Source organism: Homo sapiens, chromosome 3 (genome assembly GCF_000001405.40).
Source record: "Homo sapiens chromosome 3, GRCh38.p14 Primary Assembly".
Lineage (NCBI taxonomy): Eukaryota > Metazoa > Chordata > Mammalia > Primates > Hominidae > Homo > Homo sapiens.
The window spans coordinates 190,821,939-190,894,027 of NC_000003.12; the positions used below are offsets into that span (position 1 = coordinate 190,821,939).

The 72,089-nt window shown below is 36.2% G+C and overlaps 1 protein-coding gene, 1 non-coding gene and 1 pseudogene across 3 annotated transcripts; 2 read left to right on the forward strand and 1 right to left on the reverse strand.

The window, feature by feature from the left end:
• Nucleotides 9,027-10,432, forward strand: ENAHP1 (ENAH pseudogene 1; annotated as a pseudogene).
• Nucleotides 21,333-40,756, reverse strand: GMNC (geminin coiled-coil domain containing). 2 transcript variants are annotated; one of them, XR_924161.3, is made up of 6 exons: nt 40,675-40,756; nt 38,746-38,920; nt 36,990-37,078; nt 35,845-35,961; nt 22,961-23,055; nt 21,333-21,486 (listed from the first exon to the last, which is right to left on the reverse strand). XR_924161.3 is itself a non-coding variant. In NM_001146686.3 (5 exons), exons 1-5 carry the CDS (start codon nt 40,675-40,677, stop codon nt 33,357-33,359), a joined length of 1,005 nt encoding a protein of 334 aa, NP_001140158.1. In that variant the 5' UTR covers nt 40,678-40,756; the 3' UTR covers nt 30,799-33,356. The 2 variants fall into 2 exon arrangements, 1 of the variants encoding a protein (NP_001140158.1); NM_001146686.3 differs by lacking the exons at nt 21,333-21,486; nt 22,961-23,055 and adding an exon at nt 30,799-33,977.
• Nucleotides 40,757-55,991: 15,235 nt separating this feature from the next.
• SNAR-I (small NF90 (ILF3) associated RNA I) lies at nt 55,992-56,112 on the forward strand. The gene has a single exon (NR_024343.1). It is a non-coding gene; the product is annotated as a small NF90 (ILF3) associated RNA I (small nuclear RNA).
• The last annotated feature ends 15,977 nt before the right edge of the window (nt 56,113-72,089 follow it).

Sequence of the window (72,089 nt, forward strand, 5' to 3'; positions counted from 1 at the left end):
AAATTCAAGTAAAAGAAAAGGATGTCTTTTAAATAGAAGATGTCACAACCTCTGTTTAACTTTTTTCTAGGACTCCTAGGCAGTACAATGAGTCAATAAAAATAAATAAAAGTCATAAATAAATCAAAGTGAGATTTAGTTTAAACAAAACCACCCCAAGTCCTGTTATAGTCAAACTATCAAAAATTAGACAAAGAGTATTCTGAAAGCAGCAAGAGAATGAAGCAAATTTCATATAAGGGAATTCCAATATGACTAACAGCTGAATTCTCAGCAGAAATCTTACAAGCTAGGTGAAAGGGAGATAACACTCAAAATTCTGAAGGAAAAAACTCCCAACAAATAATACTGTACTTGGCAAAACTGTTCTTCAGCAATAAAAGAGAGAAAAAGTTCCAAGACAAAGATGTAGAGAGTATCAACAGCAGGCCTTTTTATAAGAAATGCTGAGGGGAGTTATTCAAGCTGAAAGAAAAGGACACTACAGGTATACCCACAAAATATTGTGGGTTCAGTTTCAGACCACCACAATAAAAGCAAATATTGTAATAAAGTGAGTCACACTGTTCTTTTTTTTTGTTTTTTCAGTGCATATAACAATACTTTTACACTATACTGTAGTCTATTAAGTGTGCAACAGCATTATGTCTATAAGAATAATATGCATATCTTAATTTAAACATAGTTGATCATTTGAGCCCAGGAGTTCTGGGCTGTATTATGCTATGCTGGTTGGGTGTCCACACTAAGTTTAGCATCAATATGGTGATTTCACAAAGCAGAGGACCACCAGGTTGCTTAAGGATGGTTGAGCCAACCCAGGTCAGAAATGCAACAGGATAAAACTTTCATGCTGATTAATATTAGGTCCAGAGATAGCCAGCCCAGAGATTCTGGACAGGCCATCTGATATGGTACTAAGCAGAATTCCTGCTGGAGTCTTTGGGCTGGCTGGCCTGGAGCCTGGGTTAGCAAGTAGGTGAGCCTGAAGCCTGGTTACACTTGGGTGAATGTGTTGATTTGGTCTGCTAGGGTAGGCCTGGAGTCTGTATTCCTAGATCCTCCAGAGCTTCCCTGGTTCTGGGGCAAGACTGAAGCCTGCTGCCACTACAGTTGGTCTAATTATGATCTGAACCTGAACCCCAAGGTTGCTAAGTTGAGTTGGTGAAGGGGCAATCCTGGAAATGCTATGGCAGGTCTAGCATTGTAGCGGGTCCACTAATAGCCTGTGAGTAGCCACTGCACTCTAGCTTGAGCACCACAGTGAAACCCCATCTCTTAAAAAAAAAGAGAAGGAACTATAAAGGATCATAAAGGTCTACAACTGCCTATTGAAAAACATAGGGAATAGGGGGCACCGATCCACTGCACAGTCAAAAATCTATATTTAACTTTTGGCATCCCAAAAACTTAACTACTGATAGCCTATAGCCTACTGTTGATGAGGCACCTTACCAATAGTGTAAACAGTTGATCAGCATGTATTTTATGTGCTATATGTATTATATATTGTATTCTTACAATAAAGTAAGCTATAGAAAAGAAAATATTATTAAGAAAATCATAAGGAGGGTAAAATATATTTACTATTCATTAAGAGGAAGTGTGTCATCATGGAGGTATTTTCCTCTTGTCTTCATGTTGAGTAGGCTGAGGAGGAGAAGGCAAAAAAGAGGTTAATCTTCCTGTCTCAGGGGTGGCAGAGGCAGAAGAGATGGATGAGGTGGAATGAAAGGCAGGCACACTTGGTGTAATATTTATTTTTTAAAGATCCATGTATAAGTGGATCCCCACAGTTCAAACCCATGTTGTTTGAGGGTCAACTGTATTATAAATAATTATATGCTAACAAATTGAATAACATAAAAGAAATGGATAAATCCCCAGATAAATGCAACCTGCCAAGATAAAATCACAAAGAGGTAGACAATCTGAACAGGCCAATAATAAGTAAGGAGATTGAATCAGTAATCAATAGTCTTCAATCAAAGAAAAGCCCAGTACCTGATTGCTTCACTTCTGAATTCCCGCCCCCACCAACTTAAAGAATAATGAATAATGAATACCGATTCTTCTCAAACTCAAAATGGAAGTGCAGAGGAAACTTCTGAACTCATTTTACAAGGCTAGCGTTATCCTGATAGGAGAACCAGTAAAGGACATGACAAAAAAAGAAAACTATTAAATAGTAGACAGTATGCCTAATTAGAGGAGCAAGACTCCTCAAGAAAATATTAGGAAACCAAATTCAACACTGTCCTTCGAACAGAAAAAGAAAAAATATACTTCTCCTTTGTTGCCTTTTTCCATGTTGCTCTCCCCTTTTCTTTATGGTTTTGTGACAACAAGTTATGTCTTAAGTTTCTGTGCATGTGGAATAAAAAGACGCTCACCTAGGATTTAGGAGACCTGTATTCTCTCATCCCCACTTCCTTTCTGCGTAATGATGGTCTTCCCTTTTTTAAAGAGGGAATCTGACCAGACAGAGATATATTCTCACATAATCCTTTTCTACTGTAATTGGTTTCCAATTCAGGCTGCGTTGTTAGTATATCAGGGTTTAGCATACAGGATGTCACCCACATACTGTGGGGTCATATATACTGCTTGAATATATATAAAATAAGCAAAAACAAAAATGAAATCAAATGGATGATTTCTGTGATGATAAATGTACCAGTTTAACTTTAGATGCCATCATGTCATTATATATTTCCCTATCATTCATGTGCAGGTAATATTTTTAATCTATGAGTAATCTATGAATCTATGTAATATTTTTAATCTATAGGTGTTTGACATATTCAATAAGCTTGGTAAAGCAAACAGACTTAGAAGTATATAATCCTAAGGCATGTTTCATATTAGCAGTAACAAAAAAACAGGGCCAAATGTGGTGGCTCATGCCTGTTAGTCTAGCATTTTGGGAGGCCGAAGCAGAAGGAGTGCTGTGCCCAGGTGTTCAAGACCAGTCTGGATAACATAGCGAGACTCTGCCTCTACAAAAAACTAAAAAATGTATATAGCAGAATGTGGTGGCACATGCCTGGAGTTTCAACTACTCAGGAAATCCCTTGAGCCAGAGAGGATGAGGCTGTACTGAACTGTGATTGTGCCACTGAAATCCAGCTTTTGTGACAGAGCAAGACCCTGTCAAAAACAAACAGACAAAACAAAACAAAACAGAAAAAGAGGCTTGGAGCGGTAGGCAACATTAAAAGTAAAAATTAGAAAGTGAATCAAATATGAATCAAATATGGCATTACAATAATGAGGGAAAAAATCGAAAAATCAATTTTCCACATCAAAGCAAGCATAGGGTGTAAAAATACTTTCAGTCCCAGCATTCTAAACTTAGCTGCTTCCTGAGGTCTACTACAGCTCTCCCCTTCTGTATTTCCAATCTTCTTTTCCGCATATTCACTTTCCTTTTCTATCAAGTCATGTTTGTGGGTTACTAGAAGAGTCTGGGTGATTCAGCCTATGGAGAGAAGTTAGAGTGCGGATCCTACAGTCAGATTTTCTGAATTCATATATTGAATCCACCCTTTCCTAACTGTGAACTCTTGGGCAATTCACTTGCCTCTCTGGGCCCTACTTTCTCATCTGTAAAAGGGCAGTATAGTAGTGATGACTTCATTGTGTGATTGTGCAATTACATTCATTAATATATGGTAAGCTTTTGGACCCATGACTCACCTATGGTAAAACAGTCAATCCAGAGTTGCTATTACTATTTTAGTTCAATTTGTAACTGCAAAAGATAGATATTTTATGTAGTTTTGTCTACTTCTCTTCCTTCCTTTCCTTTTTTCCCCTTTCCTTTTCTTTTTTCCACTTTCCCTTCCTTTCCTCTCCTCTTTCCTCTTTCTCCTTCCTTCCTTCCATCCTTCCTCCCTTCCTTCCTTCCTTCCTTCCTTCCTTCCTTCCTTCCTTCCTTCTCTTTTCCTTGTTTCTTCGTCACCTCTATCTGTACCACCTTATGGTCTTACGTGTGTCTTAGGAGACCTTCACTTAGTTACCACACGCTTTGGGTACATCCTTCTTGGTCAAGAAGGCCAGGTACCAGTCAGCTTGCTGAGCCTCTCTAGTGTCCAGGCTATGCTCATTGTAAGCTGCTTCAAGCTGCAGAGAGTGCCAGACACAGATTTCTTTAATCCTACCATCAGTAGGTCTAAATTCATTGCAACTAATACAATACTTGTTTCTCTAACCATGCCAACATTTTCTTGACATCGTGTATGACCTCCTGTTATTTCTCAACAAAAGCTGGCAAGCACAACCTGGCTGGGGAAGTAAAACAGCCCAGCGGGCCACAAACTGCTGCTGAGTGCATCCATGCTTAAATGAACAGCACATTCCAAAGAGATCCAGAGAAGCTCAACTCAGAAGAAAAAATAAAAAGAATGCAAAATCCCTTACAGGAGAGAGTAATCCTCTAGGCCACTAGACTTCCATATTTATATTTCCTACATTGAAAACCAGAGTGACGTCTACTAAAAAATCCTTGACCATTCCTATTGTACTACCATGCTTTGAAATGTCATTCTCACCTTTCCCCATCAGAATTTACCCTCACAAAAAGAATCACAAATGTCCTCTTGATGGAACAAGTCTCTAAAATCTTTGAAGTCTCTGCCAGCAACACCAAAAGAGGAAGCAGCCTGCCATATGTGTGAGTAAGTTTAGTTACAGCTCAGCTTGGGCTGAAATCGCACTGGGAAGACTGCTACATAGGATCAGGTTGGTGCAAAATTAATTGCGATTTTTGCAATTAAAAGTAATGTGTGAGGAAAGGTGGAGTTTGTTTAATTTCAAACACTTTAACTTTTCCTTTATGATTGCCGTGAAAACTTGGTATTTTAAACCCATTTTTCCATTCTATATCAAACTTTTCTATGAGCACAAGGTGAGGTTTTTGTTTGCTTCTAAAATATCAGATTTTCCTTGAATTCTTCTCTGACAGAATGGTGCAAGGAATATTAATGGAAAGAAAGTCCATTGACACGAACACGTTAGATGCCCCACAGTCTTTTAAGACATAGTTGTGGAACAGTACTCTTTCTAATCACTATCGTGAGACCGAGGGAGAAAGATGAATAATATCAAGAACTTCCCTGCTCTCAAGGAACTCACACTCTAGTGAAAGTGATAGACATTAAACAAATTGATCACTACATAATGTAGGAATTGCTGTTAAGAAAATGTGCAAGGTTTTGTGGGAGAGAAAAACATGAGAATCTAGTGTAATTTGAGTGTCATAAATAAAAAGACATAAGGAATTTTGGAGGAAAAGGTCGTGTCCAGTTGCAATCTATAAAAAAAGTAAGTCTAAAAACTAAAACTGCCATATGGCATTATTAATACATTTATGTATGAGTATAACATCCACATATTTCTGAATAAAACTAGCTTAGGAGAGGATCGGGAAAAATAACTAGTGGGTACTAGGCTTATTATCTGGGTGATGAAATAATTCGCACCACAAATCCCTATGACACACGTCTACCTTGGTAACAAACCTGCACATGTGCCCCTGAATGTAAAATTAAAGTTTTTTTTTAAAGACTATTGTTCAAAGAAAAGCTAGTTTAAAAGAGGATGTAGTTTAATGTGTTTAGATTTAGTGTTCTGAAGGATCAGAGGCTCTTCTTGCTGTTTACTGAGCTACCAAAGAATAACTACTGACAATTCTCCTCAAGTCTGCAGAGGCCAAGGTGTTATTTTAAATTTTAATCTCTCCTGGTATTCTTCACTGTATTTAGCACAGACTTCAACATAGAGTAGGTATTAACAAATATCTGAATGATAGTGAGGACCAGTTACAAATGCTTGCACAAAGCTAGGAAAATAAGTTTAAAAATCAGAAGTGACATAAGTTGGCTCAGATGAAAAAGGATTAATCTATGAACTGATGATAAGGCTTGAAAAGGAACTTTTCTTGAAAACTAATTCCTGGATCTGAGCATTCACATTTTCTTGCATTCTGTAGCCAGAGAAGGAAAACTTGGGTATCTGGCCCTTGTTCCTTTCGTGAATACAAAACACTCACAGAGGTCTGCAATGAGTATTAATATAGGGGAAGTTAAGGCTTTGAGTGAAATGTTAAAATATGATGTTTATAATAAAATGTTCTCACTAAAGGACAATGGATTTAAACATATAAAATACTATGAGTCATAAGGCATTCATAAGCATGATAAAATGATAAATGATATTATTGCAAGCTTCATCTGGAAAACTAGGTCTGTAGCTGTGCACTTTGGTCACATAACTTAATTTTCAAAGTTGAAGCTTGTTCATCTTGAATTGAAACTTCTAACATTTGAATTGTTTTCATACATCACTTTTTACATGCAGTTCTTCACTTAATTCTTGCAGCAATGCTTATGACAGATTTTTACTAACCTCATTTATGGATACAGAAAATGAAGACTCAGACTGTTTACTTGTTCAAGTTCATCTAAACAGAAAAAATGACAAAGACAGCACTCAAATTTTTGTCTTCTGATTCTAAATTTCATTCACATCCCAGTATATCATACATCTTCTGAATATCAGTTATATTGAATATATTTGAAAGTGTTTGCTAAATGGCGATATGTTGTATACATAAGAGGGACTATGTAATCACTGAAAATCCATTTCATAATTAATTAGTGTATTGATTTTTCCTTTAGCAGTCCTTTTCTAAATGCCAATAAATGTTTTCATCACTAACCAAGGTACTAGAGGAATATGAGGAACTGCTTACAAGTGCCTCCTTATTTCACTGTTACATTTGATTGCACCCATTTGAATAAAAGTAGATCACTGTACACCGGTGTGCACTGACCTGGTTAATATACATGTAAATGACAGCTTTTTCAATGGAGTCGTTTAAAGATAAGCAGCAAATATTTATATTCCTTTAAAGTATTGTTCCAAAAACGACAGCAGCAATTCACAGAAATAAGGCAGTTATTTGAGTTTAAAGCTTTGTTTTATTACCTGGACTGCATATAACTATAAGTTCACTCTTTGATGTATTTGCAATACTACAGAGTCTATTGAAGAACTCCGAGGGAAGGTGTTTGTTTGCATATGGGCAGTAAAACTTTTCTATCCAATAAAATCTGACACGGAACTTTTAAGTAACAAGCACACTGTTGATTAGGTTGGTTTGATTTTCTAATGATTACCAGCCCTATATTTGGACTAAACTCTAAAGTGTATTTAATGGTTAAAAATGATCTGAATTAGCCGTCTATGTTGAAATTAAACAGCATTATTTTACAATTGAGGTAGTCAGTCTCAGAAAAGAAATATTTAATTATTTAGTATCAAATGTAAAGTGGTTACTTCTAGCTCTTTGCTTATACACTTTGCTTGCCAGCCTAATTTATTAAGCACTTTCACAGATATTTTTCCATAAAAGTACATTACATGCCTATTTAGATAGATTAAATTATATAAAACTGAGAATATTAGACCATATTTGTCTTATATAAATTTTAAATGGTTCAACTTGATAGATAATCCTGCTAATGGGAGATCTGAAATGCACTCTTCCCTTTTCTACATTTAATCAAATCAATGTTCCCGTATTTTCAGGTGTCCTTATCAAACTGTTATACGACCTCATCCCTCTAACCAATTCATGCAACAAAAAATATTTTTTGAAGGGAGATTGTGCTGAGATGACAACATCAATTTCCAATAAATGTAGTAATGGATAATGATATAGAAGACTCTACCCTACAAGATTAAGTATAATAGATAAAAATTCCAAATTATAAAAGACAAAGATACATTCAAATAGTTACTTAGATTTCATTAAAATACAGTATTTTGGTCAGATTATCAGCAGTATTGTGAACCCCCAAAGACACTGACAGTCAAAAAAATAAGCTTAGAGATGCTTAGAAGATATTACTAATTAGTAGTATTGAGTTTAGTATTTGCCTTTTTAATGTCTTGTCATATTTAATTTTATTTATTTCATTTTCAAAAGCTATGTTGAAGTTGGCAATATTTCTCATCTCTGCAATGATTATTTTCCTCCTGTGACTATATTATTCATATTTTATGAGGCTCTAGCTTGGCCTAAGTAAGTTAGATCCCGAAGAATTCCAATCTTGATAGAGCAATTTTTCTGCCCTTTGCCGATCTTATTTCTGGCAGCATGGGGCTATTTCATCTTAGATAGATCAGTCTTAGTATAATGGGTAATGTTCATGAACTAAAATGGAAGTCACTGGACCAGGGCTGGAAAAGATGATCCATGACCAGACCGTTCTGACCTTCCGGAGTACTGTCTGCTGACCTACTTGGCAAGTTGAATTCACTCTTCTCATTCATGCATAGCTGCGGCCACTTAAACATTAAAGAGTTGGAACTCATTTCCTTCTCATTTTTTGACCTGAGTCAAAACTCTGTTGTTATTCCTTGATCCAGAATGAGGGAGGATATGTAGGTAAATGCTTCAATGTAAATTGGTGTGTGTATACATATGCATGCCTGAAGTTGTGTGCATTTTAAGTGATGATTTATTTTATTTATTATTATTTTTTAGACAAAGTCTCACTCTTGTCCCCCAGGCTGGAGTGCGATGGTGTGATCTCAGCTTACTGCAACCTCCGCCTCCTGGGTTCAAGCCATTCTCCTGCCTCAGCCTTCCATGTAGCTGGGATTACAGGTGCCTGCCACCATGCCTGGCTAATTTTTGTATTTTTAGTAGAGACAGTTTCGCCGTGTTGGTCAGGCTGGTTTCGAACTCCTGACCTCAGATGATCCACCTCCCTCGGCCTCCCCAAAGTGCTGGGATTACAGGCATGAGCCACCGTGCCCGGCCAAATGGTGATCTGTTTTTAAAAATGGGGCCCAGTTCCATGTTTCTTTTTTCCGCATTCTATAAGGACATGTGAACATGGGGAATATCAGCTTAACCTGCAGTCAATAAGCACACATGAAGTCTTAACAGACATTTAGCACTTGTATATCCTCTTTCTAAGCCTTGAATGCCTTGTGTCTACCCTTAAAATATTCATAAGGAGCTGGAGCAGGGAAGGCTGGTGAGAAAGAACGGAAAGAGGAAGGCTGGAGAGAGAGAGGTTAGAAAGGGAAAAGCTGGAGAGGGAGCGACTGGAACAAGAACAGCTGGAGAGCCAGAGAGAGAGACAAGAACAGGAACAGCAAACTCCTGAATCTGGAGAGGCAAGAAAGACAAGAAAGAGAGAGGCTAGAGAGACTGAAATGGGAGAGGCAAGAGAGGGAGCGACAAGAACAGTTAGAAAGGGAACAACTGGAATGGGAGAGAGAGCGCAGAATATCAAATGCTGCTGCCCCTGCCTCTGTTGAGACTCGTCTAAACTCTGTGCTGGGAGACTCTTCTGCTTCTGACCCAGGCTTGCAGGCAGCCTCTCAGCTGGCCGAGACTCCAGCCCAAAAGGGCATTGTCTTGGGACCTCTTGCACCTCCACCTCCTCCACCACTCCCACCAAGGCCCGCACAGGCTTCAGCAGCACTCCCTCCTCTTCCAGGGCCCCCTCCACCGCCTCCATTCCCCATCCACTGGGCCTCCACTGGCCCCTTCTTCCCCCTCCTTTCCCTAATCAAATACCTCCTCCTCCTCCACCGCCTCCTGTCCGGCCCCTCCCTGCATCTGGATTCTTTTGGGGATCCATGTCAGAAGACAATCGCCCTTTAACTGCACCTGCAGCTGCAATTGCAGGAGCAAAACTTAGGAAAGTGTCACGGATGGGGGATGCCTCTTTCCCAAGCAGAGGGAATGCTACTGGTGTGAACTCGGCCTCATCTAAAACAGATACAGGCCTACAGGCCATGGAAATGGACTCCTTCCTTTAGGTGGTAGTGGTTTAGTGAAATAAATGAGTGCCCTGCTGCCAGGAGGAAAAGAATTGCTGAAAAGGGATCAAAAATAGAAACAGAAGAAAAAGGACAAAGGTGAAGATTCAGAGCTTGTAACTTCTAAGGCCTCTTCAACAAGTACACCTGAACCAACAAGGAAACCTTGGGAAAGAACGAATACAATGAATGGCAGCAAGTCACATGTTATCTCCAAACCAAAATCCACACCCTTATTACAGCCCAGTGGCAATGGAGTCCAGATGGAAGGACTTAACTACCACAGGCTGAAGCAGGACATCTTAGATGAAATGAAAAAGGAATGAACAAAGCTAAAAGAAGAGCTCATTGATGCAATCAGGCAGACACTGAGCAAGTCAAATACTGCATGCAGAAACAGAGTAAGGTGAGATAGGACTTTAATCTGGAGGAAAAAAAAATCCTACTAACCGCAACTGTTCACAACAGCAAACCTCTACATTTTATGAGCTGTGAGAAGAAAATGGAGACAAACAGAAGGAGGGAAAAATCAACCTACTCTGAAAGTCTTCAGATATTATGACTCTGGCGATAAGCTCTTTCCCTCACAGTTGGCTGCTTTTTTCTGGCCTTTACAACAGAATGGAAGAGAATCATATAAGAATTCCTGTAACAGTTACGCAGAAAATACTAAAACCCATCAGGCAAGATCACTGTACATTGAAATATTTTCATGTCAAGATAAAATTGCACATTTTCCACAATTCAGTGCTAAAATAAAGAGGAGGAAAGCTTAGAAAGTTTTTTTTGCAGAGAGTGCTGATAAAGAATTGAGCAAGTTTGCTATTGTATTGTAATGTTTCTCTCAGGTTTGTTCTTCCTATCATGTGTGATATTCCATCAATAATTGAGATCAGCCCTATGTAAGTTAAGATCATAATATGTGGAACAAATAGAATTGTAAGTGCTTTGAAAGGGTAATATTTATAAGAAAGTGTCCTAAATTTGTTCAGCTTGACGGATTTTAGAATGATGGGAAGTCTCTTGTTAGCCTTCGTGCAATTTTGTAGATTAAAACATAAACTTTGTCCAGAATGTAAAGATTTAGACGCCTTCCTAAATGGTTACAATGCATTACCACATCTAAAGACTTCTACGTAACACAAACTGGTGATCAAATGTAAACACTATATTGTAGACTTACTGTAGGTTTTCCACCTTTTAGGCTTATGCATGTGAACATTTTTATAATGTAATTACAATCACCACGAAGTTAGCTTTTTAAATTGCTAATGCATGTGACCCTAATATGTAGTGGCCTTTTCAAGGCCTAGTTCCAGAGAAAACATTTTGTAGAGTATAGGGGGTGGGAGGAAGTGAAGAAATAATTTTTTATTTAAAGTTGATTTCTGCACTATCTTTTTCTCAATTAGCTGCATGAATAATAATGAAGAATATTTTGTGACTTTAATTGGTAAATATGTTACAAAACCAAGTACTTAATCTTTTACTTCATGTCTTCAGCTATTTGTATTTATTTATTTATTATTTATTTATTTATTTATTTATTTATTTTGAGACGGAGTCTCGCTCTGTTGCCCAGGCTGGAGTGCAGTGGCATGATCTCTGCTCACTGCAACCTCCACCTCCACCTCCCGGGTTCACGCCATTCTCCTGCCTCAATTTCAATGGTCTGAAACATGATTTTGAGCTTCACATAGTATCTTACTGTGGAACTCCAAAGTTTGATCACTGAATTTGGCAGTTATTACCTAGGTACCCCTGCTGTTACACAGGTGTTTAGACACAGGTTCCTGAATGAAGCTGCTTTTGAATTTTGTTATGTTGAAATAAAAAAAAAAACAATGATGGCAGCAATTAAGGCCACAGAAATCATTAGGTAAAGGAAAACCAATGGGGAGTTCTGCAATTTTCTTTTAATAAGTAAAGTGAGACTTGGGTTGTGGGAAGAAAGAATTAGACACTCTACCTGCCACCCTGCGTGTGTGTGCACTCGTGCACGTGCTGTCTATATGGAAGTCACTCCCTTTTCTTTTCTTTGAAATGGGTAAGATTAAAATAGAGGAGAAATCCTATATGTTGCAATGACACCTTTTTGGAAAATTTAAGAAATCAAACTCTCCGGCCAGGCACGGTGGCTCATGCCTGTAATCCCAGCACTTTGGGAGGCCGAGACGGGTGGATCACGAGGTCAGGAGAGCGATAACATCCTGGCTAACATGGTGAAACCCCGTCTCTACTAAAAATAGAAAAAAAAAAAAAAAGAAAAAAAAATTAGCCGGGTGTGGTGGTGGATGCCTGTACTCCCAGCTACCCGGGAGGCTGGAGAATGGCGTGAACCCGGGAAGTGGAGCTTGCAGTGAGCCGAGATCACGCCATTGCCCTCCAGCCTGGGCGACAGAGAGAGACTCGGTCTCAAAAAAAAAAAAAAAAAAAAAAAGAGAGAGAGAAAAGAAATCAAACTCTCCATGCTCTCTATCTTGATTTATGCTTGAGTTATGTGCCATATTTGCTTTGAACTCTGATTATCAAAAGTTTTACTAAAATTTTAAAGAAATAATTCACTTTCATCTGCTTTCTAGATTTGTACCTCTCAGTTCATAAAGTAAAGCTTGTTGACAGTGCAGTTTTCTAAATGCTACAAATTTGCAGCTATTACCACTACAAAGAAGTTTGGATAAGGGATTTTTTTCTCTGTTAAAATAGTTCCTGTTTCTGTAGAAATTTCATTTTTAGATCAAACTGTGATGCATGAGCTATCATAATTCAAGTAAACATTTCCTTTTTTCTATCAGATATTCATTGTCATGCAGTAGTAGTAAAAACATCAAAGATGCAGCAAGCTTATGAAGTACTACTTTCTAAAAGAAATAGGAGGCATTTTCATCTTTATTATTGTACTTTCGGTTATGCAAACATTTTGATAATATAAACAGTTATGTCCCCTATAAATCTGGTCTTTCGATTTTGTTGGGTAAGTTAAATAGTAGGTACAGCACTGGGTACAAGTGGTCCAAACTAAGATAAGAGACTAAAATAAAATTCTAAATCTTAAAAGAAACTAGGTTTATGCACTAAACATTTTGTGCCTTCATCTAATATTAACATGATGTCTGTGTAAAATGACAAAAAGAACCAGTGTTGAATCACGCTATATTTTCCATCATCCCAGATTGCTAAATGTATTCTTTCCAAGAAGTCTGAATGAATTATTATATACATTTGCTGTAATGTATACATGGCAGTTGTGTCATTGTTAGAGATTTCAGGAATTAAAATGGGAAACAGAAGCTTAAGTTATTTTCCTTATCAAAACTGTGTTCCTTGGAACCACATTATTATGATGATTTTTGTTCTCTTGTACATTGGATGTCTTAAACTGAGTACGGTTTAGGGGATCCTTTCTAATTACAGGAAGGTATGCTTTCCTCAACATTGTGATTTGACCTGTGACAAATCTGTACTATCCGTTCTGTACATGGCTCCCAAGTCAATTGCAAACAAACTGAATGGTGCTGGTGCTGAAATCTCTGCAGAATAGTCATCATGATTGAAAAGTTGGTTTAAAAACTTGAGGGACTGTTGAAGGGCATGACTGTGTTTTGAAATGTGAGGACATGAGATTTGGGAGGGGCCAGGGGCAGAATGATATGGTTTGGCTCTGTGTCCCCACTCAAATCTCGCCTTGAATTGTAATTCCCATAATCCCCATGTGTCAAGGGCAGGACCAGATGGAGGTAATTGAATCATTGGGATGGTTTCTCCCATCCTGTTCTCATCATAATGAGTGAGTTTCACAAGATCTGATGGTTTTATAAGGGTCTGTTCATTTCCCCTGCTGGTGCACTCATTCTCTCTCCTACTGCCCTGCGAAGAGGTGCCTTCTGCCATGATTGTAAGTCTCCTGAGGGCTCCTCAGCCATGCAGAACTGTGAGTTGATTAAACCTCTTTTCTTTATAAATTGCCAGTCTTGGGTATTTCTTTTAACAGTGTGAGAACAAACTGATACAAGTGGGGAAGGTAAAGTGAAAAGTTCTGGTTCTGTTCCTCATCCACATTCCTAGACAAGATAATACACCAAAACCTCCCTACAGGAGTGGACATGAAATGTGAAAGTTTGTGGGATTTTTTTTTTGTATTACAAGTTAACACTCATCAGAGGAAAACTACCATTGTCGCAGTCCCATCGACACTGCAGTGCAGCACAACGGGCTCATAAGTGGAGTAGGCCTGATGGAGGAGATGGAAACTTAAACTATCATAAACCCAGCAATATGGGCTTCAAATTTCTAGCTGTTGCTTAATATCAATCTGCTATCAACAGAGACCATATGACCCTGCCCCATTTCTTAAGCAGATCAATCCGTTATTTTCTTTTAAGATGTTTACATTGAACCCCTTACATCAGAAAGGAACAGCAACTCATTTTGACTGAAATAGACAAATATTGAAGAATAGGCCTGCCTTCTAGTTCTCAGGGTTTTGATCAGCACCACTATTTAAGAATTTATAGAGTTTTGATGTATCACTTATGATTCTGCATAATACCATCTCAGAACAAGGAAGCTACTTTATGCCAAAAAAAAAAAAAGGTATGGAAGTGGGCATATCACATGCCCTCCCATCCTAAATCTGCCAACTTGATAGAGTAGATGCAAATAAGGCACCAACTTGGAGTTGATAGCCTACAAAGATGATATGCTATCCTCCAGGATGGGGTTTACACCCTAAATCAATGACCATTTTATGGTACTATGCTTCCATTACATAGAATATGTGAGTCCCATATCAAAAATGGGAGATAAGAGTGGCCCCACTTACTCACTCCATTAACTCACTGGGAGGACTTGTGCCTTAGTCTCTGTTGGCCTAGCGGCCCTATTCCTGGGGAGAAACTCCTTTACCAGCACCACAGTAACAGTCCCATAGAACTTTAAGCTAAAGTTGCCACCAAGTCATTTGGGCTCTTTATGCTAACAGTGTAGCAGATAAGGGAAAGGATCATTACATTGGCATGAGTAGTTGATCCTGGTCATCAGGAGGAGGATTGGCTACTGTTACATAACAGTTATAAGGAGGAAATGCTTGGCATTTGTTTGGCCCACTGGAGCAATTCTTGGTGCCTTTTTGCACAATTTGATGCTAAATGGACAAGTACATAAGACACAGCCTGAAAAGATCATGGTGACCAGGGCCTCAGATTACAACAGGGTTATTACTTGTGTCACTACCACATAAGTTACCCAGACAAGCAGAGGTGTTAGTTGAAATTAAGTGTACCTAGAATGGATTATGAACAAAAATAATGACTATCACTTGCAGTCGTAAGATGAACTGCCACGTGGGCCCTGCTGTTTGTCACATTAAAATTATTCTTGCCAGGCGTGGTGGCTCACACCTGTAATCCCAGCACTTTGGGAGGCCGAGGTGGGTGGATCATGAGGTCAGGAGATCGAGACCATGCTGGCTAACACAGTGAAACCCCATCTCTACTAAAAATACAAAAATAAAAATTAGCTGGGCGTGGTGGTGGGCACCTGTAGTCCCAGCTACTTGGGAGGCTGAGGAGGAGAATGGCATGAACCCAGGAGGCAGAGGTTGCAGTGAGTGGAGATCGCGCCACTGCACTCCAGCCTAGGTGAGAGAGTGAGACTCTGTCTCTCTGTCTCAAAAAAATAAATAAAATAAAATAAAATAATTCTTACAGGTTTATCCAGAAAAAAAACAAAGATCAACCAAAATACTGCAAGAGTTGCTCCCAGGTGGGATGAACTTACCACTGAAGCAAGTAGAGCTGAGAAGCTCACAGAGTACATTACCAGGAATATTGTGTTACACCACCTAGAACCTGTTTCATGATGAAGGTACTTACTCCCTCAGATGCCAGGTGTATAGACTCCTGAGCTCTTCCTCAGGAACCGACTTCAGTTTAAGAGAGCTGCCCCCCTCAAGGTTAATCCCACTTCCAAAGTCAAGGTCCAAAGCCTGGCCCTTTGCCTTAATTCTGAAGAGCCATCTCAGTTTCAGAACTCTCCATGGAGTTGGCTGAGGGCTTTGTTTTGACGGTATCATTGATCAATTTTTCTCTTTTCTAAACTTGCCCATATTCCTTTAGATACGCTGTTCCTGAGAGCACGCCTCTGAAAATCTCTTGCATGTATATCTGTCTATCTGAATCATTTTTCCTAAAGAAGATAACTTAGGACACAAGGTCACACAGAATATAAGTGACAACCAGAATTAGAACTCGGACCTACACACTCTCACAACAAAATTCTTTTCTCTACATTATACTGCTAAATTCTCTCAATATGTTTCTCATTTATGCTACTATAGGATGAGATGTGAATTATCTGTTTGCATGTCGTGTCCCAAAGTAGAAATAAACTCCTTGAAGACGATGACATGTATTATGAACATATTTATTTCGTAAGCTGAAAATATTGAGTATCTCATATTAAGAACCCAATTAACATTATATTTAAATAACTACAATGATAGATAAATAATTTTAGCTTATTTGAAAATTATGATTATTATGAATTAATTTCTTTATGGAAATTAGAGGAGTTGTAGACAAGGCCATACTGCCTTTTCTGACTTCCTGCTTTATTACCTCGGCCAGTGCAGGGTATTCATGAAACCCCCTATTCCACTTCCTTCTCATTGCCGCCCTCCATTTATTACCATCTTTATCTTCCTGAAAAATAATTGCAAGTAGGTAAGTCTTGTTCATAAGTCTATATGCATTCCTGTTTTCTAAAGGTGAGTTTAAATGAAGTAATTTTTTTTTCTGGATGAATAGAAGTCTCTGTGTAATTTATTAACACCAAATTTTTCAATTTTATTTACTATTTATTTATTTAATCCACCCTAAATTTCTTCCGTATTATTTTGATCTCACTATTTTTCTTTCATCTCAAATGCTTTTCTAGGTCCCATTATTCAAAATTTTAAGAATCCTTCAGGGTCCAGATCAATTGCTACATTTTCAGTCTTCATATTTTTCTAATGACTACCTCTCCCATGCTAAAAGTAAGCCCTTTCTACGTTAAATCTTCATGCTTCTATTCTTAATTCTCTTCTGGTATGTATCATTTAAAAACGTGTATATTATGCACATTTGTAATTGTCTTATCCTCAATACTCATTTTTTTGTTCCTTTTCCCAGCAATGTGGCCTTGTACATGGTAATCACTAAGTAACTTTTACTGTGTGGATGAGATACAAGTGGATGTTGACAATATATTAGTTGAATGACCAGCCATGGAACTGATTTGTGTTCCTTAAGATATATGGGTCAAATACATTTAATTACAGATGGTAAGCCAAGTAAATATGAGGGGAGACATTAGGGATAGAAAATATTTCAATATTTTTGATTAGTATTGATGTAAAAATCCTCAATAAAATACTGGCAAACTGAATACAGCAGCACATCAAAAAGCTTAGCCACCATGATTAAGTAGGCTTTATCCCTGGGATGCAAGGTTAAACATACACATATCAATAAATGTGATTCACCAAACAGAACTGAAGACAAAAACTACATGATTATCTTAATAAAAAAAGAAAAGGCTTTTGATAAAATTCAACAAACATTCATGTTAATAACTCTCAATAAACTAGGTATTGAAGGATTATACCTCAAAATAATAAGAGCCATATATGACAAACCCACAGCCAATATCATTCCGAATTGGCAAAAGCTGGAAGCATTCCCCAGGAAAACTGACAAAGACAAGGTTGACCTTTCTTGCTACTCCTATTCAATGTAGTGTTGGAAGTTTTGGCCAGGGTAATCAGGCAAGAGAAAGAAATAAAGGACATCCAAATAGGTAGAGAGGAAGTCAAGCTATCCCTGTTTGCATAAAACATGATCCTATAGCTAGAACACCCCATAGACTCAGCCCAAATCTTCTAAATATGATAAATAACTTCAGTAAAGCCTCAGGATACAAAATAAATATGCAAAAATCACTAGCATTTCTATACACCAACGATAATCAAGCCAAGAGCTAAGTCAGAATGACCTCTCATTCACAATTGCTACAAGAAGAACAAAATACCTAGAAATACAGCTAACTAGGGAGGTGAAAGATCACTACAAGGAGAACTACAAACCACTGCTCAAATAAATCAGAGACAACACAAAAAAATGGAAAGAAAAACATTTCTTGCTCATGGATAGGGAAAATCAATATCATTAAAATGGCCGTGCTTCCCAAAGCAATTTAAAGATTCAGTGCTATGCCTATTAAACTACCATTGACATTCTTCAAAGAACTAGAAAAAACTATTTAAAAATTTGTATGAAACCAAAAAAGAGCCCTAGTATTTTTAAACAGGCTACAATGTCATTTTAATGATTAGTGCTAGCTGTAATTTTTGTTACAGATGCCTACTTTTTAGGGGTGTAGAAATCTTAAGACACATTTTTGGTATCATGATATGTATTTTATTTGAATGTAATTAAAAATACAATAGAAAACAATTAGTACTTACTTAAGTGATTTGATACTTGGAATGCAATTTTAGGGACTGATTTCAGCACCTTGGCCAGAGCAATGTGATGGAGGATGTTTTTGTTCACTTTGTGCACCTTGGGTTCAACAGGACAATTATTGCTTCCTCATACCAATAAATATATGTTCAAGAGTGAATCGCCAGAAGGCTGAGACAGAAGAATAGCTTGACCTCGACAGGCGGAGGTTGCAGTAAGCTCAGATGGCATCATTGCACTCCAGCCTGGGCGAAAAGAGCAAAACTTCATCTCAAAAAAAAAAAAAAAACAAACCGAGTGAGTGGCAAAAATATGTAAAACCCAACTATAATCATTTTGTAAATATCCACTAAAGTCTTCAGACAGTTGTTTTACTTTAATAACCATCCTTTTTAAATAACTAATCAACCATAGAGCCTTAGAGCTGAAGAGAACATTAAAAAATTACCTAATCCAAAACTCCTTTCTCCCGTTGCCCAGGGACAAATACCTGTGCTGAAGTAATTTTTTTCCAATTACAAATTTGTCCATAAATTAAAGTTCTTTTTATCATTGCAAATATGCTTATTAAACATGACATTTTCTTATACAATAGGTTATTTAGTAGAAATTTTCAGGAGACCAATGTTCTATTTCTAGGTTTTTCATGTGAATTGGACTAAGTAATACTAAAATTCTGGATCTAAGATTTTTGTATTTCATAAAACGAAACAAAGGGTTGTAATGATACTGATGGTGCTATAGTTGCATGTATATTATTCTTTTATGAAAGCAATGTGATCAAAGTGTGATTAGGACTCACAATCTGTTGAACTCCTTACAAAGGCATACCTTTCATAATTGAAATGACTTAGGATCCTTCCTGAAAAGTGACGTTATTCTCAATGATAATAAACCATAGAAGAAATGTGCCTCTTTGGACTGGATACTTTAATGCTTTCCAGTTTGCATATAAAACTAAGTTATTTTTAGTCTTACTTACATAAGAGTTAAAATGTTTAGGAGGGAATTTCTGAATGGTACATGTTAAAGTGGTACCATTCACGTAGAAATACAACATTAGTGCTAGGATTAAGTAATCTAGTCTATGAAAAAATAAAAGACAGTGGAGTGCCTTTCTTTTCTCTCACTATCATATCCTCCTTCTTTCCCTTATTTCTAGATTTATGTATTAATAATAAATTAAAATACAATATGCACTAGAAATATTGAAAAAAGACAACCACAGAAAGATAAGAAATATGTGTGCTGTAAGCCAAGTTATTTTACTCTTCTTTGTGTTTATTTTCTTTTCTTCTATCTTGGGATGGTCAACAACTTTAAGTTACAATGTATAATAAAATACCACACAATGCAATCATAAAATAATAATAGTTATATATGTTGATATGAAAACATGCATAATGAATTCACATATTCAAAAACTAGTCAGTTCTGTACAACAAATGGCCAGTTTATTTAACAAATCAATGCTGTATAGAAAAGTATTAGATAAGTTTGGCTGTTATAGAATAAAAGAGTGTTACAAAATAAAGGTTTTACTAAGAAGTAAAAAACTATATTAAGGAATTAATATTAATTTTGTTAGATGTGATAAGGGTCTAGTGGTTACTTATAATTGAACATGTATATTACAGTGATTTGGATGAAATGGCATGATATCTTATACCTGTTTTTAAGAACTCAAAATGGTGATCATAATATAGTAGTAGTTCTGAACAGATCAAACAAGATGTGAAAATGTTGATAATTGTTGAAGTACATGGGGCTCATAAAGGATTTTCCCTATTTTTACACGTTTGAAAATTTATACAACAAAAAGAAAAAATCAGCAGTTCCCAAAGTCACTATGCCCATTTCAGTATACTTCTCACCTTTTCTTCTACACATAAATGTGTATTTTAAAAAATACTTCTCATCTTTGCTTCTACACATAAATGTGTATTTTTGCTCTATGTGTATTGCTTTATGTGTTTAGTTTTGTTTTCTAATATGTATCATATAAGCATATGTGATTAAAAATATACCAATGTTTTGTAAAAATAAATGATTTTCTTTCTCCCACAATGCTAAAGGAACAAAAGTCTTATCAGAGATCATATATTGAAGTAAAGAAAATGTCTTATGGGTCCAATATATGTTGATGGTAACAATAATTACAGGGAAAGAGATCAATTCAAGAGCAAAATGATACCATGTTGGAGTCATCATAACTTGACTGGCCACAGATTTCCACTCTCAGAGTCTCTATCCCTTGCTGAACTACCTACTTTCTGATTGCACTTCTCGCAGGAGCTACACTCAATTGATCTATGTGGTTTAGAAAATCTTTTCCAGTTCTCATAATTTGCATTTCCAAGCTTTCTTATTCTACCTTGATGTGTTTCTTTATAGATGATTATAATAGTAGTGATTATAATAATTAACATTTCTGCATCTTACCTAGTATGTGTCAGGACTAGTTCTAAATATTTCAGTGTAACTCATTCAATCATTGTGTCAAAACTTGAGTTAAGCACTATAGTGTTGCCAATATTACAAATGAGGCAAAGTTCTAAAGAGGTTAAATAATCTGCATAAAGCCATGTAACTGTTAAGTAGAAAATTAGCATCTATTCTAATGAGTGTAGATATGAGCCTTTTGGGGGAACTTAACAACTGATTATCTTACATTTGGGTTGAGTCTAGGCATAATAGGAAGTCTGCTTTAACCAGCCTTTGTAAAGTTGAGGACTAAATGCTTCTAAAATCATTCAATATGTCAGCATTCCTCACAATGTTGGTTAAAACAGACTCCAAAGCCTATTGATTAAATTTAAAATCCATGGATAAAAAGATTGGAATAAATATTTTCTTAGTTCTCTCATATTTAATAAGATTAATATTATTTATATGGTAGAAATGCTTTTTTCTTTCATCTTTTATGTATATGCCTTTGTACCTAGACAAGCTGAGCCATCCATCTCTCATGTGGTAGTGGGGTTGAACGTGTTACAGTAGTCATACAATGGAAAAAAATGTTAAAAAAATTCAGCTGTGATGTTGAACACAGTATTACAGATATATAATAATAGTCACATTTCATAGAGATAAAATTATTTCCTAGATGGGGTTGTAGAACTCGACCATAAACAAGCTAGAAGAGAAAAGAGAAAGCAGGTTGTCATATATTTGCTATATTCTCCTCTCTATTTTAGTTAAAGCCTTGGACAGCAGGGGCACCTTAAAAAGAGTAAGATGAGTGGCAATGACATAATGGCACAAAGGTTTCTGCCCTGCTTTCCCTTTATAATTCTGGAAGGAAATTGTGTCCCAGGCTCCCTCCCACACAGCAAACTCCACTCCTTCTCCCTTCACAAAGTTGTATCCTACATTTTTTTATCCACACAAAATTCTTCTCATACGTACACACATAGGTATTCAACCATTGTGTATTATAGACACTGACTGCTTTTTTGCTTCAATCAATTAAGTGTACTTTATTGCATTTCCTACAGCAATGTATAAAAGGACATCTTTCTCCACATTTCTTGATAATGTTTCTCCACATTCCTGTACATTATCATCCTTAATTTTTGCCAATTTGAAAAGTAAGATTTAAAACTTAATAAATAAAAGTCTCAGAATTAATTTAAGTAGTGTATTGTTTTATTCAAAAATAATGAAGAATTAGTACTACATAACTAGGCAATTAATAGAAGGATTTGAATAAATAAGAATCCAGAATGGTTACTTCTTATAGTTTAAATATCATCATTCCATTTAGAAATAAAACGTCTTGAGTATTTGTTGCTTAAAAATGTCTAACACAGTCATATAACGTTTTTTCTCTTTCCACTGCACGTATTTGACAATTCTTTGCTTTAGGAGGATAGAAATTCATCACAGATTCACCACCATGACTTCTGGTAATTACCTTTGCTTATTATGTCTCTTTAGCTTTTCTCCAAATTGTTTTGATTTTGATATTAGCAAAAATATAAATGACAGGGAAAAAATGTCATCCCAAATTCTCTTTTTTTCTATTGCTCCCCACCCCAAACGCTTTTTGTTGTTTATCTAGTTTCTGTTTTTAGCTTTGTCTATATATACACATTTTAAAATTAAATCATTTTATACAATGAAGTTGCAATTGTGTTTTTAAATAATTTAATACATATTTAATAATTGATTCCTTATATATAAGAATATATAAAATTCCTAAATTTATATGCATATTTCAGAATACAATGTTATCAAGGAAAAATATGTTATTAGGGAATCCTTTATAAAACCATAATTTAAGAACGATTGATAGTATCAGAAAAAAGTATTTATCAATATTTTGCATAAAAGTAATTTTTTGACAGTCTCTATTTTGCCAAAATTATATAAAAAAATCTGCCCATGATGATGGAGTGAGCATCAGGAAAAATAGACATTGCATCAGATTTCTAGATGAGCAATAACTTTGTGATCTTATAAGCAAATAGAGAAAGCACAAAGAAATATTAAAGTATTCAAATATATAAAATAAATTTGAATACACTTAACAGAAATCACTGCTGTTTGGGTTTTTCAATTATTTGGAGGAATACAGAAGAAAAGGAGGGATTGATAAATTAGCTTACTTTGTTATCTGCAATATGTAGGAGATTCTCTTTTCCTTTGATAATAAATTACCCTATAAAATATGATCCGTGGATAAAATGAGTATAGATTATATCTGTAATGAGAAAATAATGTACATTATTTACAAAGTAAACCACTCAACTCAAAATTCAACACTCTCATCAATTCACAGAATTGACCAGAGAGCTTAGAAAAAATTAGGTGTTAGTCCTATTGATTGCAGTAATTTTATTAACTTAAACTTCCAAATCAACCCTGAAAATTCATATGTCCACCAGAATTTTCTTGAGTTTTATTTTCAGAATTTTCTTGGGTTTTATTTCAATACATGAGAGCTATACCAAATTTAGGTTGGCAGATGCGTTAATATCAATGTAAGATTTTGCAACATGAGGCAACAAATGATTTAAAAGCAGTGCATTAGTCCGTTCCCACACTGGTATAAAGAACTACCTGATACTAGGTAACTGCAGAACTGTGAGTCAATCAAACCTCTTCTGTTCATAAATTAGAAGTCTCAGGTAGTTCTTTATAGCAGTGTGGAAACAAATTCAGAAAGGAATGATAAGGTCTAGGGCTTTTTTTCCTTTTGCTATTTATTTTGAAACCTTTTTTTTTTTTTTTTTTTGAGACTGAGTCTCGCTCTATCCCCCAGACTGGAGTGCAGTGGTATGCTCCCTGCTCACTGCAACCTCCGCTTCCCGGGTTCAAGCGATTCTCATGCCTCAGCCTCCCGAGTAGCTGGGATTACAGACATATGCCACCACGCCTGGCTAATTTTTGTATTTTTAGTAAGGACATGGTTTCACCAGGTTGACCAGGCTGGTCTGGAACTCCTGACAAGTGATCCGCCTGCCTTAGCCTCCCAAAGTGGTGGGATTACAGACGTGAGCCACCGCGCCGGGCCTCAAAACTCTTAAAAGTGTAAATACTTTTTTACAAAACAACTACAGTTTCAGGAAATAAGCAGTGAAAACGTGTAGCCACAAGAAGTTCCCACATTATACATATATATATAGTTACATTACATATAATAAAGAATGTTGGGGTGGGCACTGTGGCTCATGCCTGTAATCCCAGCACTTTGGGAGGTGAAGGCGGGTGAATTGCCTGAGCTCAGGAGAATGAGACAAGCCTGGGCAACACGGAGAAAACCAGCCCTTACCAAAAATACACAAATTTAGCCAGGTGTGATGGCATGCACGTGTGATCCCAGCTACTTGGGAGGCTGAGGTGGGAGGATTTCTTGAACCCAGGAGGTGGAAGTTGCAGTAGCCAAGATTGCATCACTGCACTCCAACCTGGGTGACAGAGTGAGACCACATCTCAACAAAAAAAGAGAAAGAAAGAAAAGAAAAAAGAAAATTGGAAGTAACCTTCATATGAAGAGGTAATTAGTTAAATATGTTATAGTACATTCACAAATAGCCATACCATGCATTAATTGAAAATCATATTGCAGAAAAATTTTAATAACCTGAAAATATGATAGTTTCTTTATGAAAAAGTAATTATAAACTTACTGTTTGATATTACATATATACAGATTCACATATACATATGTGTGTATATAAAATTTATTACACATTTTAACACTTTTACTAAAAATATATAAATTCATATGCAAATAACTGAAGTAATTTGTGGAAATTTAAAGTTGTAGGCTTTGACATATTTATTTGGTAATTTATGACTTGCTGATAAGCGCCTAATGATTGCTGAAGAGAAGTTCATGGAAACTCAAATTTGTTTTACTGTACATTTGCACTCCAGTTCATCTCAAAAAGCCTACTCTATTTATTTGTCCAACTAATATTTCACTCTCAACAGCCACTTGTGAGTCTGTTTATTGGGAGACCTCTATTCACTGGAATACTAAGGAAAATTATCTTTATTTTTCACTTTGGCTGATTTTAGCTTTGCTATATTGAATTACACTTTCTATTTTGAGGTAAACATCATAAATATTAGGTCGCTTTCGTCCATGAAACTGAGTCCATGTGTTTTAAACTTTAATCTTATAACTGGTGGACTGATAATATTATAACTGATCTCCCTCTTCCAATGTGGGTTAAACGTGTGGTCCAAGGCACTTAAGAATGGAGGAGATGGTCTTTTCTTGACATACTTTATTTTTGTCTCTTATAATTTGGATTCATATCTAGCAAATAAAATGAAGTTTAGTCTATTCTTACTCAAAGTTGCTGCTTCCCTGGATAACATGACTAGCTATTGGTGTCCTTTATCTGGCAGAAATAGAAGTGCTGTTTTTTCCTACATATTGTGGACCTATGTCTTGGTTTGGTGACAATAACCTAGGGTTGTATCTATTGCCCCAACATAGCTTCCAGTTCAGTATTTGTCACTCCAGAAACGTCATAGTTTGTACAATAAATTATATAGTTATGCTCCTGGTGTGATATATTCGTGGGGTCCTTCTAGGGACCTGAAAAACTTCTACATAGCTTTGCCTTGACCATTTCTCACAGCTCCTTCTCCTAACTTCAGCTCACACTATCAGTTGTCTAATCTACAGCCTCTTGCAGCTCAGATCATTGCCTGGGAGATGGGTGGGGAACATAAAGTTAAGATGTCTCAAGTTTATTGAACAGAAGCTTCTGCTGAACTTCTGCAGTGTTTCATCAACCACAGTAATTATTTTGTCTTGAAAAATGTTGGGAATCCAGGTTACTCTGCTGTCTCCTCTTTCATTGCCCTGGATCCAGGTCATGTTGCTGCAGCCAGTGACTATATAAGGAAAAAAGATTACATTCCCTTTCTTGCCATCATTCCTCATCTTCACATGACTCTCTTGCATACCTCCATTTGCCTGCAAAGGGGAAGTTTCCTCCCCCTCTTCCTCTAATGGGGGGAAGGGTTAGGAGGGTTAGGATAGGCTCTTTTCTCATTGTATGTTCCAGAAAGATGATGCCCACTACCATATACTCTCCCTAGTCCTCATGTTGTATGTGCAGTACATTTAAGATCTTTACAGAAATATAGGAATATCATGTTTAAAAAATGACCTATAATTTTGAAACAAAACTGGTGGATATGCATCAAGAACAGCTGGTAATTTTCACTACGTACATTCCCATAATTTTGTCTATAAAGGGTAGGCCTGCCTCAGTCTTGAAAAATTGAAAAGCTTTAAAAAGGACATCTACGAAAGTTGGATACCTTTAATAGTTACCATACTGATACCAATGTCAATCAACATGAAAAGTGATGCTTTGAGGTTACAAATAACATATCTAAGCAATTGTCTTGACTCTTTTGGATTTGATATACACTACTTCCCTTTTATTATTGATAAAACATTCATAGAAGCTGTGTGTTTCATTGTACAGAAGCGTCTGCTGCATTTCAAGAATATATACACCATTTTATAAAAACCTACCCTGCAGTCAACTGGAAAAGTTACCATTCTCTACATAGGCCCCACACTTGGTGCTGTTGAGCTTTTTGTTCTACCTCTATGTCTACTTGTTGTGATTCTAACTTTATATCCAAAGCATTTTTCTGATATCATGCCTTCAATGAATCCTTTCCTAGTTTCCCTCCACTTACTAACTGGTAAACTCTTTTAAGACATGAGCTATAGTGCCTAAAACATAAAATTTCACTTTGAAGACAATAGGAAAACAGTGGGCATTTGTTGAATTTCATCAGTAAAAATATCTCTAACTGATTTAATAGTGTTGCATTCTATCAAGTGTGAAGCTTTACATTTGCGAATTAAATTGAAATGGATTTTTACTCTATGTGAAGGTGAAGATCGAGGATGTATGATAGAAATTTAACATATACACGGTCCTTAAAAGTTATAAGATTATCTCACAAAACTGGTAAACATATAGGACAAACACTATTACCTCCATTTTAGATGTGGATACACTGAGACTGAGAAAAGTTAAATTAATTTCCAAGCTTGACAGTTATGAGTGGAGGAACTTACTTTTTATACTGCAGTCTTTCTTTGTTCATAATATCACTGCACTGTAGGAAAGGGAGTGGGAATCTCTGTATTCGGATCAACTGACATAAATAAATTCTAATAATTACTATACATATTAAATGGTCTTCCAGAAGCCCATTTCCAGGTCATTGAAAGGATATTTCCATTCATCATCTAGGGCTATGCTGAGTCACCAGCCATTTTTACTCTCGTCGTTAACAGGATGGCTCCCAAGAAACCTGATTCATCCCTTATCATTTCAAAAGGAAGCAGCCTGCTAATTACAACTATTGTGGAAATTTGGAGGGAGGACAACAGGATTGGCTAGGTGGGACTAGTCATGGTTCTGAAAAACAGTGGAAGAAAAGGCTAAGGTTCTGGCAATATGGTGCTCTAATTCCCCAAGGAGGCTGAGATTCCTGGGGTGCACACACGGCTCTATTCATGGGTGGGCCACCTGGCACTGTGCAGATGCCACTTCCAGGTTCCACCCAAGACTCCCTGTGGGCCAGGGGTGGAAGAAGAATAACTCTGTGGCTTCTGGAAGATGGCAAATCCTAGGAGAGCAAAATGAAAGGAAGGTGTGTTTTGCCTTTTGCCTGATTATAACAAGGGATTCTGAATTCTCAGCGCATACTCATTGCAGAGATTTCTTGCTGTCAACTTCACAGCAACTGGAGGACCCTGAGGGAATCTTTATAAAGCTCCTGAGATAGTTGGGCCTTATCCCTGAGGGGCTAGTCATTTGGTATTAAGGACTCTCTTGAAATGAGAAATTACCTAGAAATACCCTTTCTATGCCTTATTATTTCAGATTATAAACTTGGTGTAGAAATAAGAAGCAACAACAAAAACAGCAGTCATGTTCCTGAAAAGGTATCAATTAACCACTGATTTCCAAAGTGTGAGGATAGACTGACTCCAGTGTGTTAGAATGAGTCAGTTTATAAATATGACTATTCACTGTTTTACTTTCCCTTTGAGTTATACTGAAAAGGAATGACAGTAAAGGGAGTAATGCTATTACTTAAACAGGTATAAAATTTATTTTCCGTATTAAAGGAAGAAGAGGAAGACTTTCATAAGGATCATTTATACACTGCTACTTTAGGCTTTAATATTAGTAACAGTAATTGAGAAACAGATTTATTTCCCTTTATTTGAATTTTTTTGTTTAAGAAGCATATCAATACTTTGGACCATGATAGCCCGCTTTTCCATCCTACTCTACTCATCCGAATTTCTCTCTTTTGAAATGATAGAGGATGAATTAGGTCCCTTGTGAACAAGCCCTGTTAGCAATAATGAAATTCTTCAGCACCAGAATATCCTTCTGTTGAAAGTAAGGAAAGGTTTAAGAGTTCCTCCATACTTTACACTTCTATCTCTGAGATTTGTAATAGTCTCTGACAGCCTGTTGACTGTAAGCATATTTGCTAGTGCCAAATATTATCATTATGTGTGATAGTGATAGAGACAGGAGACAGCCAAGTGTCCCCAGTGAAACCCTGCCTTCAAGCCTAAAACAGCCCGGAGGCTGAAAAACCGGACTGCTGGTTCCGGATGAAGCCTGCCGTTTCCCGACTGAGTCTGTCCAAATAATGCCCACCTGTGCACTGGGAAGATGGGGAAGAGCCTGAAGAAATTCGTGTCCGTTTGCAGGAGTGAGGAGCCTGGCCTCTCCTGTTCCTATGGGGTGACCTGGGATTTCAATATGTAAGGCAGGAAACCTGCCTGCAGGACTCTTTGCTGAAAGTTATTTTTCCTTTTTCCTTTTTGCCTAATAAATTCCACTCCTCACCCTTCTGTGTGTCCGCGAGCCTAATCTTTCCTATTCGTGTGACAAAAAGCTGGTTTTAGCTGAACAAAGGAGAAAATTCCGCAACAATAGTAGAAAAGGTATTAGACCCAACATTAGCACCAGGGTTTATCTTGGGCCTCAACTATTGTAATGTGGCCCATATAACACTTAGAACCAGTTTTCTTATCTTTAAAATAGAAATAAAGACATGAAACACATTGTGATAATATGTTTGAAATAACTTACATCAATTACATTCCTATTCAAGGATTATTTAAAGTGAGTGAAGTTTATTCATAGTTTTCTCCAAGGAAAAAAAAATACCACTGTAAGAAAACTAAATAAAATCCAGGTTATCCATGACTGATAACAAGATAATCTCCATGTAGTGACAGGTTACTGCCCTGAGATGCAAGTCTCAAATCACTGTCTCTTGATATTAATCCTTCCCTGAGGAAAATATGGCTATATACCTATATAGTGGCCTCAAGATAATCCTGCTCAAAATTTTCATATGTGGATACCCTAGTCTTTTCATAATTCCTCATGGTATAACTAAAATCAATCTGGAACATTTAACTGAGGCTTTATTCATTTGAGGTGGAATGTCACAAAACTAGAGAATATTTTGTGAGATGTCAATTGCTCTTTAAGCTCACAGACCTTATCCCATGTTGGTTTCTGTCATGCTTTTGTAAGGTGAGTGTTATCTTAACAACATTCAATAATCTATTCCTAATCATAGCCTTCCTTGAAATCCCAAACCAGATTGCTGACATTTTTTGAGCACATAGATCCAACTATACTGGAAATATAAACATCAATGATGAGAGCCAATTATTCCCTTGCTTTGATTAAGCATATTTAAATTATGTTTCTCTCATTTATAGCCAAGTTAGTTTTAACACATATTTCATCCTTATATCCTCAGCTGAGCCTGAAACGGAGGCTATATCTCAGCTGAGGCTATAGCTGTTGAATAAATACCTCCATTATTAATCATACTACTATTTCATACATTTGAAAATTGACATGCTTTTTTTTCTGTGACAAAATTTACAGAATAAATGGGTACAGAAAACTTTTTCTTGGTTCGTTGCTCCATTCGCTAAAAAATGTTTCCAAAATAAGGGCCAAAAGTAGGATTAAGTTTTTGTGATTATTTATTAGCTATAAATTCATTACAAAATTGACTCTTACATATAATTAGAAATATTTCAAATTATATAGAAATCATATTATTTAAAATATTAAGTGTTAAATTATATTTAACAATTGCAGGATATTTGATACAAGAATTAAAACTGGATGTCTGGTTATGTTTATAGAACAAAAAACAGATAAAATATGAAAAATAAGTTGAAAAACATTATATATTTGTAGCTTGAAAACAAATTCTATTTGATTTAGTGAAATATAAAGAAAAATATCAGAATTTAATATTTAATCTTATGTGAATCTTTTGGTAAACTGAAACACAGGTAAAATTATATACCCTGACCTTACAAGCAAGATGTAATATTTATCAAAAACTTATCACTGGATATATTAACGCTATACTTTTCTCCACATCTATGCTACAGGTGGGTTGTTAAATCCATTTGTCATTCTTCCTTTAAAAAAGTCGTTTTCTTGAATTAAATCAAATAGATAATTTTTTCCATTAATTCATATTGCTCCTTTTCCTCAAATTTTTCAAACTTATAGTTTAGCATCACTGAAGTCTTAAATAATCTCATTTATTTAACATCACCTTCATAGCTGAAGCTTAGCAACAACCTTTTTTTCCAGATACGAGTGAGATACAAGTATGATTTATTTTTCAGATGATCAGAGGACATTGGAAAATTTAACAAATTGATACTGGATTCTAATTTTTATGTGTGGCTAGTTAAGAGAGTAGTGTACCCAGAAGGCACTGGACTCTAAGCCACTTAACATTCGAAAGCCTCATTAATATGCCCTAGAGAAGGGAAAGAACCATCAAGCCCTAAATGCTGAAGTCATTAGTCTGGCCATAGACATCATACAAAGAAGAGCAAATACACAGGATTATGGTTACAAACCAGGAGAAGAAAATCTGCTATTAGGGAATGTTAAGCATGGTATAAAAATAGTTACCGCAATCACAAAAGAGTTTTTATTTCCCACTATAGCTTAAAATATTAACTGTGGTTTACCAGAGAGACATGGTGAAGCCATACAAGTAAAACATATACTCAGGTGAAAGAAATGTTTAATTTCTAAAACATGAACAAAATAATTTTCTATACATAATTTAAATGGATATTAAATATTTATAGACATGATTTCAAAAACGTGGTAATTGTCTTCCATAACATCGTCCATGATAGAAGCCAGGAAACCATCACATTTTATCCCAAATGTTCGGTAATATCTTTAAACTGGGCCAAAATTAAGTTTCATTTAAAAGCTATCAAAAGCTATGACATTTTACATGGTTTTGTATACCAAATGCATTGTGCTAAGCCTGGGTGTACCCTCATGGTACTTAACACATGATAAGGCACACAAAGAATGCAAAATAAATATTTGTTAACTCATACATTTCCTTTTACAGCTTGATTATTAGACTTTCAAAATTAGTTATATTACTTTCTCAATTCCTAGTGTCATAAAGTACAATAATTCGAATCCTTAAATCTCTTATTCTAAAAAGCGACAAATTTCACCGACCAGGGGCCCAGATACCAGAATGTAAAAGGCACAGTTATTTATTTTATTTTATTTTTTAGAAAATGGAATGTGTTCTACTTCTTAAAGTACTCCAGAGAGTAATATTAATTACTATATTGGATTTTCTTCATAAATTATTTTTAAAAGTGGGTGGCAACAAAACTTTATAAAACAGACCCTTTGCTTACATCACCAAAATAAAGCAACAACCAAACAGAAACAACAATGAAAGGCATGTCTCTGTTACAAAGAATCCTAACCAACACAGTTGACCTACGAGATATTGATTGTGCAAGATGACTTATTGAGATGTGGAAAAGAGAAAAATGAGAACAGGTTTCAACATGAAAGATTTCATCATTAATTGAAGTTTGTCCAAAAAACATAGGTGCACATGCAGGATGTGCAAATTATTCTGGGAATGATAGGGGTCTTGAGAGATGGGAAAGAAGAAAACTAGCACAAGCACTGAAAATATATTGTTTCAAATTTAGAAATATGAAGTCCTTGATAGCAATATTTATATGCAATCTATCCGCACTTATTTAAAAATTAATATGTATCTATTTTTAGAGGCAAATTATTCTTACACAGTTACGCCGAGTTAACTGCAAAATGGGCTCTAGAAAAAGAGTACTGTGATCAGAGCAATGATTTCTAATGTTAACTTCAAATGACTTATGTTTTTGAATTTTATTAATTGTACATAAAGTTTACCCTACCTAATACTTGCAGTGCCTATCTAAAGACTTCTCTTTAGTTTCTTCAGTGACCTGAAACTGCCATGTTGGAGTAAATCTGATAGGACCCAGCCTCAATTCATAGAATATTAGTAATTATCTAGTCCAACTTCTGTATTCTACAGTTGGGAAACTGAACCTTCACAAAAGGGAAGTCGTTTTCGCAAAGTCATAGCAGATGAGTAGGTCTAAGTCTCATGATGGTGGCCACAGTGTCTAAATTGCTTGTATTTTATCACCATCACATAGCATAGTGCCTGGTACAAAGTAGGCATTAGGTATTCTACAGATTTCTTGGGTGGACTGATCAATGAAAAAATGAATACGCGAATGAATGAATGAATGAGACAATGGCTGAGCTAGGTTAGTCTATTTTCAGCAATAGGAGTTTGTCAGCATCTGGGTAGTTGCAGATGATGACTAGTTTTGTTACCACAGTCCCTCAAAATGTTCTTCTTGGAGTCATGTTGGTTAAAGAAATGATGCTGGGTACATATAGAAGCTGATACATCATGAGGCATTTAAAAATAATTTAAATTCTTTGTAATTTTAAAGTTTATCTGTGATATTGATTATTAGTGGAGTTACAGTTGTTTTAAGAGGCTTTGTCAATGCCACTATGGGGCACTGAACTTTTTGAACTGCCATGAACATAATGCTACACACATCCACATTATGTCTTCAGGAGTAGTGGTGATGGGCAAAGACACTTGTTTCAACCCCACCCTCAGCTATTTGAACATGCAGTAGCAAGTACTTGAAGCAAAAATAGGGCTCATTCTAAAGACAGTTTTCAGAAATGACAAAGGGAGAAAAGTAAAAGGGCTGTGAATATTTCAACTACTTAAAAGAGGAAAATCTGTTAAACTGGTTAAAATTGGAAAAATGTATCTAGGTCTTAAAGGAATATAGAAGTGAGTGGAAAATACCTTATCAAGTATAGGGCAAAGAGAGGATGTCAATAGCAGGTATTGGTGTGTAAACAAGTCAAATTTAGGTAAAAGAAGCGCGGACACGTTTCATTATGGATTCTTGGAAGCCATTCCCTGCAGATTTAAGTGGGTAATTGAGAGTGACATTTAAAGTGGCAGGAGACAGTCTAAGCAACAGCTTCTGTGTTCCACATAGTCAAATTCAAGTGCAAGAGAGGTCTTTGTAAACAGAGTTCGTGGCAGTGCTTTGTGATAAAAGAGGGGTCACTAAGACTGCTTAGGGACCCAGGTAAACTTCCAGCCTCCCTCCTCATCTCGACGCACAAAGGCTTGTCCCTGGTGGAAGGAATGAGTTTTCACATTACAATGAGGGCTCAGGGATGTGGAAAATGCCATCTCTGTCTTGTTGGGTGACACATGAGCAGTATAGTAAGGAAGAGTTTTCAGCCCCACTGGGGGATTTGAAAGTTGAGAAAGGATGTGGAAATCTTCTCCATGAGTGGCAGTGCTGTGCAAGGGGGTTGTTCTGTCACCTCTATAGTCAATTGGCATATCCTCTCTGGGGATATTTTTATAATCAACTGCATCATCCGGAAACTGGGAAAATGTGCTGGCGACTCTTCTGGGATGAGATGCGAGGGCACTGTAGTTAGCTGATGAGGTGTCATCGATAGTGTCAAGGTCTTTTAACCCAAGTGTTTGAAGGACCCAGGGATCCACAGGGGGCCCAGCTTGTTCTTCACAGTTAGCAAATTCACTAGAGAGGTTTCTTTTGGCATTTTTGGGATGGGGAATCTCAGCAGGAGAGTATCTTTGCTCTTTGGATTTTCTCTTCCCCTTCCTGAATTTTCCATATGCTTTGGAGAACTCATCAGATGAGAGCAATTTCTAGGGAAGTGATATTTGAAAGTTATACTTTTTTCATATATTTACTAGTTAACTAAATTATTTCGGAAAAAATGCTTAAATTTCTCTTCACACAAGTAAGATGGATTGGATTAGCTTGTTTGTAAAGTAAAATCTGTGATGACAAGTTACTGCCTAAAAACTCTAAATCACATTTTTTACTCAATTGTTTTAAATGTTGAAAGGACCAGATGATATTTTTAAGATTTCAGCACCGGCAAGTTATTATTATTATAACAATAATAGCACTATCATTTATTAAGTTACCATTTGTAAATAAACTATCATTTATTTATAAATAATACTTATATTTATTTATAAATATTTATAAATAATACTTATATTTATTTATAAATATTTATAAATAATACTTATATTTATTTATAAATATTTATAAATAAATAAAAATATTTATTAATATATATTTATAAATATTTAGAAATAGATATATTTATAAATATTTATATATTTATAAATATATTAATAAATATTAATTTATATAAGTAAATATTCATAAATTTATATGAATAAATATTTATAAATAAATATAAATATATTTATAAACAATATTATTTATACATAATATCTTTATCATTTATAAATGAACTATCATTTACTACAATTTATAAAGCACTGATTACATGTATTATCTCATTGGATATAGATGTTATTAAAATCTTCATTAATGAGGAAACTAAAGCACAGATATATTAATGACTTGCTGAGAATGATGTAGCTTGCACATAAACCTAAGCCACCCAAATCTACACAGATCCTCTGATTAAACACTATACAACACTGCTTCTTCTTATTTCATTAACTTTCAAAGCACTTCTGAGATATATTATTATATTATTCTAAATATTGGAAAATTATTAAGACTGACAGATAAAACTGCCTAGTTATTATCACTTAGTAATATAATAAGTGTCCTTTTATGGAATGGTGGCTGGAGTTAGGAGCCCAGGAAAATAGCCTGGCCTATTCTCTTAAAATATTCTCTTTTTAACAAAGGCAACTGAATTGTAAAGAAATCAAATCTAGTGTCTTCTATTCTCTGAACTGCTCTATTTAGTAAGAGTAGCAAGAAGCATCATCAATTTAGATCAAATAATTTCAAATAATGCAGCTTGTCTAGAAGTATGGAAAAGATTGATGATGAAAGCATTAATGATAACATAATGGCAACTAGATAATAAAAAATTGAAAGGCAAAGAATTGAGCATGAACAAAAGAAGACTACTGGCAAGTTATTTATCCTTGAGTTAGAAATAGCTCATTTTAAAAGTGGAGAAAAAATGTGAATTAAATGATAATGTAATTGTGTATGCCTAATTGCCTAATATAATTTGTAAATGCCAAATCAAGAGATTTGGGCTCAGGCAATATTCACAGCATTTTAGATCTAGCAGAATTTTTAAAAGATATTTTAGACCATCCATTACAGATGAAGTTAAGTGAGGATCTAAGTAAGAATGATTTGCCTAAAGTCAAACAGATCATTAAAAGAACTGAGTGTCTTTTAGATCTGCTTCCCGTACCAGCATTCCATCCATCTAATTCTGCCTTTTGATTAACACTGATTGTCTCAGCAACCCCCACCCTCGACTAGCATTTGATTTTTAAGCAACTTCTTTTGTAACATAAGACTGACATCTGCAATCTAGGTACTTCAGAGAAATGATAGATAAAAATTCTTGTGAAAGAGCCGTTATTTCCTTAAGAAAAACCATCCATCTTATAAATGCATATCAAGATACACTGTTTAATCAAGGAGTTTTACATAAATCATTTCCTTTCTCAAATCACTGCTTTGTTCTTATAAAGTAGATACATACATCATACATACCTTGGCCTTTTCTTCAAGACATTTAACCAAAGCAGAATTCAGGTATTGTCTGAGGTGATTATTCTCTTCGTGTAACCTGGCGAGTTCTTCTTCCTTCTGCACCAGGGTATCTTGCAGCTACAAAAAGCAGACAGTGGTGAAGGCTGCTCCACTATATTGACTTTGTAACCTTATAATAATGCCACTGCTCCTTAACTGCCTTAAACTTGATGATTGTTTGTTGTATGAACACAAGCACAGGGAGCCCTCATCCTGAGAGGCCTAAATTAAATCTACATCCCCCTAATGCCTAGTTGTTCAGCTTTGTGCTCTGAATGTTCATTCATTGCAAAGCATTTGGAGAGATTATAATAGACTTTTAAAATTGTAACCACAAGCGAATCAGGTAGATATGAAGGAAAATGAGCTGCATGCAACTGTTTAAATATAGAAAATGATGTTTAGGAAGATGTTGCTGGACTCCTTCCTTGCACTTCTAAATAAATAAATAAAAAATAGAGGTGGGTCGCCTTTTTTCAGCCTCAAATGGACCTGTCTGTATGTCCACTAGGTTAAATTAAATATAGAAAATGATGTTTAGGAAGATTTTGCTGGACTCCTCCCTTGCATGTTTAAATAAATAAATAAATAAAAATAGAGGTGGGTTGGCTTCTTTCAGCCTCAGATTGATCTGTCTGTATGTCCACTAGATTAAATTATCCTTCAGGGGCAAAACTGACACAACATGTAAAAAGCAATCTTAGGAAAATATTTTATAATCATTATGTCTTCTCCAAGTATTAGCTATGCTTATGGTTTAAAAATACTGTCACACTCATTATATCATTCGATCTTTTCAAACGCTCTCTGAGATAGGCAGTACAAGGTTTACAATTCCATAAATGAGGACAAGGAAAAGGATTCAAGGTCATACGGCTAAAATGTGTAAAGTGAGAGCTTGACTGCAGGCCTTTCTAGAGTGTCTTGCTTGTTTTTCTTTTCTCTGACATTGATCATCTAACTTTGATCTCTCTTTGGACACACCAGTCACTTTGGTTCTAAACTGAGTCAGCATGAATTTCAAAAGGGAAAAGAAGCAAGATATTAGCAGTGGGGAATGGACCACATAGAACATGACCAGTCTCAATGTTCTGACTTACACATACCTGCTTATTTCTGTAGAGCTGAGAGGAAAGCTGAGCCTCTTCCCATGAGCACAAGTCCGGAAGAGGAAAATTTGAGTCACTGAATGATTCTGTGAAAATACAAATAGATAACTGAGAAAATAATCTTGTAGTTTCTGTGTAATAAAGAAACTTATCAAATCAAATCAGAAAGTTTAATAGGTTCAATTATTTTTCTTAAACAGCTATTGCTGCCATACAGGAAAACAAGACATTTAAAGTTTTTTAGAAAAGGCAAGCAAGCTGTGAGAGACAAATATTTATATGCTGTATGACATAGCAGTTAAAAAGGTAAATTTTTTTAAGCAGTAAGGGGTCACATTCTTGCCTAATATATGTATTCCTGCTGGATAAATTAAAGACTGTCCAGTCTTTGTCATTAATTTATGCAAATACTTATTGATCTCCCCCAAACTCGGCATAACATTGTAATTCCATTATGTTTTTCTAGTTTTTATCTTATTTTCTAAGTTTTAGCACTTGATAATGTACTGTTTGGCTCTATAATTAAATTCTAGTCTGTAATGCTACTAGTTTCTCTGCCTGTCTGCCTGCCTGTTTTAATCTAACGGACTGTATTTATTTGGAATTTTATGTGGTAGCACTTTCTACTTTAAAACAATTTGGACCTTGCTTCTTTGAAGATCTTAATGAAAATCTCAAAACTGTGCCCAGACCTTATCTGTTTCAACTGTCCTAATCTGTATATTTTATAAATGTTTTTTCAAAGTGCCTTTTCCCCCCATATTTGACAGTCAGCTCTATCTATCAATAAAAAACTATGGTTGGGCATACTAACCAGGTCTACTTTTACTTTCTTTTCTTCATCTAGTACAGTTTAGACTCTTGTCCTTCTCTGGTTATATTGTTGATACTGAAATATTTTTGATTAAAGTGAAATGATGAGTAAGGAGATAGGAATAAAATGGCATAAGTAGTTTGGGTTCACATTCTTGGGCATTTTGTTTTTACTGTTGCTTGTAGTGGAAAGCTAATATTCAACAATGTCCTCCCTGACATTTAAGTGTGCTTTTAATATTTGGGGTTCCTTTGTTTGTGTCTTTTTAAAAAATAAAACAAATCATGTAGCAGAACCAACAGTATGGATATTTAATTCTGGGGTGTCTGAGAATTCTTTAAGAAACTTGAGTGTTTAACACAGACATTTCTTTAATATTTATAAATACTGCTGGTATGCCACAGATCAAGATTAATATGTCATTTTACATCAATGCTATAGTTCTCTCCAAAGTTGAAGCTTTTTGTGTGTGTAAAAGGGAATCCTTTTTCAACTTCTAACACACTATCCATGGAACTTCCTCTATGAAATAAAAATTAAGTTAGTATTTCTTGCTTTTCTCTCAAACTCAGGGAAACTTTCCTGAATTCCAAAAGAAGTGTTCCAACTGGTATCCTCATTCCAAAGACATTCTGCTGGTGTGTTGTTTATAAAACTTTGATCCAGACTCACACTCCCTCAGTGAGATAGGACTCTCCAAGAACTGTAAATTGTAGGGAGAAATACATGCTATCCAGTGGGCAAGGTAAAGAATCCCATTTTCACTATTTGGCAAGTGTAAAGCAGCAGGCTTTATGACTGTAAAAATCAGGAGTCCTTGGGTTTACTTAAATTTTCCATATCGTCCCTTATTCTAGAGTCCCAGCCCATGATGCTCCGCAGCCACGGGTATGGAAAAGAGCTCCAGATCTATCAGGGAAGCAGAAGAGCAGAACTTACCCTGTGCCTGTGGTGCTTGTTGGAGCTCTCTGTTGTCCAGGAGACCAGCAGCCCAGAAAGAGACCCAAGTCTCCGTGGAAACGTCAACACTAGATTCTGACGTTGTAGTGGAATACGGGCAATTATAGCTCTGGCCTCCTACAAAGTACTGGTCTTGGCAAGGCAGAATGGTGTTCTGTGAAATTCAGTATGGGGGGAGTGAGGGGTCCCAAAAGATGGGGTGATGGAGATTTAGAAGGGGGAAAGGGTGGGAGAAATACCGAAATTACATGCAGTGAAATATAAAGAAAAAAAATCAGAAAAGGTGTTAAGTATAGATCCATATTAATTTTGGGGTGGTCAAATTATAATTACTAAAAGGGAATGAGTTTCTTGGTTTACCCAGAATTTCCCTTAGGCCCTCTGAGCAAAAGAGCAGACTAGCATTGAATGGGTGAAATTTGTACATATCCAGGAGGATTGTCTGTTGCAACGACCAGCCCATCTAATAGTCTACCCAGATCTAAATAAAGGGAATTCTACTTAATGATTCAAAACCATAAGAACTATTTGGTTCTTTCTGCAAATACCTTAATTATATTTCTAAAACTCCTGAAGGACAAAGAACGCAGAATGCTAAAGCTGAAATGGATGTGACATAATATAGACTAACGTCTTCATTTTTGTTTCTGAATCATACTTGCCTTATTCCTTCCTTTTTCCTCCGTCTGACCTAACATACTGCTGGCTCATAGTCCATCAATCTATCTGTCTGTCTGTCTGTCTGCCTATCATCTATCTATCTATCTATCTATCTATCTATCTATCTATCTATCTATCTATCTATCTCTGTCCCAGAGATAATTAAAACATTTTGCTCCCAACACTAAGCACAGGACCACAAAGCTGCTCCAAGTAAACGTATAATCAAAGCTGAAAGAAGTTCGTTAGCAAAGACAGCAAGCTCTAGTTCTGTCCATCACTAGGGCTCAGTGCCCCTCCAAAGTTATCTTGCCATTAACTGGCATGTATTCTCCACTGTGTTCTGATCCAGTGAACACTCTCCTGCCTTCCACTTCTTGAACCTCAAACACACAGTCTTTCCATACGTCCAGGCAGGGGCAGGTATGCAGCCTTCCTGGGTTAATTTGTACAACACCAAATTTAAATTATTTGTCAATGTTTAATCAGGTAAAAGCCATTCATTTTAGCAGAGCCCAGCTTTGGAAAAACTCTTTTTGACTACTACAGGGCTTCTTTGGACATTAACATAAACAGAGAGAAAACAAATAAGAAGAAAAAAGAGAAAAAAAAGTTAAGTCAATTCAATCGCACTTTGTTAATGTTCTCGGTAAATTAAGTTTTGAAAAATTCCAGTTCTGAAGCAAGTCCAGCTTGGGCAGTGCAGACCAAAGAAATTCAGCCAAAAGTTTATCAAGTGCAATTTTCTTTTATTTTAAAAGCATGTTTGCAGACTCTTTCCCTGAGGTTTTTTATTTTTTATTTTATTTTTTGGAATCAGAGCTAAGCTATTATGCAATTGATACCTGAGAAGAAAACAAACTTCAAATATCCCTAGACAAGTTCATGTCCAAGTGTTTGCAAATATATGCATAATCTAGAGGAAGAGGTAGAATGAAAAGTGAGTGCAGGTGGAGGGGGAAGTTGGGGAGAAAGTAAGGAAAGTAGTAATAACAGAAAGAGAGAGAGAGGGCGAGAGAGAGAAAGGAGAGAAAGAAGAGGGAGAGAGGGAGAGAAAGAGAGAGAGAGAGAGAGAAAGCAGATAGAGGATACTAAAAGAGACACAGGGCAGCAGAGAGGATCTGTTTTAACTGGCGGGTAGCGGAGAAATCTTGCTCCGAAGGTGGAATAAATTCTAAATGCAAAGCTTATTAACTTTCAGAGACCCAAGTTTGCCAGCGGACTAGCTAACGCCAGTTCCTCACTTACCATCTTGCAGTGGAAGAAAGCGCTGCAGAAACTGAGCCCACTCAATTTTTCAGTAAAACCAGTGGGAGCTTTAAATGAGACTGAGGGGAGGAGCTAGGAGAGGCGAGTTCTAATCTGCGGGAGCTCCCGGTGACGCCCAGAGCTCCCGGCGAGCGCCGCTCTGTGATTTGGTGAGAGGCTGTCAAACCGGTGACGTGAGCCAGGAGTCACCCAGCAGAAGACAAAGTCACTCGCGCTCTGGGCGGCCACCGCGCCGGGACCAGGGACCTGCCGATCTGGCCACCGGCCGTGGGGCAGAGGCAGGACCTCCGGCCCTCTCGCTCCGGGTGCGCGGCGCTGCTTCACACCCGGCCCCAGTGTGGACTCGCCGCGGGCGGGGAGACGGGCGGGGAGACGGGCGGGGAGACGGGCGGCGACCCCGCAGCCGGGACCGAGGCGAGGGCCGGGCTCCCTCCCGCTCCACGCGCAGCGCGGGGCAGGGCCGAGCCGGGCCGGGCGAGAAGATGGTCCAGGTGCCTGGACGTGGGGTAAGAAAAGCCCAAACCGGCATCACAGGGGTCAAGGGACTCTTTAGGGAAGCCCATCTAACTGGCCCCAGAGTTAGTATGCTTCCTGTGTATTTTTTTCTGGCTACGCGATAACAATATTAACTTGCTGTATGACGTTGTCAATTGACTTTTTTTTTTTTCTATTGGGTGTGTCTTACTTTCCCCTATTTCTGAAATGAGTGTTAAATATGGAGGTGATATATATCCATCCTGGAATGTAAGCTTCACTGGAATAGCAATTCCTGTTTATTTTGTTCCCTGCTGTCTCCAAAATACCAGAAACGCTTTCTCACATGTAATAAGTGCTCAACAAAGATTTGTAAAAACAATTAATTAAGTTACAAATTTCGGAATCCAAGTATCTTTTTATATTGTACCTTTCTTCACATTATAATAAAATAAATGATTATAATTAAGAAAACTTGGTGTATGTTAATATCTTTCAATTAAAGCATTTGATTTCCTGTCTTTTCTCTTACCTTTTATTCTCACAGTTCCTATTATATCTAGAGGAGAAAGAGGAGTAACACCATCTTTAAAACCATTTAGCCACCACTAATAGCCAACTTTTATTTCAACTTACTAACGTAATAGATATAAAGCAATTTACATTAACCCTGGGAGGTAGGTACTCTTATTGTCTGGTATAACAGGTTGACTGATGAAGCACTAACATTAAGAAATTTCACCAATGATTATACAGTTAAGAAGTAGCAGACTTGGGATTTAAACCCAAGCTGGCTGAAGCATCCATGCTCCTAGCTCCATGTATGTGGTATCTGACCCACCTTGGCTTATGTCCACTGCACATTATAGACATTTATGTAATGGTTACTCTTATGGGTGGGTTGTGTTTCCCCAAATTCATATGTTGAACCCCTAACCCCAAAGTTACTGTATTTGGAGATAAGGCCTTTAAAGAGGTAATTAAGTCTAAATAAAGTCATATGTGAGACCCTAATCCAATAAAACTGGTGCCCTTATAAGGGACACCAGGGGTGGCACACACACAGTAAAGGCCATGTAGGGGCACAGTGAGAAGGCACCTGTCTCCAAGCCAAGAGCAGATGCCTCAGGGGAAGCCAACAACCCTGCCAACACCATGCTCTTGAAATTTCAGCCTCCAGAATTTTTGGGGGAAAAAAAAAATTCTGTTGTTCAATCTATCCTGTCTATGGTATTTTGTTATGGTAACCCTAGCAAACTAACACCAGACAGGGAGTAGGAATTGAGAAAACTTCTGAGCCTGTTCTGCACAGCTCTTTCTCTAAAATACTTTTGACTGTTATTTATTTTTCCTTGAACTATACTTATGACCCACAGCACTTAACAAGGTGACTAGCACACAGCAGATACGTATTAAGTGCTCTGTGTCCAAATTTAAGAAAAGAATAGATGATGAAGACGAAGAAGGTGCCAGACTTGTTGGGGCCCTTTCCTCCTGTTCCAATGCTGTTTATTTGCAAGCTTTCTTTTTTTTTTAGACGAAGTCTTGCTCTGTCCTCTCTCACCAGGCTGGAGTGCAGTGGCGCGATCTTGGCTCACTGCAACCTCTGCCTCCCAGGTTCAAGCGATTCTCCTATTTGTAAGCATTTTTAAGTGAACAGTACCAGGTTTGGGTGTCACTGCCTGGAAAATAGGTGAACTGGCTTATTCTACATGGACTCATTTCAGAGAGTGACATGAGTGGTCCCCTCTCCGTCCTCACTGCATATTGAGCAAGGATGCACTGGCAGTATCACCCTGACATCAGAAAAGGAAACCGATCAAAACCCATTTAAGTTGTAAGAATCAGTGATTTTGCTCAGGGCAAAGAACTCATGTTTGTAGTCCTCCCAACATAGAGTCTGTCTGGCAAAACCCCAGTTAGTTTTGTGATGAGCACCAGGAGCAGAAAAAAAAGGATCCAGTTGTTTTACTTTTTTGTAAGCTGTCACAAATGAGACATGAGCCTCTGAGAGATATAATTTCTTGGGCCTGAAAATGATACAAAATAGGCAATTGAGCAAACACAGTATGAAAACAGACCATAGGCTTTCAATCCAAATATACCTGGATTCCAATTTCTTCTCTACTCTCTGAAATTGAATCACCTGGAATTATATTATCAAAGACTCTAAATCCTCAGTTAACTCATCTGGCAAATTAGGAAAGCAATACATACCCAAAAGGTTTATTAAAAAGCTGACCACTAATGCTTACAAAATTACTATTTTACTGTCTATGTATTCATGATGTTAGCTCTTCTTACTATTAGATATAGGGAATTCTGCCTTTGATCATATGCATGCTGCTGTGCTTTTTTTTTTTTGGTAAAAGCAACTATAAATGAGAGGTACATTTGTAAAATAACGTGTTTTTTTTTTTTGAGGGCTAGACATATTTTTCAAGAGTCTTTGATGACCTTTAAACACACAAGTGTTTTACAAATCATTAACTACTTCAGCTTACTAGGAGTGGGAGTATAGATAGTGATTCAGAAACCCTGAAGTTAAACAGTGAAGAAGTATTAACAACTGAACATAAATCAGAAGATAAAGCTTTCTTAAAATCGTAACAGATGGAAAATATTTTAAATTCTTCAAATTTGATTTATGTACATCTTAAGTATAAGCCTAATTATTATTATTATTATTGGTTTGACAATTTTTTTTGAAAAGTGCATCAAGTAAACAATAATGTAAAATCTTTTGGCAGTTTTGTTTTCATATGTATGCATGAAGTGCATCTTTCTTAGTGTGTAGATGTAACCCATATAGATGATTTTCTTCTGTGAACAAGAAGATCAGTTGAATACTGCCTTTTGTATTGTGTCTAAAGGGATAGTGTTAAGCGGTAGGTGACTAATAACAACCTAGTTGTTGAGCCATCGTACCGCCCCCGCCAGGGCAAAAATATATTAAAAAAGATAGGAGGTAATTTGACCTGCACACAAACCAAATCTGCAGACAGGAAAGGTAGAGTGTGATCAGAGGTAGACCTAGGAGACAAATAGATTGGCACATGGACTGTTCATGCATTTCATCCCCGGAGAACGCTTTATTTGATTACCCCATTCGTGGATTCTGTAACATATATAATAAAGAACAATTTTTAATTTCTCTTTACAAACATAGCTTTTTCTCATAGCTTCAATAGCTGACCCTCCAGGCAAAACACAAAAACAAAAACACAAAAACAAACAAACAAAAAACCCACAGCATTTCTGCTTTCACTTGTAGGTGAAGAAAAATGTATCCTTAGAGAAAATTCAGTGCAGTAGATGGTTTTCATTGTAAGATTTAGCATTTGCATTGTTTAGAATATCTGGAGAACCATGACAGATTCAGTTTGTTGACCCGTAGTTACTAAATGTACCCCCACCAAAGTGATGTGCAGAAATCAATCATGTTGATATTGATAGAGACTTGTCTACTACCTACTACTACCTGCCAGTAACATAGCTTTCTGGTAGCCTTCATGTATGTACTTATTTATGCAGTGGTAAAAAACTGTTTCTACATGAACAAAAGGCATTGAAGAGCAAGTCAACTGTTAATTCTGGCATTAGAAAAAGTCAAGAAAACTATATCAGGCTATTGGCCAGGAAACAGAAAGAACTTAGGTAACCTAAAAAGTGAAATGTTCCATTTGGGCGTAATTCAGATGAGCTCTATATGGAAATGTGATGTGTGTATGTGGAGATTTATAATACTGTTTTATTGGATGTTTCAGTGAGAATGCATTTTAATAACTTTAAAACTATCTAGTCCTTTATTTATTGACTCATTAAGTGATTGCTTAATTTTTCAGTTATATTTTATTGCATTTTATTAAGGAAAATTACATACTAGAGTGATATTCACAACTTTCAAGATTCTCAGTCTAAGCGCATATATTTTAAATATCACCTATCTACTTTATATTTTTCTGGAAAATGGATACAGATCTATATTCATTGTGCAAAATGAAGCAAACCTTTACTGTAGTTGGTAGCATTGCTTTATGGCTTTTCTCGTAAGATAACACTTCAAAATAATATTTGCAGGCAAGCTGGAGTAAATAGTTGAGGATTTTCCTGCCTGTTGACAGCAATGTGAATCCCCTAAATCCTACCAGGCCAGCCCCAAGGACAGGAAGACTCAGTATATCAAAGGCCTGTAATCTATTGTGCCTTACTGCATTAGTTGGGAAGCTCTTCTCTGTATAACCTATCTGGCCAGATTGGAAGAAAATAATCTCAATACTACTATGAAAATACATACAAAACAGTAAAATTTAGTTTGTATTGCCACAAGGTTAGAGATGGAAACGGAAATAAAATAAAACAAATACAGTTCTACTTCCCTCACTTTATCCCAACTGCATTAGAAAATAATTACAATAAGGCCAAGCCTGGTGGCTCATGCCTGTAGTCCCAGCACTTTGGGAGGCCAAGGTGGGCAGACCACTTGAGACCAGGAGTTCAAGACCAGCCTGGACAGCATAGTGAAATCTTATCTCTACAAAAAAAAATTTAAATATTAGCCAAGTATGGTGAGGCACACCTGTAGTTCTGGCTACTTAGGAGGCTGAGGTGGGAGGATCACTTGAGCCCAGGAGTTTGAAGCTACAGTGAGTTATGATTGTGCCATTGCACTCCAGCCTGGGCAACAGAGCAAGACCCTTCCTCTAAATAATGATAATAATAGTTGTCATAATTAATATACATCAGAGGCATGCTAGTCCAATTATAATTTGAAATAAAATGAATTTCTGCTTCCGGAGCACCAGTATTTCCACAAAGTTGGTTTTTGTGCTTTCATTGCTCATGAAATGCGTCTTAGGGATTTTTGATGGACAGATGAATGGATAGATTACTGACAAAGCATTAAAGTTCTGAAAGGTACATTGGCACTGGACATGGCATCCAATTTTATTCTGAAGATAATAGAAATGAAAGGGTTACTGCCTAGTTTCTTTAAAAAAACTTAATTAAGAGTGTAATAGAAAAATAGGACAACTGGGACCTAATTCGTCTAGCCCTGAAATTATCAGACAAACTGAAATAATGTGACTTCTCTCATGAAAAGAAGACAAAGAAATACATTTAAATATAAAATGTTAAGCTATACCGAAGCTATAATTTCATGTTTTTTAATCTATAAAATCTGTGAAGTAGTAACTGAATTTTTATTAACCTAATAATTTGTGGCAAAATTATCTAATTTACCAACTAAAACAAATAAAAGAAATTTACTTAAAAATTGTATTAGATTGGTGAAACTTGATAATTTCTCTGTTTTCTACATTTAGTCTTCACAAAATGAAAGCATAATGCCAACCTGTAGCCAGTGGAAGTATTCGTATATTCTAAAACAATATTAGAAAAATACATAATTGCTATGAAATTCGTAATGCTAAATGTCATTAAGATGAATAAAAGTATCATAATAAAGTACTCTGTCAACAATAAAGTAAAACTCCAGAAACGTCTATGATGTTAGATAAAGAGGGCCATGTTGAAAACAGTGCAAATAATCTTTTTGTTTTCTTTATCCAACCAGAAGCTTTTCTGCTGCCACCTTTGGGATAGCGGTATTAGCACTGCATGACCAAATCACAGCCAGTAATGTTAAACTAACAAATGCATTTCAACAGCTTCATTTGTAGATAAGAGGACCCCCAAAGACAGGCAAGCAAATTGACTAAGGTCTTTAAAAAATCGTTTATTGTCCTAGAACACAATTGGGAAAAACTCAAATTGCATATTATAGAATTGCATATTTTAAAACATTTTTATTAGCAGTTATTTTTGTGTATTCTTTAGTAACAATTTATACATATCTCAATATGTATAAATATATGTGCTTATATATTTGCATGTATACATATGCATGTATATGGAGTAATCAGTGAAGTCCACTGCCTTGAAATATATACAGATGGAAATGTACAGATGCTGGGAAACGAAGACTACTCTCTGCACCTAATTTTTCTACAAAGGGGCAACAATTCCTAGGAGAACAGATTTATTTGATTGGTGAGATTGAAAGAAGAAAAGGAAGAACTTTTTTACCATTTTAATGTAATTGTCTACACGGCACATGCTCTCTCTGCTTCTCCTGAGGAAAGCTGACAGAGTAGGCTCTGACCCAACTGCAGTTGTGTGTGGCCACCCAGTGTCACCATGATAAAGTGAGTAAATCTATTTCTATTCAGAAGTGCATATTAGGTAGCCTACTAAAACTATGTGTGTGTATATATATACATACTATACATAAGTGTATATATATATACACACACATATATAGTATAGTATATATAGCAGATGTATAAAATATATGTTATAGTAACTGTGTGTGTGTGTGTGTATATCTTTAGTAGGCTATCTAATACGCATATGTGTGTGTATATAGTTTTAGTAGGCTACCTAATATGCATTTATAGATATGTTGTGTTTTACAGTCAAGCTTTTATTTAACGATAAAGATAACTCTTATTCCCAAGTATCTGTCTTTTGTGTCTATTGCTTTTTTCTTAGCTCAGGAGAGAAATAAGTGCTATAAGCGTGGGTTTTTGTGTGTGTGTGTATGTATATATCTTTCTTTATGTATGAAGAATCATATATTTTGTCATAAAACAAAATAATCAAGAGAAAAAACGTACCTATAACATTCATCCATCTGCAAATATATTTCAAAACTTTAAAATATCCATATCCTTTAAGCCAGTAAGCCCAAAATAATTTATAAAATTATAAAAATAATACATTTGAGCAAAAATAATGTACAACTTTGTTTATTGCACCATTATACTGAACATTTGTGAACGTTTTAAAATGTTCAGTAAGAAACTGTTTAAATAAATTACAATATATATCCATAGTACAGATTGCATATTTACAGAACATGTTTTTGAAAAAAAAATTAAAGACGTAGAAAAATGACATTATGTTACTTATATTAAAATGTATGCAAATATATTCATACATATTAAAAAGCAAAGGGAAAATATACAAGCATGTTAATAGTGTTTATTGTTTTGTAAGAGAAATGTTGTGACAAAATTATTGAAGAGGTTAAATAGAACTAGTTCCAATAGTTACAATTACCAAATTGCCGGATTTCAGTTTAAAAAATAAACGTTTGTAACTCTCAGTACTATGTAAACATAGAACCTGATACCCTGTAACTGGTGAGCTCTTTGTCACTAGAGGAATTCACTAAGAGGGTGGATTACTGCTAGTCTCATATGGTTTATATTATACTCATACACCAATAGTGCCAAAAAGATATGCTCCTTAAAATTATTTCTAATTCTCAGAACTCACAATTTAATACGATTTTGAGATTAGAAGTCTGTCTTTGTAATTAATTTCCATGCATATCTTTAAACAGACAGGAGAACTTCTGGCTCTTTTTTATATAGGGATAGCTTTGCTGAGATTTAATAGAACTTCCATGGCCATGAAGGGTGATCAGGAAGACAGGAAGAAGCAGCCGTGAGTGAGAAGGCTGATAGTAGAGTAGAATCATTGCTAATCTCCACTACTATAGCATTCTTTCTTTCCTCCATTCTGAGTCCCTAGGTTCTCAGAACTGGTCATGAAAAGCAGGGAAGCACATTGAGTGAGAGGATATATTGAGTCTATTCCAAATCTTAAGGGTTTAAGTTTTAGGAAAGCAAAAAAGAATTTTGAGTGCAGGACCTTCATGGGTCATGTTACACTAGGTCAGAACTTATCAGGGTTCAAGGGGAAGTTAAAAACCACCAAGTTGAATCTTCCTCCCACACTGATGTTTTGATTATGCCTTTGGGAACTTCGGAGTGTGAGCAGACAGATTTGAAGAAAACTGAAAAATACAGTTTAAAGGGGCCTATAGGAGGGTGGAGAGTGGGAGGAGGGAAAGGATCAGGAAAAACAACTAAGGGGTACTAGGCTTAATACCTGGGTGATGAAATAATATGTACAACAAACCTCCATGACACAAGTTTACCTGCATAACAAACCTACACATGTACCCCTGAACCTAAAATAGAAGTCAAAAATATATATAATAAGTAAAAACAAAGAATATGAAAGAAAATGCATCAAAAGGTGAACAATCAGAAGAAGAAAAGAATGTGAAGACAGCTTTGGTTAAATCTTTGTTTTGCTGAGACTAGTAAACCACAAATAAAATATTATACTTTTGTTCTTTGTGGAACAATGTTTTGTTGTCTCATCTTTTGCCCTCCTTTAACTACCACTTCCCTGTAGGCATCAGCTTGCACTATTCCTTCTGCATTTGAAGTGTGACTATGCCCTAGATGAAAATGTATCTACTAAACAGAGAAAATGCTACATAGATGATGGAGCTCAAAAAGTACTTATTCTACATAAAATCAGAGTCTGAAACAAAAACTCAAGGCAAAAATTATAGGGCCACAGATTGATGGTCAATAGTTGTAGTTAATGGAATTGTCAAAAAATAAACAATTTTTCTTAAGTAGTAGGTTTTCCATTCCTGAAAGTGTTCCATCAAAGGCCAGATGGCAGACTTTAGTGAATACAAGCAGGAATTCATTCAAAGAGTAACTGAGCTCTTCTTCAATTTTATTCTACATTATATAATTACTGTGGATAAAGCACTGAACAGAAGAGACATGGCTGTCTTGATGGTGTTTATACTTAAGGGAAAATATTACACACTTATATATGTAAACTAAAATAGTGATAAGTGCAATGAACAAGGAATTGTAGGGTGCTGTGGATGTGTTGACCTGTGCTCCTACCCATTTGACCTGGAGGAAGGAAGCTGGGAGTAGACTGAGGTGTCAAGGTATATTTTTCTGACCAAATGACATCTTACCAAAACTTGAAGAAAGAGTAGGAATTAAACCGGTGGAGAGGGAGAGGGAGAGAGAAACATACAACAGAGAGGACAAAACACATACTCAATGGTCCTGATACGTATATCAGAAATGAAAGCCGTGGTGAATAATAGGGCTGGAGCGATAGGTTAAGACTAGGTCACGCAGGTGCCATGCTCTATCCTATGAGCAATGGAAAGTTATTGAAGGGTTTTAACTAGGTACGCGAAGGCAGATTTGTTTTCAAAGCATCAAATATTTGGTGAAATAATGGTCTTTCAAATAAATATGAGAGTCTACAAAATAGAGGCATTTTCTCCAATCAAGTACTTTGGACAATACAGGTTCCCAAATGCTTCTGCAAAACCAGCTCTCATTTAAAAACAAAAGAAAAAAGTCTTTTAAAATTGATGCTCTTTTATTCCCAAGGATTTAGAACTTTGAATTCATAATTTTTAGAACAGAAGGGGACTTTCGAGATGATCCCATCTGATATTCTCTCATCTCCTGAGACCCACCTGGGCGGTTAATGGAGTTGCTAAGGACCAATTTTTAAGTGAAGAGCTAAACCAGAAACTGGATCTTCGAACTCCCATCTAATCTTGCCATTAATCAATGTTGTTCTTTTGTGGATAGTTAGCAATTTTAATAATTCTTCAGTATTTATTAGGTATTGTCATTTTAAATATGAGATCTTGGGATATTGTGTTTTTATTTTATAATAATTTAGAACAATTAAAAAAGTCATTCTAATGTCTTTCTTTGGCTATTCTAAATATCATGGAAAACATTTATCTAGTATTCTGAAATTAAATTACAGTTGTAATAGCCCTATTGTTTCACCTGTTTAAGCACCATTATTCAGGATGTGATATTCATATTATAAAACATACCATATTTTAGGTGGAGAATAATACATAATAAAATAATAAATAAATGACTTAGGAAACTCTAAAAATTACAATTTAAAAATCTGCAATGGACATGAATGCTCATGAAGAAAATTAATAGTTGCCAATGTGTAAAATTGTTAACCTTACCATGAATTTTTAAATGTCTAGGTATAGTTATAGATAATTTTATAGAAATCATTTTTAAAATTTGTAGCTCACATTGTTGCATCTATAGCAGATTATATTTTTCAAAAATGGCTACAGCAGTATTTCCATTCCCATATGTTCTTTCACAACCTTGCCACTTCCATCAAGAGGCAGAATCTATTTCTCTTTCTCTTGAAACTACAGGAGACTTTATAACTGCTTCAACCTAAAAGAACAGGCAGAACTGTGTAATCTCAGAGGCTGGTTCTTACAGGCAATATGGCTTCTCTTTCCCCCAGTCCCACCCCTGCCTTCTTCCTCCACTGCCTCTCTCTCCCTCCCTCTCAAAGCTCAACCTTGGAACCCAGCCACACTGTTAAGGTAAAAACCAGGCCACATGGAGAGACTTCATTTAGATAGTTGATCCAGTTGACAATTTTAAAAACTCATCCATAATGGCACACATGCAAACACACACACACACACCTGAAAATACTTAGAACTTAGCAGAATGGAATTGGACCTATATGAAAGATATACACACACACACACAGACTCACATATATGTACATACACACATACTTATATAATCTGACATACATTATATATTATATGAATTATATATTATACATGGCATGTAATATATATGTGTATGTATAATCTTATGAGGAATATAAAATATTCTGAACAAATTTAAAAAGTTGTGTGCTACTAGCTGAAATGTGAGGTATTGAGGACAATCTAAAAATAAGCAATCTGGCAAATAACATCTATTAAAATTATAAAACTTTTAACTCAGCAAATATTCTCCTGGAAAAATATTTCTAAGGAATAAATCACCACTACATAAAGATATGAATAGAAATATTTTATTATTTAATGTTACAGAAACAAAAATAATGGATATAATTTGAACATCCATTAAGAGAAGGATATATTATGTAATATTATATAGCCAATATAAGATTTCAGCCAATGTATTATTTTATAACCAATAAGAGAAAATCTTTTAAAATCGTTCATTTATTTGATTTCTACAAGGTATTGAGTGAGAAAAGAAAGATTATATAGGCAAATCTACATATTATCTTTTCATACCTTTGTGAAGTGATGTTAAAAATAGTCCTATATGCTATGTATGCATGTGTTAAGTATAAATGTTGTGTAGATAGAATTACATGTGCTGGTTAAATTCCCTAAGTGGGGATGTTGGTGGGGATGATGTCCAGGGCAGGAAAAGACAAGCTATCACTGTAACTACATAACAGATAATGCCAGAACTTACTGGCTTAAAACAGTAATTCCCAATTGGGAGTGATTTCTGCCTACCAAGGTTATTTTTGATTGTCAATACATATGTGGGGTTACTACTGGCAGGAGGCCAGGAATGCTCTTGAACATCCTACAAATGCATAGGATAGCCATCTATAAAAAAGGATTGTCCTGTCCAAGAGGTCAGTAATACAATGCCAAGAAACCCTGGCTTAAATAAATGACAATATTTATTTTGCTTCCAAATCTGCAGTTTGGGCAGGGCAGGGGTGGTTGAGGACAGCTCAATTCTGCTCTGCTCAGTGTCAGGCTAGAAGGCTGGGCCTGAAATCGTGTGAAGGCTCTCGCAGGTTTTCCTTTTCATATTGGCAGTTTCTTATCATTCTTATTTTATTCGGTGTTATTAGCAATGGCTACTGAAATTTTTTTTTTGTAAAGGTTATTTATTTATTTATTTATTTATTTATTTATTTATTTATGGGACAGAGTCTCACTCTGTCACCCAGGCTGGAGTGCAGTGGTGTTATCTCGGCTCACTGCAACCTCCACCTCCCAGGCCCAAGTGGTTCTCCTGCCTTGGCCTCCCGAGTAGCTGGGACCACAGATGGGTGCCACCAGGCCCAGCTAATTTTTGTAATTTTAGTAGAGAGGGAGTTTCACCATGTTGGCCAGGCTGGTCTTGAACTTCTGACCTCAGGTGATCTGCCTGCCTTGGCCTCCCAAAGTGTTGGGATTACAGGCATGAGCCACCGCGCCCGGCCTATAAAGGTTGTTAAATGAGTATTGGGTGAACTCGTAGATGGCATCAAGCCTTGGTCAGCAGGGAGGAAGGAGCAGCAGCTGCTTGCAGGTGGACGCCAGAACTTCTAGTGCCCTCGGATCAAAGCCAGGCGAACAGACTTCTCTGAGCTTCCTTCTCGCTCTCTGGCTGTCACATGAGCTGCCTTGCCAGCCTCTCCTTCTTCCAGTCACCAGAGAGGTGCTGTTTGCTTACGTATGCCACGCCAGGCCCCGAGGTGGACATATGCTGTCACTTAATTCTCCATCTGCTGCCTGCCTGGGCTGCTGCATTAATTGGGATTCTTTTGGTTGTAAGTGAGAGAAATACAACTGAAACTATTGTAGGCAGAAAGGGGATCTTACCATTTTGTGCATTCGTGAGGTGGCATGTCTAACTTAGGAACAATCCAAGAATTTCTCCATCTGCTGTAGATGGGCCCATTTCCAAAAAAGGGACAAAGTCAAAGGTCACAGCAGTTCTGGGTTAATAAGATAGGCTTCCATCCTGGCCACAACCAGAGAGGATGCTGGGAATGCTCTTCCTGGCTCCAGTCTCATGGAAGGATTCTGATTGGTCCAGCTCAGGTCACGTGCCTCTCCTCCATGGTCAGAGTCTGGGGCAAGATGTGCTAGGCAGACAGATACAGAGACAGCAGCCCTCCTTGCCTGCCTCTGCACAGTGGATCTTGACATTGGGAATTTTATTTTATTTTATTTTATTTTTGAGATAGAATCTCACTCTGTGGCCGAGGCTGGAGTGCAGTGGTGCAATCTCGGCTCACTGCAACCTCCGCCTTCCAGGTTCAAGCAATTCTCCTGCCTCAGCCTCCCAAGTAGTTGAGATTACAGGCACTCGCCACCACACCCGGCTAATTTTTGTATTTTTAGTAGAGATGGGGTTTCACCATGTTGGCCAGGCTGGTCTCAAACTCCTGACCTCAAGTGATCCACCTGCTGCGGCCTCCCAAAGTGCTAGGATTACAGGCATGAGCCACTGTGCTTGGCTGACACTGGGAATTTGAGATGGAGTCTCGGTGTATTGCCAGGCTGGAGCGCAGTGCAGAGGCATGATCTCGGCTTACTGCGATCTCCACCTCCTGGGTTCAAGCGATTCTCCTGCCTCAGCCTCCCGAGTAGCTGGAATTACAGGCATGCACCACCACTAATTTTTGTATTTTTAGTAGAGACAGGGTTTCACCATGTTGGCCAGGATGGTCTTGGACTCCTGACCTCAAGTGATCCGCTTGCCTTGGCCTTTCAAAGTGCTGGGACCACAGGCGTGAGCCACCACGCCCGGCCAACACTAGGAATTTTAAAACGTCATGAATTTGTGATCTCTGAGCCCCGTGTGCTGCACGGTGGCTCTTGTGTTCCCCAATCTTGGGGGGTTTTGCTTCTCATTCTAGATGAAGAGCATGAGTGTGGGGGACCCCCGAACCTTCCCCTTCATCGAGCCCCCACCACCAGCCAGCCTGGAAACCGCCATCCTCTACCTCCGGGACCAGGGGGCCCTGGACAGCTCAGAGGCCCTCACACCCATTGGGTCCCTGCTGGCCCAGCTGCCTGTGGACGTTGTGACTGGTGAGTACCCACCCCACCTCGTGATCACTCAGGGCCCCAGGAGCGGGTATGGGCACAGCTCACTCTCTGAGTGGCCTGGGGGCAAGTCTGTTTCTTCCCTGGGTCCAGTTCATTTATTCACTCTTCACTGGGCCAGGCACTGTTCTAGGTGCTGGGCATATAGCAGTGGACAGAACAGACACAAATCTCTGGCCTCAGGGAGCTGTTCCGACTCTTTTTATTTTTTATCCTGAAGGGAAAGATAAAGGGTGGGAAAGGGCGTCAGGCGAGGCGAGGCGAGGCGAGAGGCTCGAGGTTCTAAGGCGATGGTCAGACTGACTGATGGACCTCAGGGTGGCCCCTCTGCCCCAGGACAGGCCTAGAAGAGCATGTGACCCCCTAGGAAACACCCAGAGACTGAGCGGAGGAAACAGCTCCCAGGGGCAGAGCTCCCAGCAGGCGCAAACCCAGAGGAGCAGAGGACGATTCGGAGAAGGAAGGAAAGACGCTGGGAAGGAGCCAGGGATGACAGGAAGAGAAGGAGACGGGGAAGGGCCCTGAGGCGAGGGAGGCAGGGCCTCCGACCAGGAGCGACCAGAGGGGATGTGACAGAGACGGAAGTGACAGAAAAAGACTCCACGGTCACAGGTGGAGCGGCCGACGGCACAGGGGACTGAGGCAGGGGATGGGGATGGCGACAGGACTGGGGGAAGACAGCAGCGAGGACAGTGCAGAAGTGGGATCAACAGCGACGAAGAGGATACAGTCCGAGGCAAAGGGGAGAGGACCAGAGAGAGAAGACAGTGAATCTGATGGGAGCGAACTAGAGAGGGGACGAAGACAAAGATCCCGGGGGCCAGGACAGAGATCAAGGAGTCTAAGAAAGACGGGAGAGACGGCCGAGCACGAGGGCACACCCCTGTAATCCTAGCACTTTGGGAGGCCAAGGGGCGAGATCTCTTGAGGCCAGCAGTTCGAGACCAGCCTCGCCAACATGGTGAAACTCCGTCTCCACTAAAAATACCAAAATTAGCCAGGCACGCGGCCTGGGCCTGTAATCCCAGCTACTCGGGAGGCTGAGACAGGAGACTCGCTTGAACCCAGGAGGCTGAGGTTGCAGTGAGCCAAGATCACACCACTGCACTCCAGCCTGGGCAACAGAGCAAGGCTCAGTCTCCCCCCTCCAAAAAAAAAAAAAAAAAAAAAAAGATACATTGAAGTAATTTAAAAACACTTAGGAAGATGTCATTTCTTCCTATCAAGGCGTCCTCCCTTTATGTTTTGTTGTTATATAGGGAACGATAAAAAAAATTTTTTTTCAACCAATGTGGACCAGGTGTTGGCCTCGAACTCGCACTCTCGAACCCTCGCCTCCCTGAAGGCCCGAGGGCAGGCGCAACCGGCCGGAGCCACAATGGCTCCGGGTGTCGCGGCTGTCCTTTCATCCCTTTGATCTTACGCAGGGTGATGCAGCCAATCACGAGAGGCTCACCCCTGACGTCACCCAGTCCCCAGGGCCAGGGAGGGCTCTGCGTTCCATGGCGCCCCCTGGAGGGAGGAAGGGGAACTGTATCTGAGAGAGAGCATGGCTACTGAATTTTATCAAATGCTTATCCAATATCACCATCCATACATTTTCTGATCATGAATATTCATCCCTTACTTTAATGCACCTGAAGTACATACTTTTAATATATTTAATAGAAATTACCTGTGAATATATCTGTTCCTTCAATACTTTTCTAAGTGATCATTTCAGATTTTCCATTTATTTTTCATTCAATTGTGGTAATTACATATTTTGCCAAAAATTCATTCATTTATTTTGGTTTTCAAATGGGCTGCCATAGAATTGCATATCATAACATATATTATTCTGTAAATACTCTCTGTAGTTAAATCTTATCTCTATTCTTTTATATTTTACTCCCTTTCTTTTGTCCTTAATCAAGCATATGAAGGATTTGTAATTCTTATTGGATATGTCAAAAAAAAAACCTGTTGACTTATTTATCATTTGTAGTTTTTCTCAATTGTACATACAGATTATAATTGTGTTCCGTTCACAGAGTTATTATTGTGAGGATTAAGTCAGTTAATTTTCATGACATGCTTAGATTTACTCAAATTTCAAAAGAAATATATTAAATGTTCTTATTCAAATTATATTTTCTTCAAGTTGCCAGTGTGATATGTAGTTCTTACTTTTTATATTGAGCTGCTGTAATGTGTCTTGCAAAGCTCTATGACTGCAAATCTGCTTCACAAAATGTGACTTTTATCAGTACATGTCGGCCTATTTTATATTCTGTTTAGTGCTTTCAACCCCGAAATCCACCTTCTAACATTAATATTGATATCCATCCTCTCTCTCCTCCAACCTCTCTCTCTCTTGCATTTACTTTTAGATTTTCATTACTTTCTTTTTATTCTGATTCTTGTAAATAGTATAAACTAGATTCTTTTATTTTTATTTACTTTTTAAATTTATGATTGACACATAATAATTGTATATATTTATGGGGCACAACGTGATGTTTCGGTGCATGTATACATAGTATAATGATCAAATTAGGGTAGTTACCATATCCATTACTTTAAACATTTATCATTTCTTTGTGGTAACAACATTAAAAATCTCATCTAGAATGGCGTGAACCCTGGAGGCAGAGCTTGCAGTGAGACGAGATGGCGCCACTGCACTCCAGACTGGGCGACAGAGCGAGACTCCGTCTCAAAAAAAAAAAAAGGAAAAAAAAAACTTCTCTTCTAACTACCTTGAAATATATACTACATTGTTACTGCTACAGTCACCCTACTGTGTAACAGAACATCAAAACATATTCTTCCTGTCTCTCTGTAACTGTGTGGATTTTTCAAAGTCCAGTTTAAGAACATAAACCTTTTCTTTCTCAGGAGAAATTGTAGTCCATACCCAATCTCTGTAATGATTGATAAAACATCTTATATCTTTCATTTTGCTTTATGTTTTCATTTATCTGGCCTTTTTTTTAGCACTTTTTACAGAATATATTTATTTTTTATTTTGATCGACATGAGTCTTTCCCAAAATCAAAAAATCAGAAGAATTAGTCTTTATGTTCACTCAGCAACTTGCTTGTTCCATGAAGTTAGACATTGCTTTTTCTGTAATCCTTAAAGCATAAATAATACCTGACTTTGATTACCTCTTAGAATTACTACAATGATGAAATAATCTATATGTACTTTCTAAACCATTTATCTGCAAGGTGTTGTAAATACTTCAAGGAAATATTAACATACAAGTAACTAAGGATAAAAGCTAGCAAATTTATTTTGTTATATAGCTGACAAAAATCTGTTGTTACTAAATTATATATATAATTAATATACAATTTCTAATATATATTAGAAATTTCGGCTGAGTTATCTCTTGCTCTTTCTCTGTGTGTGTGTGTGTGTGTATATATATACATATATATATAACTACACTATTTTTATAATTAATAGACTTTTTTTGGTACTTTTAGCTTTACAGAAAAGTTAAGTAGAAAGCACAAAATTCCTATAAACCCCCTTACCCTCACCCTAGGTTTCTGCTATTATTAACATGTTGCATTAGATGGCACATTTGTTACATTTCATAAACCAATGTTGATACATGCTTGTTAACTGAGTTCCATAGTTTACATTAGTGTTCATTTCCTGTGTTGTACTTTCTATGGGTTTGGACAATTGTCTGATGACCTGTAGCCACCATGACAGTGTCATACGAATAACTTCACTGTTCTAAAAACCCCTTGGTTCACATTTTATCTTTCATTTTTTATTTTCCATTTGTATTTTCTTAATTTTAATGTTTCTAGACCTTTTTTTCTATTCAATCTTTACTCTTATGTGCTTGATAAAGTTGGTATTCATTACATTTTTCACCTTGTTAATTTGGAAATCATTCCTTATTTTTATTATTAAGTGGCTGTCTTTCCTTCTGGATGTTCATACTGAGACACATTTCTCTCTATTGCTATGAATACCAAACTGTTATAATAATAATATTTATCAAGTATATACTGTGTGCCTTTTTGAAATGTTGGAAATCTATATTTTTTTTATTATAGTTAATAATCTATAATAATTTGTAGTATCTAATTCAGTTCTCACAACACTCCTATAAGAGCTAGGGATAATTATCATATCTAACTACTGAGGAATTGAAGCACTTACCTTATGTTACGCAGCTAGTAAGAAGTGGAACTAGTATATTTGAAAACAGGTGGATCAAGTTTGGTCAAAGCTTTGGTACTCTATTTTTGTATATTGACTCTGATAAACTCAATTAGTTATCTCAGGGAAACATTCTAGTTTTTCATTCTTTCCTTCCACTCCAATAAGATTATATTTAAAAACTATTTTTAGCTACCTCTCTCACTCTCATCTGCCCCTCCCAAGAGACCTTTAAAATGTTTTTATGCTCTATTTTATGCACTTATTTCTAGATTTTGCTGAAATAATTTAGAATTTTTACTTCTTACTGTTTTTCTTACCAATTATTTTTACATCACAAATTAAAATGAGATATTACTTTTCCTAGTAGAAAATAAAATTAAAGGTATAACTCAGTGTTGTCAAAACTATAGTCACACAAGCATACATTAGTAAAATGTTTATGTAAAACACTTTGGTAATAGATATAAAGAATATTTACTTAATACCTATTTATTATTTCTACTTTAGGACCGTAATGTAAGAAAATATTAAGAAATGAAGACGTAAATTCAAATGAAATTTTATTTCTCACAACATTTATAGCAAAACATAAAATTTGCCAAAAATTCAATCAAAAACTGAACAGCTTAAATTAATTAACTGGGGTCAGAGAGCAAGCACAGTAAGTGAAAAAAGTGATAGCTAATGGATTATTGCCAGATAATTGGATAAGGTGATATTGTGAAAGGTATCCCAAAGCTACTACAATGTATTTGGATCTCTTTCTCTAGAAAATAGTCTCCGATTCACTTTAGACAACCTTTTGGAGTAGTAATTTGTTGAATAATTTTCTGGACTTGAGGCTCTCACATGAGCAGTTGAATACTCCTGGGTATGAGAAGAAGAAACGGAAGTTGTGGTGAGGGGTGAAAACCATCAACTTGATTTAGTCTAATTAGTGCTTTAATAACATGCCTTAGAGATTTTATATATATGTATGTGTGTATATACATATATATGCGTATATATATATACACACATATATATGCGTATATATATATACACGCATATATATGCATATTTATATATACATATATGTAAAATTGCTATTGGAACTTAGATCTCTTTTTGCATCTAGTCTTCTACCATAGTTCCCTGTACTGAACTATTGTCCAATTTCATGAAGCCTCCAACTTCTTGTTCATTACTGGAACATTTTTACAGCACTTACGTCTTCCCCAACATTTTAGATTCAATGATATTTCCATCAGATTTATAAAACTTTCTTAAGTATAGCTCTCTAAGTTTACTTTAATGTTTCACATAAAAAACAAGGAATCATGTATTTTATATATTATTTTAGATACAGAAACTTGCCAAACGATGTGATGAAGATTTTTGTGGAATGTGCTGATGCTTTGGCTGTTTCTCTTATGTTATTGGTTATATAGTATTGCCTCAGAGTTAAAAGTTTTCTGCAAAAATAAAACGTGATTGACGTTGGTAAAAACACTAATTGTAGAACATTGCACAAGTTTGATTCTCAATATATTTTAGCTTATTAGGTATTTGTCTTTATTTATGATGATGATTGTGAAAATTGAAAATAAAAAAGAACTAAATTACTATGAAGTCCTCTCATTTTTCAAAGTGACTTAGCAGAAATTTATCGCCAAATCTCTACCATTTTTGTCTGGCAAGAAACAGCTCAATTAATGAGTAAACAAGCCAGCCTTGAGGAGTTTTGTTATTTCATTCCATAAAATGATGTAGCATAGAAACTCAGAAATTCTCATCTACTTACTTGCAATTCCCCAGCATACTCAACACTTTTTAAAATTCAGTGCTCACACTGCATTATTCCATGTGGAAGCTTCTTGTCTAACACGTTTTTATTTGTTAGAGTTCCACTGCAGCTATATCTTCCTTATTCACTCACCTCCTACACTGGTATTGTTGGTGAACAGTAGCTCATGTATCAAGTATCCTTAGTACCTGACAGTATGTATTTGGTAATAATATCTCCAGAGCATTCAGCATCACATTCCACAATTGCTAAGATGTAAAAAGTTCTGAGAATTGAAAGGTACTAGAAACAATATTTCCCACTTCTGTACCTTCCTGTTTTCCCCATCAGACTATGACCTGTTTGATGTACCTCTCTATACATACAGCGCGCTCTCACATTCAATACTCATTAAAAAGAAATAGTTGAATTTATTTTTTACAAACTAATTCCCAGAAACGGTATGAAGACAAAAGCCACATACCTAAGGATAAAGCTATGAGGCTGTTTGCAGTTTGTGTTTCTAAAGGTAGCTCATTCTTGGAGATTTCTCTAGAGAGGCATTGTCCTTTGTGCGCTCTGGGAGAAGGATGAGGAGAACAAAAGTTGCACACACTATTTAAGGATAATATATCATGGCTGTTTTAACTAACGACCCCGCTGCCAGTCCATTATCATGAACTAGGATAGGGCAGGAAATCAAGGTTTATTGTTTTGCTTTGGCATTTTCATGTTCTGCATTGTCAGCAATCTCTACTGAGACAGGTGACAAGAAGAGAATAATAGTTAAGTAATAGATTTTAATAAGTGGGGAATTAGTAGCTAAACTTCATTAGTGATCTTAAGACCCACAAATAAAATTCATAGTTTTGCAAATGTTCAATTTAAGAATATTTCCAATCATCTATCAATAAGCTCTCAAGTATGGTAAATTTTAACTCATCATCTTAATCACCCTGTCTCTGGGTTCTCTTTCTTTCTTTTTCTCTTTCTTTCTTTCTTTCTTTCTTTCCTTCTTTCTTTCTTTCTTTTTCTTTCTCTTTCTTTTTTGAGACGGAGTCTCACTTTGTCACCCAGACCGGAGTGCAATGGCGCGATCTCGGCTCACTGCAACCTCCGCCTCCCGCGTTCAAGCGAGTCTCCTGCCTCAGCCTCCCGAGCAGCTGGGACTACATGCACGCGCCAACACCCAGCTAATTTTTTATTTTATGTTTTATTTTATTTTATTTTATTTTATTTTATTTTGTCTTTTTACTAGAGACGGGGTTTCACCGTGTTAGCCAGGATGGTCTCGATCTCCTGACCTCGTGATCCGCCTGCCTCGGCCTCCCAAAGTGCTGGGATTACAGGCGTGAGCCACCGCGCCCGCCCTGGGTTCCTGTTCTTTAAACATATAACTATGATTCCCTAGCCCTTTTCATTAATGTTAACCTCGTTGTTTCCTCCTTTATCCCAATGACTGTTTCCTCATCCCTTACATTCTTCAATTAAAAAAAATCTCATTTTCTTAAAATTTTCTGCTTTTATTCTGCTCTGGGCCTGTTTATTCCAAATCCAAGTCTACAGAGTAGAATGGAATGCTCTGTGGACTAGAAGCCAGGAGACCTGACTTCTACTTGATCTACCACTAACAGCGTAAGCTTAGACAAAGCATTCTCTCTGGACCTTTAGTTTTCCCATTTGTAAGAAGAATGCGTGTTGGAGTTGATGATCTCCATGCTCTTTGAGCCATACATTTTAGACACTAAAATTCTCACATCTGTTTGTCTCACAAATCCTTTGCCAGTGAGCTGTTGCATCCTTCAGACGCTAGAGGGAGCTTCTGGGAGACTTTTCTAATACGTTTAGACTGAAGTAAGGAATAAATGTCCCTTTATCGCAATACACATTCTGATTGAAAAATGTAATTTCTCCTTTTAATTTAATGTAAAAGAAATAAATGTTGCAGTAATTCTAGAATTTTGTATTATTATGACTCTGTAGCATGAAGCTAACTTAATTCGCTTTAAATACCAACCAGGTCTTGAAGTTTTTGTCCTCTATCTTTAAATTTATGAAAATATAGGGAAGCACATTTAGAAACCAATGGAAAATAAGTACAATTATGAGAGTAGGATTCTTTTTAAAAGCCATCATTCTCAACTGAGATAATTCTCTGCTTGATGATATTGTAAAACAGAGTTATGATGCCCCTGTGTACTTTCTAAGAATATGTTTTAGAAAGTAGACAAATGCAATTTGACAACGACCTGTTTAACAATAAAGTTATTATAAACTTATTTATTAAATTTCAAGGAAATCAGGATTGGGAAGTTTGTGAAGAACAAATAAACATCTATTCATCATCCTAAGAATAATGTAGTTTGAGATGAGAAGTTAATTTGCATTTTTATTACTATTATTTGTTAAATTATGAAAACAGTGAATATATTCTTAGATTAAGAAGAGTTAACATGACTTTGATTCTTTGCTTCCTTTGTAGACTATTTGCTTATTCTTTGGGGATCTCTTAGATAATATCTTTAATACTTTTATATTTCAGTGTGTCTTTAGGTGCAGGAATGTTCGTCTCTTGAAGGATTGAAATCGTACATAACTTTTCAGTCTGAGCTTTTATGGCTTTAATTATAATGAATTCTGAGTTATTCTTTTCATTCATTGCCTCTTTTTTATTCTCTTTCTTTATTTCTGGTATTTCTATTATGGGAGTGTTACTAAGTCTCTTCCTAACCTCCATTTTTTTAATTAGGCTGTATCCATTCTTTTAGTCAGCTAATACTTTCAGGTTAGTTTTATTTATTTATTTGTTTATTTGTTTGTTTGTCTGTTTTTGAAACGGAGTATCACTCTGTCACCCAGGCTGGAGTGCAGTGGCACAATCTTGGCTCACTGCAACCTCCGCCTCTGGGTTCAAGCAATTCTTCCTGCCTCAGCCTCCTGAGTAGCTGGAATTCCAGGCGCCCACCACCACGCCCAGCTAATTTTTGTATTTTTTAGCAGAGACAGGGTTTCAACATGTTGGCCAGTTTGTTCTTGAACTCCTGACCTCAGATGATCCACTTGCCTCAGCCTCCTAAAGAGCTGGGATTACAGGCGTGAGCCACCGCGCCCAGCCAAGGTTCTTTCTTATTCCAGCCATATGTATTTGCGACAACCAGTGTCTCCAATTGATTCTTGCTTCTTGTTTTTCAACATGTTTAAATTTTTGAGAATATTTATATCTGCATTTTAAATACTTGTTTTCTCTATTATTTTATTAACTCTTTATTCTCTAGTATTAGATATTCCATTTGTTATCTCACAGTGTGTTCACTTTATTCAGAAGCCTCAAGGATTTTTACTGGAAACTCATCCTCTTTTACATGAGACTCTCAGCTGACTTTTAAGACTAAAAGATTTCAAGGTTGGGATAGGTATAGTTTTGATCCATTTACTGAGTGTTATTCTTTATTTGTTCTCTTTCTATGTCTTTTCTGACCTATCAAAGTTCTGATATGGGAACATAAGATGACAAGCCAACTGACTTAATTGGTAGTATCTCTTTTCCTATTCAGGTATGCTAATTATGTTTAAGCATTTAATTTCTTCTCCCTCTCTCTCTTGCTCTTACTCTTACTCTCAAAATGCTGTTTCTCTAATTTGGAGCACTATTTTTTCATGAAATTCACATAGTTCATATATTACTTGGTGTTAGTAAAACAAATAACATATTTTAGATTGAGTTATTAATGAATACAAATATGGCAAATATTCTATTGAAGGAAAAATGCTACATACATTTTGATTACTCAAATTTAACTAATTATATGCCTGTGTGAAAAATTATAGGGCAGGTGAAAGAATACTAAAAATAAACTGAGAAGATCTGTATTTAAATCCTAGATCTGCTTTTTACTAATAGTTTCATCTTGGTCAAATACCAAGACCTCTGGACTTGGGTTTTTTAATTCATAATATATAATTCATTTCTTCTGCTCTGAATGTACCTGTTAAGGGAGCGTATGCAGCATCCACAGACACACAAGAATACATCAGTGAGAAAAGTCTGTGTGTGTGCATGAGTATGTGTGTGTGAGTGTGTGTGTGTGAATTTGGGTGTTTATCTAATAATCCCCAATGCAGGGGATTATTTTCTGGTAAAATATGATAAAGGAATGCACTTGACTGGATATCTCAGTGAGATGTCTTTGATGTTAAAATGGCTACTTTTATGGAGCAAACTCCCAAGTCCATTTATTCAACTATTACATAAGCATGTATGGCTGCTCTATCTTACCTTGTAGTATGAATGGAACTGAGAGAATGAAGTAGTGGCTATATTGCAAGGGTACACACTGACAGCTGATGACTAGGTGAGCTTTATACACAGGAGCAGGTAGCACAAAAAAAAATTGCAGCACCTGAGAGTGCAGAAAGTAAAAGATAAAGCAGGGCGTTTGCCTGCTTTTTACGGAAAATAAACCTTGTCTAGCAGCAAAACCTGAGCAGATGACTCATGTTCAGAACAGGCAAATGATCAACTCCTCTTTCTGTGGGCAGAAACCAACAAGGGAGTGAAGAAAGGAGAGTAGGCGGAAATGTCCTTCTCTATGGGCTAAGGCAGATGTATAAAGAGAAGAGGAAGTAAGACATTTTTTTCGTCCACAACAGTGACAAATGAATAAAACAATGTGAAAAGTCTTGACAAATTATAAGTTGCAAAAAAAATAAGAAATGTCTTGACATACTGATTAAATGACGCATTTATCTGTTTAAACCACTTTATGCTTTAGATAGAAATTTTTTTTAGAGTGGCAATTTATACGATGCTTATCGCTCTTCTTGGAGCACGGTAGGCATTTAATACATGATGGTTTGTTGTTCGAATTTTTACCATACTTAATGTTCTGACAGCTTCATTCAATATTATCAACAGAAGAATGTATAATTCATAAAACTTCCTGAAATATTGAAATCTCAATTAGTATTACTGGTAATAATATTAATGGGAACTCCAATTTAGAAATCCCCATCAACTTCTAATTCAACTTCCTGTAATACATTAAGTATCAATATAATTTTCAGTTATTCTACTTAACTTCATTTTTAATGACATTTTCTTCTTGATTCTCTTTTTCTCAAAATACTCTATCCTGTTATCTTACCATAATATCACACACCTCTTTTCATCTTCACTTTCTATCCATAACTCCTCCTCCTCTAGCGGACCATTGAAATTGCTCAAGATTTTAATCTTGTCACTTTTCTAATTCTACACATTTTTTGCAGGCAAACCAATCCATTGCCATTGGTTTAATGACTTTTTATGCCTTGATAGCATCAAAATATATATAGTTAGTCTTAACTATTTTCTTGATCTTAAGAGAAGGACTTTAGATCCATGCATTATTGTTACCTTGTTCTAAATATCTCACAGGCAACACAGGCACGACTTGTCCCAAACTGACCCAGTCTCTGCCATCGTTCTCAATCTTCTTTGTGCCAGTAATGGCGATACCACCCATTCTGCCACACAGCCAGAATCACAGAAATCATACTTAATTCCTTCCTCATGTTAACCTTCTATAGTCAATCAGTCATGAAGTCTCAGTCCTAAAAACCTTTCCCAAGTCTCAAATTATTTCCTTCCCCACCCTACCACTATAGTCCAAATTCCTATCACTTTTCTGTCATAGTCTATTATGATACAGACAGTAAACATTATTCTAAAGTGTTGCTGAACTCAGGAATTGGTAAGTAATCTCTGGTAATTTACAGACTCTTTAATAAAGTTAGAAATCAACAATGTAAACCAAAGCCAGAACAACTTTAAAAATTAAAAATATATGTCTAAATCATTAATTGGTTATAGAACAAATAGGCTGGGCATGGTGGCTGACACCTGTAATCCTAGCACTTTGGGAGGCCAAGGCAGGCAGATTGAGCTCAGGAGTTCGAGAGCAGCCTGGCCAACATAGTGAAACCCTGTGTCTACTAATATACAAAAAATTACCCAGGCATGGCGGCGTGTGCCTGTAGTACCAGCTACTCAGGAGACTGAGGCAGGATAATTGCTTGAACCCGGGAGGTGGAGGTTGCAGTAAGCTGAGGTGGCACCACTGCACTCCAGCCTGGGCAACAGAGCGAGACTCTCTTCAAATAATAGTAATAATCAATATTATAAAATGTTTAGAATTATGGAAAATAAAAGAATTTGTATCAAAATTTGTGAAAAAGATTTAGAAGATGGTTTATACACTTTAAAATTACTTAGAAATGAAAAATCAAGTATTAACTAATTAATTTTTTAATCCACAAAACTGGGACAATGCAGAATAAATAAGTTGAAAAAGGAAAGCAACAACAAAAAATAAGAGTAATTGCAATAAAGAACTGAAAAAAGAGTTAATAAACAAATTTATTTAATTAGTTTTTAAAGAAATGAATTAAATAGACATACATATAGATCACTGACTATGAGAAAATTTTAAAATATTAGCAATAAAAAGGGAGCCATAATATTAGATACAGCCAATTTGTTTTTTTAAAAATTATAAAATGTTAGGAATTTATTAATGCAAATAAGTTTAGAGACATAGAAGAACTGATCAATCTTTTAGAAATATTAATAACATAATGACCCTAGAGAAAATAATAATACAAAATACTATGATAACTTTTAAAAAAACTAAATGTATAATCAAAATTCTCCCTTAAAATATATCCTGGGCTCAGGTGTTTTTATAAGTGAATTTTGAATCAAATTTTTAAAAAGCTGATCGTCTCAATTCATTACAAATAAGAATGGAAAATAAAAGAAAAAGAAAAAACCATACCCCAATTCAAAGTATGAAGCAATTATAACCCTCATATTAAAATCTAAACAAGGACAGCATAATAAAAAAGAATTATTCGCCAATCTCTTATAAGCACGCTTGCAAAGTATTACATAATACTTTAGAAAATGTTGCCTTTATTTTCTTTTGCCTTCATATTGTTTGAGCAGTTTGGCTCCCATCATTACCATGCTTAAGAAATGAATTTTGTAGGATGCTTGTGCTGTTTGATTGAGTTTACTTGGATTTTTAGCCATTTTCTTTACACTTGACTGCCAAACTCCACAAGATATTTTTACCTTTTCTAGTTTTCTATAATTTCATTGTCTTGTAGATTCTGTTATCTGACTCTTTGCTAACACTCTTTCTATGTTCTATGACTTCCCCTTCAGCCCCTTTATGCTGGGAGTTAAACATGTAGAGCCTGACCTATTGCTCTTCTTGATTTATATCCACTGCCTTGAAGAGTACACCCATTCCCACATGGCTAGTAATCCTCATTTGATTGGTAACTCTCAAATTGAAAAGTTCCCCATCTGATCAGCAGAGCTGTAGTTTTCTCAGATACTTAGCTCTGTTGTGCACATCACTGCTTTAATTGGATCTGACTAACACCAAACTCAGCATTTTTCTGACTTCTAATCTTTTTTACCTCACATCACCTTTTCTATGGTCACATTTTTTTTTCTTTTTTGTTTTCTTTTTTATTTTTATTTTTTATTTTTTTTTGGTTACGAAAACTTGTCAATATGGCAATGTCATTGAATTTTTTTCTTTTTCATTCGCTGTATCCATCAGATTCAATCTTTAATACAGCTCATATTTGTCTCTTTCTATCCAGTCTCATTTGTACATTGTTAGACAAGTGTTTATCACTAATCTGGAATACATCATCTTCAATAAGGCTCTTGTTTTCCTCCAAGCTGCACTGCTCACACTGCTCAGTTTTCTGTTAAGCAACCTGCTCATTATAGTAGAGCACCAAGGTGATCTGTTCTTCTGTTCTTCAGAAGTTCACTATTTCTTGTTGCAACAGGGCTACATGATTTTAAGATTCCTCAAAGTCAATACGAATTAACATTATTTTCCATTTCCATTCTGTATATCTTCACATTCCATAAATATAATACTCATGTATACGTTAAATTTCCTTATAAGTTCAACACATTGAAAGCTAAAATAAAGACTTCCTACTAGGAAATTGTAAATAAAACCCTTGGCTATGGAATCCAGATTGTATTTTTAGTTGAATTTTGCTTTGTTTATTTAAAATACATCAAAGTTGAACATATAAAGAGATTAAACTGAAAAAATGGTTTGTTAATGCATGGGCATTTTTGCCAGATTATTTTATTTTTCAAAAAGGTGTTATTGAATTGTAAAAATTATATTTTCAGGATGGCAAGTTATCTTTGAAAGCAAGCATTTGGCTCTGGTTAACTTTTTTTTTTTTTTTTTCCCCGTAGAGGATACAGAAGACGCTTGACATAGCTTGTCTGACATAGTAAAGGGAGTTATTAAGAAAATTGCCTGTAACTTGTACCAATCTGTGGTTTCTGCATTTTCCCTTTGGCTTCTGTTTTCTAATTCCCTGGTCCCAAGCCACATCAGTTGTTTCTTAATTCACTTTAAGCCACATATCATCATGACAATGTCTGTTACTCAAGATCCCTGAGTCCCTTGCCAACCTCAATGGTTATTTAATATAATAGAAGAGATTATGTGATTGACAATGAAATCAGATCTTAAGCTGATACTTAACTTGTAAGGAACAGTGACCTATGCTTGGTGGGTATTTAAATCTTGAGTTGTTCTGTTCCTGTTCTTTGCATTTTCCAAAATTCTTAGATTACTTCACAAGACCATTTCATCTGAGTGTAAACACCAACCATAGCAACAAAATCACAATATTATAATATTAGCATTGTTTAAAATAATAAGCTGGTTTCTCATTTATAATAATTTCTGACAAAAATTCTTTAATCTTATTTTTAATTTAAAATTTTTTTCTTGCATGTTAAGTTCACAGTTTTGGTCTCATGAGTGTTATGCATAAAAACATTTTTTTAACACAATTGCATTTTGTTATTCTTAATTATTAAAGAAGTTGTTGTTTTAAAAGTCTATATTAAGAATGTAGACTTAATTTTTGCTTAATTAGTATTCAAATCCAAAATTAATAATTAGATTAATTTATATTAATTTAAAACAAGTAGTTAGGAAAAATGAATAAGACCCAGTATTTGGTAGCACAATAGTAACTACAGTTAATAATAATTTAATTATACTTAAAAAAATAACTAAAAGATCATAATTGTTTGTAACAGAAAGCATAAGTGGTTGAGGGGATAGATATCCCATTTACCATGATATGATTATTACTCATGGCATTCCTGTGCCAAAGTATTTCATGTACCCCATATAGATATATACCTACTAAAAATTGAAAATTTAAAAAAGAACAGTTTATAATATTTAACTTACAGAAAATATATTCTTTTTTTGAAGTTTAGAGATTTATTTTCCATATTCTTGAAAGCTTCAAAACAAAAATGGCATTGGCAAATTGTGTCTACTGAAATTCAGGATCGTATACGCTTTTAATATTAAGTTTTACTCATTTAAGCATAGTTATATGAATGAATGTATTGGAGCATCTATATAAATAATTTTGTTCAGAGTAGAGTAATTCATCAGTGCCTCTCATTTAAATAAAATTAACATAGTTAATAAAAATTCATACCTTTTCAAGATATGAGATATTTCTTTCTTAGACAATGGGAACAAAAAATATTTTAGAGTTCTCACTGCCCTAGAACATTTTGAAAAACATTGTTTGCCAACTCTTTCTCTAAAGAAAACCATACACTCAAATATGTATAGGCTGAAAGATCAGATTTTAAATTTAATTTTATATGTAACACTCTTACCTTGAGATGAGATTTCTTAGCCAGCATCGTATACTGCTGTTTCTAACATTAATTTCTCATTGCCCAGTAACCTCACTACTACCTAAAAATGTGTTCTGCTGGCTCATAAACAATTATATCATCAATCCCCTCTGTGTGTAACAAGAGACCTTAACCACAGAACTGGGAAATAAAAGGAAGAATTATGCCAGAAGTAACAACGGTGCCAGAAACCTGCCTTGCAGTGATTGGCTAAATGAGGCCAACCAGTTGAGTTTCATTCAGCAGACTTGTTGAGTTAACCTACAAGCTTTTTTTTTTTTTTTTTTTCATTTTCTCTATTTTTCTTTACTTGCGCCTCCTTTGATTTCATGCTGGCTTTTTAAATTGAGGATAAAGTTAATTCATTTAACAATGCCACAGCTGGAATTAAGTATGCCTCTTCTCTGATCGCTGAGGGGAGGGGCTGTGCTGGTTGGTGGTGTCTTATTGGATGTCCAACACCCTTGAGGGCTGTTGCTGAATCAGTGGTGCCTCTAGCGACAGGCAAGAAGTTAACTAATTATGAACATATGGTTTGGCAGACACCTTGTTAGCTTGCTGCTGCGTAGGTGTTTGGAAGGAGGTGAAGGGGAAAGTTTGAGGTAGAAGGTGTGGCTAAAAGTCCCACTGATAAGCCTGGGGGAGATTTGATTGATCCTAATCTTTTTGTCAAGAATCAGCATGCTTCTGGCAGCAACAGCTTGGTAATAACAGAGATTTGTGGCCCTTAAGCTCTGGTGTGATAGACGGCACACATAACCAGATCAGTCAACTGGCTCCTTATAAGGCCCTCATTTAATTGGCCACAATAGTGGGAACAGAAATGAGATGTTAGGTCAAGGTACAACACATGGCCTACCTGAAATGGCTCAAAATGAAATAAGGCACAGATGTCATTCTTTATTGGCATGATTACCATCAGAGGAATAAGAGAAGGCTCGAGAAAAGGACTGCAGGGAAGCCTTTAGTAAGAGCCACACAAGTGCAGTATTTATACAGTACTTGAATTACTTAAAGAAAAATGCAGGCGTATAAAGGATTGAGAGGAGACATATTAGACTGGGTTGTGACTTGGTCTGAAGAAGAATAAAGTAGGCATTCTATGTTATAAAAAATGAAATTTCTTGGAAAATTAATAGTAGATAGTTTGAAACATTTTGTGAATTTTATGTATCTATGAAAAATTACACACACTCCTGGTATTCAACTGCATAGCTGTAAAAATCATATGTTTTCATCACCTATATTTTTGCATATAGTACTTATTGTATAATAATATATATTAATTATATATTATTATATATTATATAATAATATATATTAATTATATATTATTATATATTATATAATAATATATAATAATGTATAAGAATATTTTATATAAGACCCTTGGACTTATTGTATGAATTTTATATACCTACTCTAAAGCCTAAATTTTTTGAATACTAAAAAAAATTCCATGATATCTATGGAAAACTAGTTTATCTGATGGGAAACATTTGCTCTTAAAAGATCTGCTAGTTTCCAGTCTTTCTCCTATTCTTATGGATGCTCTTATGTTAATTACTCAGGGTGGTATAGACAATAGAGACATTTTGTATATCATTTAAAACAGTATTGGAAATTATATAAAAGTAATTGTGCAGCCTGCCTGTATTAGT

Excerpts from the sequence above, each read along its gene's own strand:
- GMNC (NM_001146686.3), bottom strand. Across the intron at positions 37,079-38,745 it reads ACAAGCACCACAGGCACAGG|AATCATTCAGTGACTCAAAT; the intron begins GTAAGTTCTGCT and ends GTATTTTCACAG. Across the intron at positions 35,962-36,989 it reads AGCTCTACAGAAATAAGCAG|CTGCAAGATACCCTGGTGCA; the intron begins GTATGTGTAAGT and ends TGCTTTTTGTAG.